Source organism: Oncorhynchus masou, chromosome 20 (assembly GCF_036934945.1).
Source record: "Oncorhynchus masou masou isolate Uvic2021 chromosome 20, UVic_Omas_1.1, whole genome shotgun sequence".
In the NCBI taxonomy this organism is placed as follows: Eukaryota; Metazoa; Chordata; class Actinopteri; order Salmoniformes; family Salmonidae; genus Oncorhynchus; species Oncorhynchus masou.
In genome coordinates, this window is record NC_088231.1 from 5,555,340 (window position 1) to 5,627,428 (window position 72,089).

Here is a 72,089-nt window from a genome sequence, read left to right on the forward strand (position 1 = left end):
AAGTGAACACCACTGGTTGGAGCAGAAGGTGCTGCAGTGGACTTGCTGTAGCTAGCAAGCTCCTGGATGAGCAGCTCCCTGAAGGCTAGCTGTGAGATGGTGGGCTGTCCACAGCTCTTGGCCATTTCCTACTTGAGAATGAAGGAATTCACCACAGCAATGTCAAAGAAATGACAAAAATGTTTTGTGCCATTTCATGGTCTTGTGAAGAACATTGTAGTATCCTATCAGTGCATCTGACTGTTCCACACCTCCCATGCTGTTGTTGTAGTCCTTCACAGCAGCTGGAATGGGGACATTTTTTATGGTCTATGCCCCGGCACCGTCCTTCACACGCCTGACCACGTGATTTCCACTGAAGGACTTGTGGATACTGGAGATCATGACCACCTCTCTGGTATCCATCCACTTCACAAACAGCAGGCCATCTTCACAGATCCATCGCATGGTACCCCACTCAGCCCGCTTAGGCATGTCGTTCACCTTGGTCTTTGGAAATCCCATCCTGTTGGTACAAATGGTGCCACAAGCCCACACCTCCCACTTCCTCATCTCTGTAAACAGGGTAGGGCTTGTGTAGAAGTTGTCCACAAAAAGTTTGTAGCCCTTCCCCGGCAGTTGAAAATGCAATAACTCCATAACGGAATCATAACTCAGTCCATTACCGGTAGCAAAACAGTTTTTCCCCTCATAAACAAAAAAATTGCAAGTGTAGGCACACACAGAATCAGCCAAAACAAACAGCTTGTAGCCCCATTTGGTTGGTTTGTTAGGCATGTATTGTTTGAGGCTGATTCTGGCCTTTGAGGCTACCATCCTCTCATCGATGGACAGGTTCTGGGCTGGCTGAAAATAAGTCTTGCAGGCATCAACGATGCTGGGGTAGAGAGGTTTTATTTTACAGAGCCTATCAAACCTTGGTGTGCCTCTCTTCTTGTCATTCTCCCCATCAACTTCTGGGTCACTGTTGTGAAGCGCCCGTGAGATTGTCAGAAACCTTTTACAAGACATGACAGTCATGGGGAAAGGCAGTTGATAGAGAGCTGATGTTTTCCAGTAGTCCCTTTGAGTTTTCATCTTCACCAGCCCCATGTAAATGACCATTGAAAAGTAGCAGAAAAGGTCAGACATGGAAATGGTCTTCCATGCCTCTTTCTTTCCTGCCTGCCTCTTAGCCCCATACTTATTGGTGTTCGCCACCAGGGAATCAACAACTGACGAAGTGAAAAACAGTTGAAAAAGTTGAAGGGGGCTGTACTTTGCAGTCATGTCTAGTGAAGGTCCTGGCTGCCTTTTGGGTCTAAAAACTGGTGGATTTGGTTCCACATCATCTTCTAACAGAGTGCCAACGACCCTCTGGCCCTCTGTCTGCAGGTTACTCTCTTCCCCACCTCCTCTTCTTTGTCAACTCTAGATGGCCGGGTAGGTGTGGAGCCAGAGACAGCGGGGTTCTGGCTGGATGAACCAGCTTCAGAGGGAGATGGACACCTAGACATTGGCGGCTCATAATCCGAATCACTGCCACTGTGAAAGATTAAAAAAAATCAGTAACAATACTTTCACGTATGAGCCCTGTAAAATAAACAGATATATGTAGAGTACAGGGAACATAATCTCAGGTGAAGTGCTGTTCCATTCCATGTTTATGTAAAATAAATAAAAAATACATATCACACACACACGCACAGTATTGCCAATGTGTACTTTACACATTTCATTACAGATGATATTTTTATATATTGCAAATAAAATAAGAAAATCTAAAAAATAATCTAAAATGAATAATATTTCTTATTAATTTCAAACAATGACTTTAGCATTATATTTTACCAATCCAGCATGGCATCCTCCCCATGCAGAAACATGTCTTCCACCTGGGAGTCAAAACTAGCTTCGCTGAAAGATTCATCTTCCTGAAGAAACTCGGTCTCGCTGTCTCGATCAATTTCCTCTATAAATTGGGTTAAATCTGTATACCTAGACTTTGTTTTAGCTTTTCCTGATTTATTCGCCATAATTTAAATATATAAACTTGTTGAAAATGCATTTGAATATGTACTGCTATGCGTAACACTGGTCTCCGTCAATAAGGATTTGCAATGGCGAATGAACCTCTTTTACGCCAGAGTTTATGACAAAGGCTGGTCTTCGAACGTATAACCATTGCATATTGCTGTTTACCTCAACTCATTGGTTATCTTCCAAGCTATATTTCAAGATGATCAGTGGTCATTGGGCCAAAAAACAGTCAATCAACGATAGACCGGTCCTACCATTGAGGTCATTGATTGGTGTCTTCAAATTGTTTTGTTTTGGTCAATACTTCCTAGGAAAATAACCCTCATGTATGGTTGTGTTAGTAACAACCAGAGGATTGCAATGAAATCAACCATGACTGGATAAAAGTTTGTTTAGTGTGTGTAATTATCATGAACGCTTCGTCCAAAGTTGAATGAGACGGAAATCACGAAGCAACCGGATTACAAATGTTTCGTGTTTGATTCTATCAAACAAAACGAACAATCACAGTGTAGTTCGGACACTTGGCACTGCCACCAGAGGAAGATCTTCAATGGTAAGTGATTTATTTTATTTTTATTTCTGACTTTCGTGATGCTAATGCATGGTTGGAAAATGCTCGTAATACTTGTGTGTGTGGGGCGCCGTCCTCAGAAAATCTCATGTTTCCTTTTGCAGTAAACCTTTTTGAAATCTGACACAGCGGCTAGATTAATAAGACGTTCATATTTTAAATGATGTAAGATACATGTATTTACAAGAAGGTTTAATACAACGAATGGTGCATTTAAAATGTTAGCTCTCTGCAGTTTCACCGGATGTTGGCCTGGTGGGACGTTAGCGTCTCACCTACCCTAGAGAAGTTGAGTGGTTGAGAAATGACTTTGAATGGGTGTATGTGAACTTCCGACTACAACTATAAGTTAACAGTGCATGTCAGAGCAAAAACCAAGGCAATGAATTGTCAATACAGCTCAGAGACGGGATTGTATCAAGGCACAGATCTGGTAAGTGGTACAAAAAATGTCTGCAACATTGAAGGTCCCCAAGAAGACAGTGGCCTCCATCATTCTGAAATGGAAGTTTGGAACCACCGAGACTCTTCCTAGACCTTGCCGTCGGCCTAAACTGAGCAATCGGGGGAGAAGGGCCTTGGTCAGGGAGGTGACCGAGAACCCGATGGTCACTCTGACATGGTTCCAGAGTTCTTCTGTGGGGATGGGAGAACCTTCCATAAGTACAACCGTCTCTGCAGCACTCCACCAATCAGGCTTTTATGGTAGAGTGGCCAGACGCTAGGTTCTCCTCATTTAAAAAGCACATGACATCCAGCTTGGAGTTTGCAAAAAGGCACTTAAAGGTATCTCAGACCATGAGAAACAAAGTTCTCTGATCTGATGTATCCAAGATTGAACTCTCTGGCCTGAATACCAAGTGTCACGTCTGGAGGAAACCTGGCACCATCCCTACAGTGACGCATGGTGGTGGCAGCATCATGCTGTGGGGATGTTTTTCAGGGGCAGGGACTGGGAGACTAGTCAGGACTGAGGGAAAGATTAACTTAGCAAAGTACAGAGATATTCTTGATGAGAACCTGCTCAAGAGCACTCAGGACCTCACACTGGGGTGAAGGTTCACCTTCCAAAAAGACAACAAGCTTAAGCACACAGCCAAGACAATGCAGAAGTGGCTTTGGGACAAGTCTCTGAATGTCCTTGAGTGGCTCAGCCAGAGCCCAGACCTGAACCTGATCGAACATCTCTGGAGAGACCTGAGAAAAGCTGTGCAGTGACACTCCCCAACAAACCTGACAGATCTTGAGATGGTCTGCAGAGAAGAATGGGATATGGGACCTCCCCAAATACAGGTGTGCCAGGCTTGTAGCGTCATACCCAAGATGTCTCAAGGCTGTAATCTCCGCCAAACAAAGTACTGAGTAAAGGGTCTGAATAATTATGTAAATGTGATATTTCATTTTTTCAAATGTAATTTATTTTAGAATTAGGCTGTGACATTACAACATGTGGAAAAGGTCTAAGGGTTTGAATACTTTCCGAATGCACTGTATCCCCATTGATTCTTGAAGAATATAACATTTAAATGCCTCATGAGCGTACTTCCACTGTCGTACTCAATCAGAACACAAAATATAAGCTTGTTTTTCTCCAATGTTTGTAAACAAAGTAAATGTTAACAAACAACGTATAGCCTCAGAACATGGTTAAAACACAAATGTCGATTTCAAGGATGGGATCCTGCTCTGTTTATGAATTTCAGACTGCTTACATTTCTCCAGCCCCATCCCTAAATGTTTTACCGAAACGTTGGGCGGAGAAATGTGTTAGGGAATGCTTCTGATAATCAGCTACTCTTCCTGGTGTCTGATGTCTAGACCTTTAATTAATCAAATGACATGTCCTTTCTTGTAATTCACCAGGGTTTCCGCGTTGTTTTGCCAGTTTGTTGAGAAACTCTGCATAAAAATGTTGTTTGGCCATTCGGTTTTAGGAATGATGAAGTGATGTGAGTGCTTATGTCATAACCCAATTACTTCCTCTCTTTAAATGCTCCCACATCTACACTCCCAAGTTAGTTGTCATTTGGCTGCAAGGCAGATAGTTCTACATCTGGAAATCAGTCAATTCATTATCATTCTATTGTGGAAAGAACGTAACAGGACTCCTCTTCGTGGTAAACATAGTTATATTTCTTAAGGTGAGTGATGGATGTCATGATATCTGTTCTTTGATTGAACATTAACAGTCTCTTCTCACACACCTGAATGCATGAGAGTTGGTCTGCTCTTTGGTTTGACTGTAGGCAGTCAAGCATATGAACACTTCTTACTACCGATGCATGTGTTGATTGATTTTACACTTTCAAATCACCTAGATTGTTAAATTAGCCAACATCGATAAAACATTTTTTTTTTAAACTACATTTAAAATACAATATTGGCTGGTTATTTCATTGATCAAATTCCACAAATCGTCCCTTTAATTGTCTGGTCCTATAATATTTTATTTGATAATTTGCTTCCAACTCTTCAATTTGTTCTCTACTCATTTGTAGGTGTTTCCAGGTAGTGGTAGCATTAAAAGGTGACATGTATTGGAAGATTTTGACAGCAGTTCTCTGCTTCTATGCAGTTGTTCCTGGTAAGTTTCTCCTGTTACTTACTCCTCTCTTGAGGAGCCATGTAATGCTTCTCCTCTGTCTCCTGTGTGACGGGAATGACATCAAAACAAGTTGATGGTATTGAAAGTTACTGTGTCATCAATATTGTTATTGCCAATCCCTGTCAATGTCAATTAAATAGTTGTTACTGGTGAATTACTGTATATTTTTTTGCGATTTTGTTCAAAATAAAAACTGAAATATCACAGTCCTGTTGGAAGGTGAACTATCGCCCCAATCTGAGGTCCTGAGAGCTCTAGAGTAGGTTTTCAACATGTATCTCTATCTCTATGTACTTTGCTCCGTTCCTTCCCTCAATCCTGATTAGCCTCCCAGTCGCGGCCAATGAAAAACATCCCCACAACAAGACGCAGCCACCACCATAATTCACCGTAGGGATGGTGCCAGGTTCCCTCCAGACGTGAAGCTTGGCATTCAGGCCACAGAGTTCAGTCTTGGTTTTAACAGCCTAGATAATCTTGTTTCTCATGTTCTGAGAGTCTTTAAGGTGCCTTGTGGCATACTCCAAGCGGGCTGTTGTGTACCTTTTCGTGATTAGTGGCTTCCGTCTGGCCACTGTACTATAAAGGCCAGAAAGGTGGAGTGCTACAGAGATGTTTGTCCTTCTGGAAGGTTCTCCCATCTCCACAGAGGAACTCTGGAGCTCTCTCAGAGCTAACATTGGGTTCTTGGTCACCTCCCTGACCAAGGCCCTTCTCCCCCGATTACTGTTAGGCTGGGCAGCCAGCTCTACGAAGAGTCTTGGTGGTTCCAAACTTCTTCCATTTAAGAATGATGTAGGCCACTGTGTTCTTGGGGAACTTCTCATTAAGCATTCAGCAGGAGGAGGTCTGGCCGTGCCCAGTTGTATGGGCTACAGAGGAAGTGAGTCGAGAGCCCTCTGTGATTTCCGAGGGATCGCGGGTGACATCGGCTTCTCCCGGGATCTTACGGGATTCCTTGGAGGCGAGGTGGGTGCTGTGGATGAGCGAGTGTGACCTGGAGCAGATCTCCTTTCCCTCCTATGTTCCCGTAGCCGCCCATCAATCCGTAAGGTCAATGCTATGAGCGACTTGAGATCCATGGGAAGCTCCCCGGCTGAAAGCACGTCTTTAACCACCTCCAATAATACATGCATGAACGTGTCGAACAGAGCTTCCGGGTTACAGGCACTCTCGGTGGCCAAAGTGCAAAAATCTACTTCGTAGTCTGCCGCACTACGGGAGTCTTGACTCAGTTGCAGTAGCTGACGATCAGCCTCTCTCCTGGACAACGGAGAATCAAACACCTTTCTAACCTCCGCCACAAACTCCTCCAGACTGAGGCAAACGGTGGATTGTTGCTCCCACACCACCACTGCCCAGGTGAGAGCCCTCCCAGATATCAGCATGATCATGTACGCTTTCCTTGAGCAAACCGAGGGAAACAAAGAGGGCTGCAGCTCAAAGATGAGAGAACATTAGGAGAGATACACCCGGCTGGATCTCCAGCGTGGTGCTCCGGAGGAGGTAAGCGGGGTTCTCGGGAAGCCAGGGTATATTGGGGAGAAGTGCTGTTGGTAGAGAGGTATCGGACAGTTGGGGGGATTACAGTTGTGGCTTGCTGCTTAGTAGATAACCTATGGAATTGCTCCAGCAATGTGATGAAAGTGTGGTCGTGGCATTCCACCAAGGTCAGGAGGTGGATGGTTCAGCTCTCAGATAATTTATTTTTAACACGGGGCAGACAAAGGGCAGGTTGAGGACAGGCAGAGATTCGTAATTCATAACTAGGTCAGATTCCGACAGGTACAGGACGGCAGGCAGGCTCAGGGTCAGGGCAGGCAGAATGGTCAAAACTGGGAGGACTAGAAAAGAGAAACTAGAGATACTGGAAAACACGCTGGTAAGACTTGACAAGACAAGACGAACTTGCAACAGACCACCAGAAAATGTGTGGATAACGGGATAAAATGGGAGACACCTGCTGGGGGGGGTGGAGACAAGCACAAGACAGGTGAAATAGATCAGGGTGAGGCATGTTTTATGCTGCATGAGTCAATACATTGTATTCTAAGCAAAATAGTTAGTAATAATGATGCAAAGTGTAAACAAACAAGACAGACAGACAGACATATATCAAGCAGATAGACAGGCAGACATGTCTGTCGGTTTTTATATCTGTTCTCTCTCTGTTCTCTCAGTTCTCTCTCACACTCTCTTCTCTAATCCCTCCTCTCTCTATCTTCATCTGTCTAACTCTCTACCTTACAGTTATACCCCCTCCTCTTCTCTCTCCCTCCCCCTTCTTTCATCCCCTTCACCCTCTTTGCCCTTTCTCTCTCCCTCTCTCTCTAACTCCCCTCTCCCCCTCCCTCACTCTACCCCTTCTCTCACCCTCCTCCCGGGACAGACAGACTGACAGACTGACTGACAGGCAGGCAGACATATCCACTCATAGACAGACAGACTCATAGACAGACATGTCTTTTGGTTGTTATAGCTTCTCTCTCTCTCTCTTTCTACCTCTCTCTACCTCTCTCTACCTCTCTCTACCTCTCTCAACCTCTGCCATATTGTGGATTCAGAGCTATCTATCCAATAGAACTCAAAGAGTTTTATTCAATGGAATCTTCTCTAATGTCAAACATGTAAAATGTGGTGTACCGCAGGGCAGCCTCTACTCTTTTCTATTTTTAACAGTGACCTGCCACTGACATGAGTTTTTTTCAATTGCTAAAACACTGAAACCCATTGGCTGAACAAAGTTCTCAGTTGCCTGGACTCATTAAGCTAATTATGCAGACTGTTGTCAATACCTTAAACCATTTCACATGGTAAAACACAATTTGCAGATCTCACTTAGACTTTTTTAGCAAGACTCTAAACACATTCTCATTCAGTGGGGCAAAAAAAGTATTTAGTCAGCCACCAATTGTGCAAGTTCTCCCACTTAAAAAGATGAGAGAGGCCTGTTATTTTCATCATCGGTACACTTCAACTATGACAGACAAAATGAGAAAAAAATATCCAGAAAATCACATTGTAGGATTTTTTATGAATTTATTTGCAAATGATGGTGGAAAATAAGTATTTGGTCACCTACAAACAAGCAAGATATCTGGCTCTCATAGACCCCTAACTTCTTCGTTAAGAGGCTCCTCTGTCCTCCACTCGTTACCTGCATTAATGGCACCTGTTTGAACTTGTTATCAGTATAAAAGACACCTGTCCACAACCTCAAACAGTCACACTCCAAACTCCACTATGGCCAAGACCAAAGAGCTGTCAAGAGCACCCGGCCGGGAAGACTGAATCTGCAATAGGTAAGCAGCTTGGTTTGAAGAAATCAACTGTGGGAGCAATTATTAGGAATTGGAAGACATACAAGACCACTGATAATCTCCCTCGATCTGGGGCTCCACGCAAGATCTCACCCCGTGGGGTCAAAATGATCACAAGAACGGTGAGCAAAAATCCCAGAACCACACGGGGGGATCTAGTGAATGACCTGCAGAGAGCTGGGACCAAAGTAACAAACACACTACACACTACACACTACGCCGCCAGGGACTCAAATCCTGCAGTGCCAGACGTGTCCCCCTGCTTAAGCCAGTACATGTCCAGGCCCGTCTGAAGTTGGCTAGAGAGCATTTGGATGATCCAGAAGAAGATTGGGAGAATGTCATATGGTCAGATGAAACCAAAACTCAACTCGTCGTGTTTGGAGGACAAAGACTGCTGAGTTGCATCCAAAGAACACCATAACTACTGTGAAGCATGGGGGTGGAAACATCATGCTTTGCGGCTGTTTTTCTGCAAAGGGACCAGGACGACTGATCCTTGTAAAGGAAAGAATGAATGCGGCCATGTATTGTGAGATTTTGAGTGAAAACCTCCTTCCATCAGCAAGGGCATTGAAGATGAAACGTGGCTGGGTCTTTCAGCATGACAATGATCCCAAATACACCGCCCGGGCAACGAAGGAGTGGCTTCGTAAGAAGCATTTCAAGGTCCTCGAGTGGCCTAGCCAGTCTCCAGATCTCAACCCCATAGAAAATCTTTGGAGGGAGTTGAATGTCCATGTTGCCCAGCAAACCCCCAAAACATCACTGCTCTAGAGGAGATCTGCATGGAGGAATGGGCCAAAATACCAGCAACAGTGTGTGAAAACCCTGTGAAGACTTACAGAAAACATTTGGCATATGATACAAATTACAGGACCCCTCTCATATTTTTAAGTGGGAGAACTTGCACAATTGGTGGCTGACTAAATACTTTTTTGCCCCACTGTATGTCACTGATTGAACACAACCACTCAAAATTGATTTAACCTGTTTCAAATAATGCTACACAACCAATATAAGCCATTTCAGAGAGCACACAGGTTGTTGAAGGTGGGAAGGAGAAAGTCTGAAAATGGATACTGTAGTACAGTGCATTGTAGGCTGTATACTGTACAATGGACAAATTGTATGGCCCTGAACATTGAGCTTTCCATTTATTAACAGTACTGACTGCTCAATAGATTTTGACTGGTTGCAGGTTCATATCAACAAAGAACAAGTATTACAGTATCACAAGGACATCACAAGTAGAGGAGTTACACAAGTCAGAAATAACGATAAAATTAATCACATACCTTTGATGATCTTCACATGGTTGCACTCACAAGCCTCCCATTTACTCAATAAATGTTTGTTTTGTTCGATAAAGTCCCTCTTTATATCCAAAAACCTCAGTTTTGTTTGCACGTTCAGTATTGTTCAGTATTCCACAGGCTCAAAGGCAGTCACAACAGGCAGATGAAAAATCCAAAAAGTATCAGTAAAGTTCGTAGAAACATGTCAAGCGATGTTTATAATCAATCCTCAGGTTGTTTTTAATCAAAATAATCAATAATGTATATATATTGTTTTATAATATGTGTATTATTTTACAATAAAAAAATCTAATAAAAAAGACAGCAATACTAACAATGACATTCATTGTACTGTTGAATGGGATGGCGAATTTAGAGGACAAAACAAACACAAAATAAAACAAAATCCTATTAGGTGGTACATGCATAATACATGCATAATATTTCAACCAAACAAAAGATTTGTCAATATAAAAGAAAGACGCGCTCTCGGTCGCACGCATGAAAAACCTCTGGGACACTGCGGTGTCCACTCATTCAGAGTGGGCTTAGTCCCTCAATTTTCAGAGTACAAGCCTGAAACAATTTCTAAAGACTGTTGGCATCTAGTGGAAGCCATATGAAGTGAAATTTGAGTCCTAAGTCAATGGAATCTTTATAGGCAGTCAATGGAAAACTACAAAGATAAAAAATAATTCTCAGGTTTTCGCCTAACATTTCAGTTCTGTTATACTCACAGACATTATTTTAACAGTTTAAGAAACTTGAGTGTTTTCTATCCAATTCTACTAATTAGGCATATCCTATCTTCTGGGACTGAGTAGCAGGCAGTTTACTTTGGGCACACTTTTCATCCGGAAGTGAACATCTCTAAAACTAAGAGCATTGTATTTGGTACAAATCATTCGTTAGGTGCTAGACCTCAGCTGAATCTGCTAATGAATGTTGTGGCTGTCGAACAAGTTGAGGAGACTAAATTACTTGACGTTATCATAGAATGTAAACTGTCATGGTCAAAACATATACAGTTGAAGTCAGAAGTTTACATACACCTTAGCCAAATACATTTAAACTCAGTTTTTCACAATTCATTACATTTTATCCTAATACAAACAATTGGTCAGTTAGGATCACCACTTCATTTTAAGCTTTTCAGCTTTTATTTATTTCATCACATTCCCAGTGGGTCAGAAGTTTACATACACTCAATTAGTATTTGATAGCATTGACTTTAAATTGTTTAACTTGGGTTAAACGTTTCGGGTAGCCTTCCACAAGCTTCCCACAATACGTTGGGTGAATTTTTGCCCATTCCTCCTGATAGAGCTGGTGAAGCTGAGTCATGTAGGCCTCCTTGCTCGCACACACTTTTTAGGTTCTGCACACACATTTTCTATAGGATTGAGGTCAGGGCTTTGTGATGGCCACTCCAATATAGTCGTGGCCAAAAGTTTTGAGAATGACACAAATATTAATTTTCACAAAGTTTGCTGCTTCAGTGTATTTAGATATTTTTGTCAGATGTTACTATGGAATACTGAAGTATAATTACAAGCATTTCATAAGTGTCAAAGGCTTTTATTGACAATTACATAATGTTGATGCAAAGAGTCATTATTTGTAGTGTTGACCCTTCTTTTTCAAGACCTCTGCAATCCACCCTGGCATGCTGTCAATTAACTTCTGGGCCACTTCCTGACTGATGGCAGCCCATTCTTGCATAATCAATGCTTGGAGTTTGTCAGAATTTATGGGTTTTTGTTTGTCCACCCGAATTTTGAGGATTGACCACAAGTTCTCAATGGGATTAAGGTCTGGTGAGTTCCCTGGCCATGGACCCAAAATATCAATGTTTTTTTCCCCAAGCCACTTTCTTATCACCATTGCCTTATGGCAAGGTGCTCCATCATGTTGGATAAGGCATTGTTCGTCACCAAACTGTTCCTGGATGGTTGGTAGAAGTTGCTCTCAGAGGATGTGTTGGTACCATTCTTTATTCATGGCAGTGTTCTTGGGCAAAATTGTGAGTGAGCCCACTCCCTTGGCTGAGAAGCAACCCCACACATGAATGTTCTCAGGATGCTTTACTATTGGCATGACACAGGACTGATGGTAGTGCTCACCTTGCCTTCTCCAGACAAGCTTTTTTTCCGGATGCCCCAAACATTCGGAAAGGGGATTCATCAAAGAAAATGACTTTACCCCAGTCCTCAGCAGTCCAATCCCTGTACCTTTTGCAGAATATCAGTCTGTCCCTGATGTTTTTCCTGAGAGAAGTGGCTTCTTTGCTGCCCTTCTTGATACCAGGCCATCCTCCAAAAGTCTTCACCTCACTGTGCATGCAGATGCACTCACAACTGCATGCTGCTATACCTGAGCAAGCTCTCAGCCCCGATCCCGCAGCTGAATCAACTTTAGGAGATGGTCTTGGCTCTTGCTGGACTTTCTTAGGCACCCTGAAGCCTTCTTCACAACAATTGAACTGCTCTCCTTGAAGTTCTTGATGATCTGATAATTGGTTGATTTATGTGCAATCTTACTGGCAGCAAAATCCTTGCATGTGAAGCCCTTTTTGTTCAAAGCAATGATGACAGCACCTGTTTCCTTGCAGGTAACCAAACCATGGTTGACAGAGGAAGAACAATGTTTCCAAGCACCACCCTCCTTTTAAAGCTTCTATTCTGTTATTTGAACTCAATCAGCATGACAGAGTGATCTCCAGCCTTGTCCTCGTTAACACTCACACCTGTGTTAACTAGAGAATCACTGACATGATGTCAGCTGGTTCTTTTGTGGCAGGGCTGAAATCAGTGGAAATGTTTTTTGGGGATTCAGTTCATTTGCATGGCAAAGAGGGACTTTGCAATGATTTGCAATTCATCTGATCACTCTTCATAACATTCTGGAGTATATGCAAATTGCCATCATACAAACTGCGGCAGCAGACTTTGTGAAAATGTATATTTGTGTCATCCTCAAAACTTTTGGCCACGACTGTACATTTACTTTGTTGTCGTTAAGCCATTTGGAAGTATTGTCCATTTGGAAGACCCATTTGCGACCAAGCTTTAACTTCCTGAATAATGTCTTGAGGTGTTGCTTCAATATATCCACATAATTTTCCAGCCTCATGATGCCATCTATTTTGTGAAGTGCACCAGTCCCTCCTGCAGCAAAGCAACCCCACAACATGATGCTGCCACCCCTGTGCTTCATGGTTGGGATGGTGTTATTTGGCTTGCAAGCCTCCCCTTTTCACTCCAAACATAACAATGGTCATTATGGCCAAACAGTGCTATTTTTGTTTCATCAGACCAGAGGATATTTCTCCAAATAGTATGATCTTTGTCCCCATGTGCAGTTGCATACCGTAGTTTGTCTTTTTTATAGCGGTTTTGGAGCAGTTGCATCTTCCTTGCTGAGTGGCATTTCAGGATATGTTGATATAGGACTCGTTTTACTGTGGATATAGATACATTTGTACTTGTTTCCTCCAGCATGTTCACAAGGTTTGTTGCTGTTGTTCTGGGATTGATTTTCACTTTTCACAACAGTGTGCATTCGTCTCTAGGAGACAGAACGCATCTCCTTCCTGAGTGGTATGACGGCTGCGTAGTCCCATGGTGTTTATACTTGCATACTATTGTTTGTACAGATGAACATGGTACCTTCAGGCGTTTGGAAATTGCTTCCAAGGATGAACCAGAATTGTGGAGGTCTACAATTATTTTTCTGAGGTCTTGGCTGATTTCTTTTGATTTTCCCATGATGTCAAGCAAAGAGGCACTGAGTTTGAAGGTATGCCTTGAAATACATCCACAGGTACACCTCCAATTGACTCAAATTATGTCAATTAGCCTATAAGAAGCTTCTAAAGTCATGAAATAATTTTCTAGTATTTTCAATGCTGTAAAGGGCACAGTCAACTTTGTGCATGTAAACTTCTCACCCACTGGAATTGTGATAATTATAAGTGAAATAATCTGTCTGTAAACAATTGTTGGAAAAATTACTTGCGTCATGCACAAAGTAGATGTCCTAACCGACTTGCCAAAACGTTAGTTGGTAACAAGAAATTTGTGGAGTGGTTGCAAAATGACTCCAACCTGTGCGTATGTAAACTTCTGACTTCAACTGTAGATATAATGGTTGTAAAGAGATTCTCTGCTTTTTTGACACCGCACTCGAAAAAGCAAGTTCTACAGGCTTGAGAATTGCTTTTTATTGTAATCAGAGGGCTGTTATAAGTACTATGCACACCAGTCTCTCTTGGCTAAGAGTTGAGGAGAGACTGACTGCATCACTTCTTCTTTTGATAAGAAACATTCATATGTTGAAAATCCCATTTTTTTTGCATAGTCAACTTACACACAGCTCTGACACACACACACTTAACCCACCAGACATGCCACCAGGGTTCTTTTCACAGTCCCCAAATCCAGAACAAATTCAAGGAAATGTGCATGGAACTTCCTTCCATCTCATATTGCTCAAACATACATCAAATCTGGTTTCAAAAAACAGATAAAGCAACACCTCGCGGGCACAACGCCTCTCCCTTATTTGTCCTAGATAGTTGGTGTGTATGCATTGATATGTAGTCAACGTGTGCCTTCATTTTTTTTTACGCAGTTCTGTCCTTGAGCCGTTCTTGTCTAATGATGTTCTGCATTATGTCATTCTTTATTATGTTTCATGTTTTGTGTCGACCCCAGGAAAAGTAGCTGCTACTTTTGCAACAGCTAAAGGGGATCCTAATAAAATTCCAAATACCAAATACCCGGACAGACAGGCAGTTTCAAGTTTCAAGTTCTTCTCAAAATATTTGACTGATATTCTCTTCAGAATTAATTCTAACAAGGCAGTTTGTTTATTGTGTTATTTTTTGCCCCACTGTAAATGCTCTCGGGCTGATTGACTTACATTGTCATATGCTGGTGATTTGGAAAGGTTCAACCTTTTTAACCCCTCAAAACTGTTCCTATGACCCCCAATTAACTCACTTCCTATAATCACAGGAAGCTGATTTTGAATGTATGACTTCCTGGGGACACCTTTTAAAAATTTACCGAATTTTAGTCTTTACGTTAAGAATTGACTGTTCTACAGACGATGGAAGACAGTATTTTTGTGTAACCTCAGGGAGAGAATGAAGGACCATGTCGAGAATGAATTAAATCACCTCCTATTTCCACATAAGCTGAACCTTAACACAGGCAATCCATATACAGTCAGAATGGATTTTGTGAAAAGACAGTTAGCTAGCTCAATCGAGTCCACGGGGCGTCATGGATATGTAAGGGATGTAGGTAATGCTTTTCTATGGAAGAAAGGCCTTGTTCTTGCTGTAAAGAGTTCATTTCACATGGTCAGCTGTAATCTTGCGTTCATCGAGAGCTTCTACTGAACTATCCCAAATGTGAATTGTCTTTCTAGTCTCAACCATTCTGCAGATGTCACTCACAGTCCTAGCCTTAACCACTAGCAGACCGGACACTCCCGCATCCCCTGCAAGGCCGGGCCCATGTGCCCGTCATCTATGTCTATTTTGTTTTATAAAGAAATATTTTTTTTGTTTTATACAGCTTTTTTCACTCCAGACACAAATGTATACATACGAAAAACAACTTACATAAGCACACAAACAATGACTACATTTCATCAGCCCAGACGTGCATGCTCACACCCCCATCCCTAGTGCCTGCATTATTGTTTGTCACATGGCCTTAAATTGCACAGATTTGTTTTTCCTCTGTCAACCATGCTTTTTCAATATTTTAATACTAGTCATTTGATTTTACATTGTGTTAGTGATGGCGGATTGATTGATTTCCAAGTTTGTAGTCTAACGTTTTCTTGAAATGTGTAACGATCGTCGTTGGAATGAGGTGAGGACCAATGTGCAACATGGTAATTGTCCATCGTTTTAATAAAGTAAATGAACACTGAACAAAAACAACAAAGTGAACGAACGAAACCAGAAACAGTTCTGTCTGGTGCAGATACAAACACTCAACATAAAACAATCACCCACAACTCAAGGGTGAAAACAGGCTGCCTAAGTATGGTTCTCAATCAGCGACAACGATACACAGCTGCCTCTGATTGAGAACCATACCAGGCCAAACACAGAAATACCAAATCATAGAAAAAGAACATAGACCGCCCACCCAACTCACGCCCTGACCATACTAAAACAAAGACATAACAAAAGAACTAAGGTCAGAACGTGACAATATGAGTGATGAGAAGAGAATCGTCCAGCCCATTGTGTATCTCACTATATCCCCATATGCCATGTCTTGAAATATGTAGACAAATAGATTAAAAGTGAGTTTATAATGGAGTACTTCTGATAGCCAACTTTCTAGCTCCGCCCGTAATTTTTGGACTTCATAGCATCCCCAGCAGCGATATTGAGGAATTATTAGTTTTACACGTAACTCTGCCGTTCTGCTGTAAATCACTTTGAAAGTAACCCTACAAAAAGTAAATAATACACCTTTTTATTTTATACGTAGGAAGTTGTGTTTTTCAATAATCTACATGGGTAGTAGGTGCGTCAGAGACAATATGCCTATCATTGCCATGCATCTAATTGGCCTCTTGCTCAGCCCCGGCTTCCTCACTTAATTGGCTATCAAGTTTTTTTTTAAGTAAATTGGATCAGCAGATCGGACTCGGATACGGAGAGTGAGATGGATAAACAAAAGGCAAGACCAAGTGGTGCACAAAAATGCAAAGAAAAAGTATTATCTGATTAAGCTCGTACCAAACTATCGAAGATTATTCAGACCAGTCAGCGAAGCCACCTCGTCCTCGACTGACGCAACACCATTGCATGTGGAAGAAGCTAGTACTTCTGCAGCAGCTTTCGATAGCAGCCCCCCAATCCCAACAGATACCTCACTGCCAGCAATGACAGCAATGGCAGTGGCCTTGCTCCTCTTCCTCTCCACGAGAATAGTCACAGTTCATCTCGTGAGAGCATTGGTTTTCCATCTCCTCCTCCTCCTCTCCCAGAAAACCAAGCTGATGACCAGAGACCCTGCAGCGCTAATGAGTGAGATTGTCCTTCTCTGAACATTGGTAGGCCAGCTACGAGTGAGTTACGTCCTGACAGGGTCAATTTCCCCGTTGATTTAAATTATGACAACATTAAATCAGTGTCAATATAAATAGTCCGGGTGGCCATTTGATTAATTGTTCAGCAGTCTTATGGATTCGGGGTAGAATCTGTTAAGGAGCCAATTGGTCCTAGACTGCTTGCCATGCGGTAGCAGAGAGAACAGTCTATGAAGTACTGGAGTCTTTGACAATTTTTTAGTCTTTACTCTGACATTGCCTAGTATATGGGTCCTGGATGGCAGGAAGCATGACCCCAGTGATGTACTGGGTCGTACGCACTATCCTCTGCAGTGTCTTGCGGATGGAGGCCGAGCAGTTGCCATACCAGACAGTGATGCAACCCATCAGGATGCTCTCAATGGTGCAGCTGTTAAACCTTTTGAGAATCTGAAAACCCATACCAAATCTTGTCAGTCTCCTGAGGGGGAATAGGTTTTGTTGCGCCCTCTTCACCACTCTCTTGGTGTGCTTGGACCATGTTAGTTTGTTGCTGATGTGGACACCAAGGAACTTGAAGCTCTCAACCTGCTCCACTACAGCCCCGTCGATGAGAATGGGGGAGGGCTCGGTCCTCCTATTCCTGTCGTCCATAATCATGTCCTTTGTCTTGATCACATTGAGGGAGAGGTTGTGCCATTGCACAACCCGGTCAGGTCTCTGACCTCCTCCCTATAGGCTGTCTCATCGTTGTCTGTGATCAGGCCTACCACTGTTGTATCATCAGCAAACTGAATGATGGTACTGGAGCCTGAATGCCAAGCGTCAACCTTCTCCAGAGCACTCAGGACCTCACACTGGTCAGGATCGACAAGAAGTTGAACGCCGCAAACTAGAGAGAGATCCTTGATGAAAACCTTCTCCAGGGCACTCAGGACATCACACTGGGACGAAGGTTCACCCTCCAACAGGACAACGACCCTTAGCACAAAGCCAAGAAAATGCAGGAGTGGCTTCGGGACAAGTCTCTGTATGTCCTTGAGTGGCCCAGCCAGAGCCCGGTCTTGAACCCGATCGAACATCTCTGGGAAACCTGAAAATAGCTGAAGAGCGAAGTTCCCCATCTAACCTGACAGGGCTTTAGAGGATCTGCAGAGAAGAATGAGAGAAACTCCGCAAATACAGGTGTTCCATGCTTGTAGCGTCATATCTAAGAAGACGCGAGGCTGTACTTTCTGCCTGAGGTGCTTCAACAAAGTACTGAGTAAGGGTCTGAATACTTCTGCAAATGTGATATTTCAAAAAAAAAAAATTCAATTTTTTATTCATTTGCAAACATTTTTAAGAACATGTTTTTACTTCGTCATTTTGGGGTATTGTGTGTAGATTGATGGTGGGGGGAAAACTATGTAATCCATTTTAGAATAAGGCTGAAATGTAACAAAATCGGGAAAAAGTCAAGGGGTCTGAATACTTTCCGAAAGCACCACAAGATTGCAACACTATGTAGCAACAATGTGTGTTGTAATCAGCAATAAATTTGTGTTCTACTGAGAAAATATTATGCTCAAGATTATTACACGGAAATGTAATACAGATAATGGTTCATTATATAAATGCATTCACTGTTTTTCAGTAAAACCTACTGCATCCACAGCATCTCCCACAACAACTGGAAATGCAACAACAACAGCCACAGCTGCCAACACTACATCCACATATGCCAACAATATCACCACAACTGCCAACACTACAACAACAGCTGCCCCCACAACAACCATAGCCGCTCCAACTACAACGCCCTCGCCCCCAGTTGTTTTTGACCTGGTATTCAGATCAGATGAGGTTTTCAGTCCTGCTCTGACAAATACCTCTTCACCATTGTTCCAGAGTCTGGTAACGAAGACAATTCAAGCGGTAAGATCCACGTTTACCACGCAATAGGAAAGTACCAGGCATCCACAGTAATGATTTAAATTAAAGGCAGCTCATCTGGGCCATTGAGCTTGCTTTGACAACCAATTTCAAATTAAATTAAAAATAGGAATTTTGTTTGGCACATTTTCATTATCTCAAAAATTACTTTTAGTGAAATGATCATGTGGATTTCATCATAGGACCCCTGTATTTTTTAAACACACATTCAAACATTCATAACAGGAAGTGAAAGTTTGCTAAACAGAATATCATTTACCACAGATAACAGTACCAATTGTGCATAACATGGGAAATCACAAGACTGTAAAATGTTGTTGACCTCTAAAACAGCATTTTAGAATAATGAAGTTATTGAAATATTGTTTTATATTTTTAGAATTTCTTGAAAAATATCCTCTACCAGGCGGATGAGTTGCCCATTAATTAGAGGAATGCTGTTTAGTCAATGCTATCTATTATGGATAATGGAGAAATGTTGCTCTGGGATTTGTTTTGAGCAAATAGAACAATATTTTCATATTCATATCAGTATTTACTGTCTCACATGTCACTGAATCACTCTTTATCATTTTTGTTTTTCAGCTTGAGCCTCTGTTTAAGGCACATTTCCCAAACTTCATAAGACTGATTGTGGTGGGTTTCAGGTCAGTAAGCTGTAACACTCAGTATACAAAGTCAATAACATTTATAACCCTTTTGTATACCCAGTGTAATTTATTTCTAAATCAGTATTACCATTAAACAGTTTTAAATAGCCAGTACAACGGTTTACTGCTATCAGCAACCACCAAACTAATAATAAAAAATAAAATATTCGGTCTATGCCTTGTTTTGTCATCCCAGGAATGGTTCCATCATCACAGACACCCAGCTGGAGTTTGCTGCCGCTAACACAACTGCTAATGCGACCACACCTTTTGCTGATGCCGTGGCTACTACTCTGAAGGCTGCGATCACCAATGGAAGTTTGAGTATCAACATCTCAGCCAATTTCAAGATTACTGGTCAGTTCTTGCACACTTCAACATTATACATTTAAGCAATAAGGCACGAGGGGGTGTGGTATATGGCTAGTATACCATGGCTAAGGGCTGTTCTTAAGCACGACGCATCGTGGAGTGCCTTGACACTGCCCTTATCTGTGGTATATCAAAATCAAATCAAATTGCATTTGTCACATGTGCCATACAGTGAAATGCTGTAAGGCGCCGGTACGGAGTCAATGTGCCAGGGCACCAGTGTTGAGGTAAATTATAAATGTAGGTAGAGTTATAGATAATAACAGAGAATAGCAGAATTGTTCCAGGGGTGGGGGCAATTCTAGCAGTCTGGGTAGCCATTAGATATTCTGTTCAGGATTCTTATGGCTTGGGGGTAGAAATTATTTAGGAGCCTCTTGGATCTTGACTTGGCGCTCCATACCGCTTGCCATGCGGTAGCAAAGAGAACCGTCTATGACTAAGGGTGGCTGGAGTCTTTGACAATTTTTACGGTATTCCTTTGACACCGCCTGGTATAGAGGTCCTGGATGGCAGGAAGCTTGGCCACAGTGATGTACAGGGCCATACTCACTATCCTCTGTAGTGCCTTGCGGATGGAGGCAGAGCCGTTGCCATACCAGGCAGTGATGCAACCCGACATGATGCTCTCAATGGTGCAGCTGTTAAACCTTTTGAGGATCTGAATACCCATACCAAATCTTGTCAGTCTCCTGAGGGGGAATAGGTTTTGTCGTGCCCTCTTCACGACTGTCTTGGTGTTCTTGGGCCATGTTAGTTTGTTGGTGATATGGACACCAAGGAACTTGAAGCTCTATACCTGCTTACACTACAGCCCGGTCGATGAGAATGGTGGCGGGCTCGGTCCTCCTATTCCTGTCGTCCATAATCATGTCCTTTGTCTTGATCACGTTGAGGGAGAGGTTGTGTCATTGCACAACACGGTTAGGTCTCTGACCTCCTCCCTATAGGCTGTCTCATCGTTGTCGGTGATCAGGCCTACCACTGTTGTATCATCAGCAAACTGAATGATGGCATTGGAGCCTGAATGCCAAGCGTTACGTCGGGAGGAAACCTGGCACCATCCCTTAGGTGAAGCAAGGTGGTGGCAGCATCATGCTGTGGGGATGTTTTTCAGCGACAGGGACTGGAAGACTCATCAGGATCGACAGGAAGTTGAACGCCGCAAACTAGAGAGAGATCCTTGAAGAAAACCTTCTCCAGGGCACTCAGGACATCACACTGGGACGAAGGTTCACCCTCCAACAGGACAACGACCCTTAGCACAAAGCCAAGAAAATGCAGAAGTGGCTTCGGGACAAGTCTCTATATGTCCTTGAGTGGCCCAGCCTGAGCCCGGTCTTGAACCCGATCGAATATCTCTGGGACACCTGAAAATAGCTGTAGAGCGAATCTCCCCATCTAACCTTACAGAGCTTTAGAGGATCTGCAGAAAAGAATGGGAGAAACTCCCCAAATACAGTTGTTCCAAGCTTGTAGCGTCATATCCAAGAAGAAGCGAGGCTGTAGTTTCTGCCTGAGGTGCTTCAACAAAGTACTGAGTAAGGGTCTGAATACTTCTGTAAATGTGATATTTCAATTTTTTATTTTTTATTCATTTGCAAACATTTTTAAGAACATGTTTTTACTTTGTCATTTTGGGGTATTGTGTGTAGATTGATGGTGGGGGGAAAACTATGTAATCCATTTTAGAATAAGGCTGAAATTTAACAAAATCGGGAAAAAGTCAAGGGGTCTGAATACTTTCCGAAAGCACCACAAGATTGCAACACTATGCAGCAACAATGTGTGTTGTAATCAGCAAGAAATTAGTGTTCTACTGAGAAAATTTTATGCACGAGATGGTGTACACGAAAATGTAATACAGATGTTGATTCATTATATAAATGCATTCACTGTATTTCAGTGAAACCGACTCCATCCGCAGCATCTCCCACCACAACTGGAAATGCAACAACAACAACCACAGCTGTCCCCACAACAACCACAGCTGCCAACACTACAACCACAGCTGCTAACACTACAACCACAGCTGCTGTTGCCCCGACAACCACCGCAGCCCCAAATGTTTTGCTTCTAGTGTTCAGTTCAGATGAGACCTTCACCGAAACTCTCTCAAACAACACCTCGCAAGCTTTCCAGGATCGGGCTACTACTATAAAAAATGAGGTAAGAATTTTTTTTTGCAATCAAGCAGCAAATAGAGTTTGTAACGTTAGTTGATTTCAAATTTCCCAGCTATGAACCTTCTAAGGTCTGTGATTTCTGTCTTGATCCTGAAGTCTTCATACCATCTCTGTTTGCTTTTCAGATTGAGCCAGTCTATCGCAAAGTCTTTAGAAGTTTCATTCAGCTTGTTGTGTTGAGTTTCAGGTGAGTGGCAGCCTGAGTTCAATAATGATCTGGGTGTTCTTCTAATAGATGCGCAAATTGTCCTTTTTCCAATTTACTTCAGCCACTTCTAAGGGACTGTACCACTTTTTTTTTACCTTAGCTCTGTTCCTTGTTTTGCATTCGCAGACGTGGGTCCATCATCACAGAAAGCAGAATGGAGTTTGGACTTACTGGTAACGGGACTGCACCCACTGCTAATTCGGTGAAAGATACTCTGGTGGATGCAGTCAACGAAGGGAGTATAGATATCCGTGTCAATACCAGCTCCATCGTTGTCAGCGGTCAGTTCAACACATCACCTACTGATATTTCTGACATGTCACGCTCAATATTTCACCACAATCATAGCTGCACATCTTCATTCTGCGTCACTTCACTATACCATGCACTTGACATAAGGTGGCACAATGTCACTCTATTCAGGGCAACACATAACAAGTCAGACAGGGACACAGTTGAACATAAATAAACGTTACCATTTACACCAATTACGGCAGAAAGGACTAGTGTCTACTGTTCTTTTCCGTCACTTTTGTCTTAAACTCACCCAGGCAACTCTTGTTCAGATAGTGATGATGATTATAAATTGTACATGTGTTTCAAGTGTTTTAACGGGAATCCCATTTTTATGTCCACAGTTCTAAGCTCATCCATGTCTCCAGTGGTAAACAGTGTGTTTTCCTCTTTTGGAATGACCCTGGTTTTTGTACACGAAAATGTAATACAGATGTTGATTCATTATATAAATGCATTCACTGTTTTTCACTAAAACCGACTCCATCCGCAGCAACTCCCACCTCAACTGGAAATACAAAAACGACAACCACAGCTGTCCCCACAACAACCACAGCTGTCCCCACAACAACCGCAGATGCCAACACTACAACCACAGCTGCCAACACTACAACCACAGCTGCCAAAACCACAACCACAGCTGCAAACACTACAACCACTGCTGCCAACACTACAACCACAGCTGCCAACACTACATCCACATCTGCCAAAACCACAACCACAGCTGCCAACAATATCACCACAGCTGTCCCCAAAACAGCCACAGCTGCCAACACAACAACCACAGCCGCTCCAACTACAACACCCTTGCCCACATTTGTTTTGAATCTGGTATTCAGATCAGATGAGGCTTTCAGTCCTGCTCTGACAAATACCTCTTCACCTTTGTTCCAGAGTCTGGTAACGAAGACAATTCAAGCGGTAAGATCCTCGTTTACCATGCAATAGGAAAGTACCAGGTATCCACAGTATTGATTTAAATTAAAGGCAGCTCATCTGGGCCATTGAGCTTGCTTTGACAACCAATTTCAAATTAAATTTCAATTTTGTTTTGCATATTTTGATAATCTCAACAAATTACTTTTTGTGAAATGATCATGTGGATTTCATTATAGGACCCCTGTATTTTTTAAACACACATTCAAACATTCATACCAGGAAGTGAAAGTTTGCTAAAACAGAATATCATTTATTACAGATAACAGTACCAATTGTGCATAACATGGGAAATTACAAGACTGTAAAATGTTGTTGACCTCTAAAACAGTATTTTAGAATAATGAAGTTATTGAAATATTGTTATATATTTTTCGAATTTCTTGGAAAATATCCTCTACCAGGCGGATGAGTTGCCCATTAATTAGAGGAATGCTGTTTAGTCAATGCTAGCTATTATGGATAATGAAGAAATGTTGCTCTGGGATTTGTTTTGAGCAAATAGAACAATATTTTCATATTCATATCAGTATTTACTGTCTGCCACATGTCACTGAATCACTCTTTATCATTTTTGTTTTTCAGCTTGAGCCTCTGTTTAAGGCTCATTTCCCAAACTTCATAAGACTGATTGTGGTGGGTTTCAGGTCAGTAAGCTGTAACACTCAGTATACAAAGTCAATAACATTTATAACCCTTTTGTATACCAGGTGTAATTTATTTCTAAATCAGTATTACCATTAAACAGTTTTAAATAGCCAGTACAACGGTTTACTGCTATCAACAACAACCAAACTAATTATAAAAAATAACATTTTCGGTCTATGCCTTGTTTTGTCATCCCAGGAGTGGTTCCATCATCACAGACACCCAGCTGGAGTTTGCTGCCGCTAACACAACTGCTAATGCGACCACACCTTTTGCTGATGCCGTGGCTACTACTCTGAAGGCTGCGATCACCAATGGAAGTTTGAGTATCAACATCTCAGCCAATTTCAATATTACTGGTCAGTTCTTGCACACTTCAACATTATACATTTAAGCAATAAGGCACAAGGGGGTGTGGTATATGGCTAGTATACCACGGCTAAGGGCTGTTCTTAAGCACGACGCATCGTGGAGTGCCTTGACACTGCCCTTATCCGTGGTATATCAAATTCAAATCCGTTACAGAGACAATGTGTAGGGGCACCGGTGTTGAGGTCATTTAGGTAATATGTACATTTATGTAGAGTTTTAGATAATAACAGAGAATAGCAGCATAGGTCCAGGTGTGGGGTCAATGCTAGTAGTCTGGGTAGCCATTTGATTAGCTGTTCAGGAGTCTTATGGCTTGGTAGAACCTATTTAGGAGCCTATTAGACCTAGACTTGGTGCTCCGGTACCGCTTGCCGTGTGGTTGCAGAGAGAACAGTCTTTGACTAGGGTGGCTGGAGTCTTTGACAATTTGTAGGGTCTTCCTTTGACACCTTCTGGTATAGACGTCCTGGAAGATTTGACCCAGTGATGTACTCGGCCATATGCGCTATCCTCTGTAGTGCCTTGAGGATGGAGCCTGAGCAGTTGCAATACCAGGCAGTGATGCAACCCGTCAGGATCTCTGGTCTCTGACCTCCTCCCTATAGACTGCCTTATCATTGTCGCTGATCAGGCCTACCACTGTTGTGTTATCAGCAAACTTAATGATGGTGTTGTAGTCTTGCCTTGCTGTGCTGTCATGAGTTAACAGTGAGTACTGGAGGGGAATGAGCACGCACCCGAGGGGCCCCCGTGTTGAGGGACAGAGTGGAGAATGTGTTGTTACCTACCCTACCACCTGGGGACGACGGCCCGTCAGGAAGTCCTTGATCCAGTTGCATTGGGAGGTGTTTAGTCCCATGGTCCTTATCTTAGTGTTGAGCCCTCAAAGAACCGTAGTGCATTCAAATCAAGATGATACTGGAGAACAAGGCTGACGTTTTACGTATTTCTAAAATGTTGTGTTTTTTTGTTTGTTTCTTTCCTTTGTTTGTAACTAATTTATTTTATTTATTTTGTTCATATGAACTAAAATAACTGCAATTACTCACCACGGACTGGCAGAATCCTTTTTTCCCTTTAAGAGGTACTCTACCTCAGGTGAGCAAAACCTTGAGACTTTCTTATAAATAGATATAAATAAATATAAATTCAGAAAAATAAATAGTCCGCCGCCCCTTGTCTTACCAGACACCACTGTTCTATCCTGCCTATACAGTGTATAACCATCTAGCTGTATGTTGAAATTGTTGTCGTTCAGCCACGACTCCGTGAAGCATCAGATATTACAGTTTTGAATGTCCAGTTGGTAGTTTAATATTCTGCATAGGTCATCGATTTTATTCTCGTCAGACTCGTTAAACTCTATAGGGTACGTGGGACGCTAGCGTCCTATCTGGCCAACATCCAGTGAGGTTGCAGAGTGCCAAATTCAATTACAGAAATGCTCATTTTAAAAATTCAGAAAACAAAATATATTTTATATAGGTTTAAAGATTAACTTCTTGTTAAACAAACCACAGTGTCATATTTATAAAATTATTTTCGGGGAAAGCATTCCTAGCCCAGAACATACCTAGCCCAGAACAGTAACCAGCCAAGCAGAAGCGTTACAAAAATCAGAAATGGAGATAAAATTAATCCCTTACCTTTGATCATCTTCATATGGTGTTAATCAGAAGACATTCATTTACTCAATAAGTGTTCCTTTTGTTCGATGAAGTCTCTTTATATCCAAAAAACTCAGTTTTGTTAGCGCCGTTTTCTTCAGTAATCCACAGGCTCAAACTCAGTCAAAACAATCAGACAAAAAAATTCAAACTGTAGCCGTAACATTCATATAAACATGTCCATCAGGTTGTTTTTTAGCCTAAATGATCTATAATATTTAAACCGGACAATAACATCGTCAATATAAAAGGTAAGCAAGAAATGTACATGCGCCTGAAAAAACTCTGCATCGCGTTAGGGTCCTCTCGTTCAGACTGGTCTTACCCCTCATTTATAAGAATACAAGCCTGAAACAATTTCTAAAGACTGTTGACATCTAGTGTAAGGCATAGAAACTGCAAATGGAGTCCTAAGTCAATGGATACTGTAATGGCATTGAATAGAGTACTACAAAACCAAATCAATTCATTAAAAATCCTACAATGTGACTTTCTGGATTTGTTTTCTAATTTTGTCTGTCATAGTTGAAGTTTACCTGTGATGAAAATTGCAGGCCTATCTCATCTTTTTAAGTGGGAGAACTTGCACAATTGGTGGCTGACTAAATACTTTTTTTGCCCCACTGTATATGCATATCAGATCTTCTGGGTCCCAGTAGCAGGCCGTTAAATGTGGGCATGCTTTTCATCCAAAATTCCGAATGCTGCCCCCTACCCTAGAGAGGATAATTATCTTCTTAGGGCTCGGACCCTTTTTTCTCAATTTCTGCCTGAATTACGTGCCCAAAGTTAACTACCTGTAGCTCAGGTTCCGAAGGCAGGATATGCATATAATTGGTACCATTGGAAAGAAAACACTTTGTGGAAATGCTAAAATATTGTAGGAGAATATAACACAATATATATGGTAGGAGAAAATCCAAAGAAAAACCAACCAGAATATTTTATTTTGAGAAACCATCCTCTTAGAAATGCAAGAGTAAGGTGATATTGAGAATTAGCTCCCAGGATGCAATTCCTATGGCTTCCACAGGGTGTCAGCAGTCTATGTTCAAGGTTTCAGGCTTGTAACTTCAAAACAAATAAGAAATATCAGTTCGAGCAGAAGGACACAGTCTTGGAAATTCATGTTTGCGTGCGCCATGAAGACAGTAAGCACCTGCTAAAATCGTTTTCCTATTAAACATACTTCTTTCCGTAAGGAATATTATAGTTTGATTACATTTTAGGGTATCTGAGACATATTTTGACTTGTTGATACAAAGTTTAGGGGTAGATTTTCGGATTCCTTTCTCTGCATGTTGAACAAGTGGATTACTCAAATCGATGGTGCCAACTAAACAGACTTTTTTGGGATATAGGATAAAAGGATATAAAACGACACTACATGTTATAGCGGGGACCCTTTGGATGACAAATCAGATTTTCAAAAAGTATGTAAATATGTAATAGTTATTTGTGAATGTATGAAACCTGTGCCAGTGGAAAAATATTTTGATGTGGGGTGCAATCCTAAAACAATTGCCTGGCATGTTTTCGTGTGTAATCGCTACTGTAAATCGGACAGTGCAGTTAGATTAACAACAACAGATTAAGCTTTCAGCCGATTGTCATGACGTTGGCCTGGGGGTAGGTCTATGACATTCATAAGTACCTCTTCCCCCCTTTTTCCCCTCTCTACCCTACTGATGTGAAATTTGAAAACCCCTTGGTTTACTTAGAGATTCTGGGAACATCAGAAAGTGGGGGGAAATTAACTATATTCTGGTAATCTGACCAATTGAACATATGCGGTGGAACTGAATGAATATGATGTCAGTTCGGTTGTCATCTGTGACATTCTCATCAATGATAGGATGACATAAACTCTACAGTGGAAAGTCTACACATTGTAGTTATCGGAGTCACATGGAATTCTTGTTCAATTTAAATGTTTGAATATAATATTATTGGTGAAGAGACAAAATGTAATTTTAGGTTCCAAATGAGAGATTTGGGTTTTCATAAGGTTAGGGCTCTGCTCAATCCGTGGCCCGCCACTTTTCAGACACACCCTTCTCCCTCCACTATATAAAGCCTTGTCGAAAATGTAACCTCCTTTTCCAAGTACGTGAGGTCTGCAGACTCTGCGTTAAAAGGACTAACATGTAAACTACAGAACGAAGCCAACCTCAGCATGAGCTTTCGTTGCGAATGGTATGATCTTTGAACTCTTATTCACTACAGAAGTGATACCTCCTAGCCGTTGAGTTAGCAACAGCAGCTGCAAACGTGGGCTAGGAAAGATCAGACAGAGTATCCCGTCTACCACACAACGACATTACTACAACGTATCTTATTGACCATCAGAGACATTCTTTAAAGGACTCGGTTGGGCAACACGGCCTTCCATCTACCACCAAACTACCGAAGCGCAGCTCAGAGTAAATATTTATTGCATTTTCCTTTTCCAAATGGGCGGTAATTTAGAATTCATAAGATACTGTATTTACGATAGCACAGCTTCTCCGCTCTTTCACTCAAACCCAGCCCTTTTCTTTTGTGTAACCAGCTGTCATATCTGTTCCGCCCGCTAGGGACTTTGTTCTTTATGACGAAATTTGAAATCAAGGTATAATTAATTCTGTGTACATGTAATTATGTGTGATTAGTTAGGTATTTAGTAAATAAATAATTAAACCCAATTTTGTATTGCTGATTCAACTTGTTCGCCAGGGTTTGTGAAGAAGAATTTAACCAAGAATTTACAACTCTCAGATGAGACTGAATTAAGGTGACGATTAATATTGACTCCTACTATTGATGTAAAATATTACTAGGTCTTTAAGAGTTTATTCGGAAGACAACAGCTCTATAAATATTATTTTGTGGTGCCCGACTCTCTAGTTAATCACATGTACATGATTTGCTCAATCAGGTAAAATTAATTATGTAGAAAGGATTTTATAGAATAGCATGTCATCACTTAATCCGGCATAGCCAAAGACACAACACGATATAAGACACTTATATGTACCTAAATGTTTAATATACATAATATTAATTATTATTTATTGAGTTATGTGCCCTTCAGTTTATATCGGCAGGATAGAACAGCGATGTCTGGTAAGACAAGGGGCGGCGGACTATTTCTTTTTTTTTCAGCTGGTGTACTATATCTAAGGAAGTCTCAAGGTTTTGCTCGCCTGAGGTCCAGTGTCTCATAAGCTGTTGACCACACTATCGACCTACAGAGTTTTCATCTGTATTTTTCATAGCCACCACAGACTGATGCTGGCACCTAGACCGCAGTGAATGAGCTGTATTCCGCCATAATCATGCAGGAAAACGCTCACCCAGAGGCAGCGCTCCTAGTAGCCAGGGACTTTAATGCAGGGAAACTTAAATCCGTCTTACCAAATTTCTATCAGCATGTTAAATGTGCACCCAGAGGGAAAAAAACTGGACCACCTTTACTCCACACACAGAGTCGCATGCAAAGATCTCCCTCACCCTCCATTTGGTAAATCTGACCATAATTCTATCCTGGAAGCACCAGTGACTCGATCAATAAAAAAGTGGTCAGATGAAGCAGATGCTACGCTATAGGACTGTTTTGCTAGCACAGACTGGAATATGTTCTGGGATTCCTCCGATGGCATTGAGGAGTACTCTCACATCAGTCATTGGCATCATCAATAAGAACGTTGATGACATTTTCCCCACAGTGACCATACGTAATAACCTAACCAGAAACCATGGATTACAGGCAAGCTCTGCACTGAGCTAAAGGCTAGAGCTGCCGCTTTCAAGGAGCAGGAATCTATCCCAGAAGCTTATAAATCGTCAATACTGGACAAAGATTGAATCGTACTACACCGGCTCTGACACTCTTCGGATGTGGCAGGGCTTGCAAACCATTACCATTATGCTCTCCGCAGCCTATTTGAGTAAGACCTTTAAACAGGTCAGCATTCATACCTACATGTACATATTTTCTCAACTAACCGTTTCCCCCATACATTGACTTTGAACCGATACCCTCCTGTATATAGTCTCACTATTGTTATTTTATTGCTGCTCTTTAATTACTTGTTACTTTTATTTCTTATTCTTAATCATGTTTTATTTAAACTGCATTGTTGGTTAGGGGCTCAAAAGTAAGCATTTCACCTGTTTTATTCGAGGCTTATGACTAATAACATGTGATTTGATTTGTTGAACGCTGAGCTGTAGTCAGTGAATAGCATTGGCCATTTATTGGCCATATACCACAAACCCCCATGGTGCCTTATTGCTATTATAAACTGGTTACCAATGTAATTAGAGCAGTACGAATATATCATACCCTTGGTATATGGTCTAATAAACTACAGCTGTTATTCAATCAACATTCAGGGCTGGAACCACACAGTTTATAATATACAATTTATCCAGCGTTATATACCTCCCCTCCTCCACCCTTGGCTCCCAAGTTACTAAACCATACCAAACCATCTTTGGTATGGTGCTGCAATCATATTTAAATTGAGGAAGTGTGATCACAGCAACATTAATTGTATTTGTTTATTTACAGGGTACAATGCACATCAATCAACATCAATATTACAATAATGTAACGTCCATGTAAATGTGTCAGCCAAAAACTAATTTGCACTCAGGCAGCTAAGGACAATTACACAGCCACAATACAAATACTCACTAAAACAATACAAAATAGTCATTAGGATAATTTAGCCATCCGCATTAGGAGACGTCCTAAATGCTTCCTATGATGAGTGAGTGTGACGTTGCAAAAACAAAAACAAATTACATTTGGGACGTCTGCCTCTGAAAGGCCTGTGCGCAGCCCTGACTACGGCACATCAACACATACAATTATGCACTACTGTGCTGCAAAACTGTGTGTGGTAATCCGCAAGGAATTGGAATTTACAGAGAAAAAGATTATGCACAAGATGTTAGAAATGGTATACATTCAAATTAAATGCAGATGTTGATTTATTATATGAATGTATTGATTTGTTTTTCAGTCCCAGCTAATCCAACGACAGCAGCTCCCACAACAACCACAGCTGCCCCCTTAACTACCACTGCTGCTCCAACAACTACCACAAACGCACCAACAACAAACACAGCTGCCCCCTTAACTACCACTGCTGCTCCCCCAACTACCACAAGTGCACCAACAACAACCACACGTGCACCGACAACAACCACACGTGCACCAACAACAACTACAGCTGCCCTACAAACAACCACAGCTGCTGTTGCCCCGACAACCACCGCAGCCCCAAATGTTTTGCTTCTAGTGTTCAGTTCAGATGAGACCTTCACCGAAACTCTCTCAAACAACACTTCGCAAGCTTTCCGGGATCGGGCTACTACTATAAAAAACAAGGTAAGAAATTTTTTTGCAATCAAGTAGCAAATAGAGTTTGTAACGTTAGTTGATTTCAAATTTCCCAGCTATGAACCTTCTAAGGTCTGTGATTTCTGTCTTGATCCTGAAGTCTTCATACCATCTCTGTTTGCTTTTCAGATTGAGCCAGTCTATCGCAAAGTCTTTAGAAGTTTCATTCAGCTTGTTGTGTTGAGTTTCAGGTGAGTGGCAGCCTGAGTTCAATAATGATCTGGGTGTTCTTCTAATAGATACGCAAATTGTCCTTTTTACAATTTACTTCAGCCACTTCTAAGGGACTGTACCACTTTTTTTTTACCTTAGCTCTGTTCCTTGTTTTACGTTCACAGACGTGGGTCCATCATCACAGAAAGCAGAATGGAGTTTGGACTTACTGGTAACGGGACTGCACCCACTGCTAATTCGGTGAAAGATACTCTGGTGGATGCAGTCAACGAAGGGAGTATAGATATCCGTGTCAATACCAGCTCCATCGTTGTCAGCGGTCAGTTCAACACATCACCTACTGATATTTCTGACATGTCACGCTCAATATTTCACCACAATCATAGCTGCCCATCTTCATTCTGCGTCACTTCACTATACCATGCACTTGACATAAGGTGGCACAATGTCACTCTATTCAGGGCAACACATAACAAGTCAGACAGGGACACAGTTGAACATAAATAAACGTTACCATTTACACCAATTACGGCAGAAAGGACTAGTGTCTACTGTTCTTTTCCGTCACTTTTGTCTTAAACTCACCCAGGCAACTCTTGTTCAGATAGTGATGATGATTATAAATTGTACATGTGTTTCAAGTGTTTTAACGGGAATCCTATTTTTATGTCCACAGTTCTAAAGTCATCCATGTCTCCAGTGGTAAACAGTGTGTTTTCCTCTTTTGGAATGACCCTGGTTTTCCTGCTGCTGTCTGCTGCAATGCACAGACTTTAAGACAAGGACAAACCAACTCATTTGCAACCCTGCACCTGACTACACATGTAACTCTTTAATTTTTTTTTTATATCACATAGTCCTCTTTTTCCAGTGAAATTTGTCTATAGCATATGCATATTAGGATCCAGCCATCAGCTGTTGTATGTGAAGTCACCACATCAAAGAGAAAAGAGCTATATCATTCAATTGAAATTATATTTGTTTTCATCCTAGATGCTCTTTAATGTAATGTTAAACCTATGGTACAGGAATGGATGCGTGAGCAGACTTCGTTTGTTTGGTTATAGCCCATAGTAAAATATGATGTAGAGCATGTTTAATAATACATTGAGTGTATTCATAGAGTAAACCTTTTTTAGTGGAATGAATTTCAATATGGAGTTAATGAAGGCAGGGCAAACAATGAAACCCAACCTGAAGATAATCCCAACCATCAAAATCACCCATTATCACTATTGTGAGAATATGTCTGCATTAATACAATTATCCCTTGTGTTTACTGTTGATTTGATGAAAATAAAAAGGAAACTTTGGAAGAACTTTCACTTGTCAGTTTTTTTTTAACTGGTCCAAGAGAAATCTAGAAATTTACTCGTTATTACTGTTACGTTCGTCGATGGAAGGATCGGACAAAGGTGCGGCGTGGTAGGCGTACATTTTAATTTATTAACTGAACACCGAAAAAACAACAAATACGAAACGTAACGTCTAGTAGGGCTAAACAGCACAGTACCAAAAACAAGATCCCACAAACAACAGGTGGGAAAAGGCTGCCTAAATATGATCCCCAATCAGAGACAACAATTGGGAAACATACCAAGCCAACATAGAAAAGAAAAACTAGAGTACCCACTCTAGTCACACCCTGAACTAACCAAAATGGAGAATAAAAAGGCTCTCTAAGGTCAGGGCATGACAATTACAGAAGTCGAAAAAAGGCACCGTGATTATGGCATCCATTCCATGTGAAAAACGAACTGTGTATATTTTCCTGACATTAAGTAATGAAAGAATGAAAATGTTATAATTCCGAAGTAAGTGTTTTTTATTCAAATTTTAGCCATACCGGGGATGGATGATTTGTCAATTTAATTATGAATTCTGAAAAGTCTTCAAGAAGTCCTGGGTGAACACAAATGATCATATACTGTATATGCCTATTAATCATGTATTCATAAATACTAATATAAAATAAAAAGACAGATAATGTGACCTAAAGCATAAACAACAATAGACAGGTCAATACATTTGTTTTGCTTCATAAATAATGTATTCTTAAATATGAATAAGTTATATACAGAATGTATCATTCTTGTTTTAATCCCAGTATTTTTCGCATATTGCAACCGGCCCACCGTATGACTTGCAGTAGCATAGCATGTAAACATAGCACAACTTTTCAAAAGCTTACTTTGTTTTCTTCCTATGAAATAATGTCAGTGTTTAGCTGGTGTTTTGGCCATGATTATGTTTGCATGTGAATTTTGTCATTCACAACTTCTCCTGATTCATCATTATTGCAGATAAAACATGTTGAGCCACTTTAAATGTGAAAGTCACTCCCCTCTAGAAAGAATGTATATGACACACCTAGTTTTCCTCTCTTTCATAACAATTGTTGTGTTCCTCGGTTAATTAATGTCCTTTAGTTCATAAGGGTTCGAGCAAGCTGACATTCTTTACATTACAAGGGTTATAGCCAGCTGGACAGTCCTGTTAGCATAGTGAAACTGCAATCATCATGGTGATTTTCAAGGTGTTGGCGTCTGCGACTGCAGCTGCTGTAATTGGTGCTGTGGTGGTAGTGGTTGTCAGGGTTTAACAGCGGAAGAGAGTGAAATAACACTAAGATGTATTCCCTTGAATAAAGCTCCATTTGTTTTCATAATAATGGTAATAATGCAACAGCTACATCGGAAACACTATAACATCTTAGAATAACAGATGGAATTACTTACTTGCTCTAATGGAGGTTGTATCAACGGTTAGGAAGGTGTTCGCCTGAGCCAGAGATTGAGCCAAACCCTACTCTGCACTCATTGTATTGGGAACCGCTGTCTGGTTCTTGAAAATAAGGGTCATGTTGACAATAAGTGAGCTACTACTGTAAAAAAATAAATATATAGATATTTAGTATTTCTTTTGAGGTCAGATACTTAAACAGTTGTTTTCCAAAATGTATTTAGAAAGATGACAATGTTTATAGTAATTATTTAAAACATTTTTTTTACTGTATTATTCAAACTTGCTATTTCTAAATAATTATATTTAAGTGTCGACATTCATACAGTTACAGAATACAATTATTTGTTACTTACGTAAATTTAATGATCTTACACCTTAGGTAAATGATTTTGTAACCACGATTCACCTGTAAAAATAAATTGATTAGTATTAATAATTTCAATCAATAATTTCAGCATTATTGTTCAAAGACATGCTACTCACCTCTGTGGTAACATTTGCTGTGTCCGAATAGTCACTTAGGAATGTACAGATCATTCTGAATCCTACTCCCAGTGATCCCTCATTTGCTGTCAGTGCTGCTGTTGAGTCGGTAGTGGTGGTTGTCTCATTGTCTATGCTTGTTGTTAGTGTGACTGTGGTTCTTGTGGTAGAAGCAGTTGTTGTGGTTGTGGCAGCAGCTGTGGATGTCAAAGCAGAAACTGTGGATATTGTGGGTGCAGCTGTTGTTGTTGTGGGGGCGGATGTGGTTGTTGTAGCAGCAGTTGCGGTTTTTGTAGAGGCAGTTGTGGTTGTTTTGGGAGCAGCTGTGGTTGTCGTAGCAGAAGCTGTGGTTATTGTGGGTGCAGCTTTGGTTGTTGTGGGTGCAGTTGTGATTATTGTAGTAGCAGCTGTTGTTGTAGCAGCAGCTGTGTGTGCTGTGGGTGCAGATGTAATTGCGGTTGGTGTAGCTGGGGTTGTTGTGGGAGTAGCTGTTATTGTTGATGAAGCTGTGGTTATTGTGAGTGCAGCTGTGGTTATTGTAGCTGTGTTAGTTGTTGGTGGAGCTGTAGTTGTTGTGGGAGCAGCTGTGTTTGATGTGGGAGTAGCTGTTGTTGCCGGTGCAGCAGCTGTGGTTGTTTATGGTGCATCTGTGGTTGTTGTAGCTGCGGATGTGGTTGTTGTTGGTGTAGATATAGCTGCTGATGGTGCAGATATGGTGGTTGTTCGTGCAGCTGTGGTTGTGGTTGTCTTGGGTGCAGCTGTAGTTGTTGTTGATTGAGCTGTAGTTATTGTGGGAGCAACTGTGGTTCATGTGGTAGTAGCTGTTGTTGTCTTGGCAGAAGCTGTGGTTGTTGTAGGTAACGTGGTGGTTGTTGTTGGTGCAGCTGTAGTTATTGTGGTAGTAGCTGTTGTTGTCATGGAAGCAGCTGTGGTTGTTGTAGGTGCCACTGTGGTTGTTTTTGGAGGAGCTGTTGTCATGGCAGCAGTTGTGGTTATTGTAGGTGCAGCTGTGATTGTCATGGCAGCAGCTTTGGTTGATAGTGGTGGAGCTGTTGTTGTAGTGGCAGTAGCTGTGGTTGTTGTAGGAGGAGCTGTGGTTGTTGTTTGGAGCTGTTTTTGTTGTAGCTGTTGTTGTCTTGGCAGAAACTGTGGTTGTTGTAGATAACGCAGTGGTTGTTGTTGGTGCAGCTGTAGTTATTGTGGTAGTAGCTGTTTTTGTCTTGGCAGAAGCTGTGGTTGTTGTAGGAGGAGCTGTGGTTGTTGTTTGCAGCTGTTTTTGTTGTAGCTGCTCCTGTGGTTGTTGTGGGTATAGCTGTCGTTGTAGTTGCTGCAGCTGAAGTTATTGTGGGAGCAGCTATTGTTGTCATGGCAGCAGCTGTGGTTGTTGTAGGTGGAGCTGTTTTTGTCTTGGCAGAAGCTGAGGTTGTTGTAGGTGCGGCTTTTATTGTTGTAGGTGCAGTTGTGCTTGTTTTGCTGAAGTTGTGGTTGTTGTGGGTGAAACTGTGATTATTGTGGCAGCAGATGTTTTTGTTGTGGTGGCGACTGTGGTTGCTGTGGGGTAGGTTGTGGTTGTTGAAGAAGAACCTGTAGTTGTGGCTGCTGAAAATGTGATTGTAGCTGCGGTTGTGGTTGTAGTTTGTGCAGCTGTGTTTGTTGTGATGGCTGCTGTGGTTGATGTGTGTTTCTCGGGGGCGGCTGTGGTTGTTGTTGGAGCAGATGTGGTTGTTGCGAGGCAAGCTGTGGTTGCTGAAACAGCAGCTGTAGTTGTTGTAGCAGCTGAAATTGAAGTTGATGTCCCTGTAACTCATGAAATGTACCCAATATTAACATGCCATGTGTCAATCTTGAAAGTGATTAAAATGCCAACAACATCAGCAATGATGGCTTTACTTACTTTCAGTAATGGAGGTTGGATCAACGGTGAGAAGTTGTTCCCCTGTGACAGAGAGTCAGTCAATAACTGCCTTGCTATGGTTGCATTTGGAACCACAGTCTGACTCTTGAAAACAAGTGTCATGTTTACAATCACTGAGCCACTCCGGTAGAAAAAGATACAGACAAAGAGATGTAGTATTCCTTTCAGGTGAGGTGCTTGAACAATTGATTCAGATTCAATTTGATTCATCCATTGACATCTTTTAAGGAGAATGCACAGTTTTGAACAATGGTTCGTTAGATCAGTATAAAACTTTGCACAAACACTGCTCCCATCTACTGGCCAAATTCTAAATTGCAGTTGGGATGGAATAATACATTATGGCCTTTCTATTGCAATTAAAAGAGGATGGTACAAAAAAATACAAATTAATGGTTATTCTTTTCTTTGTGTTGTCTTTTACCAGATCTTTTGTGTTATATTCTCCTACATTCATTTCACATTTCCACAAAGTGTTTACTTTCAAATGGTATCAAGAATATGCATATCCTTGCTTCAGATATTCTTGCTACGGGCAGTTAGATTTGGGTAGGTCATTTTAAGCGAACATTGAAAAAAAGTGTCCGATCCTTTAAAACAGTGGTTTTCAAACGTTGTATAGTCTGGTACCTCTTCAAACATTCAACCTCCAGCTGGTAACCCCTCCAGCACCAGGGTCAGTGCACTCTCAAACTTTGTAATCCTTCCACACACAACCTATACGATACATTTATTAAACATCAGAATGAGTGTGAGTTTTTGTCACAATCTGGCTCGTTGGTATTGACAAAGAGCTGTTTATAGGACCAGGGCACAAATTATATATAAAACTGTATTTGTTCATCGTAAATTGTGAAAAACGGAGGTTAAAGAGAAGGGTGTGCTTGAAGGGAATTTATTTGTATTTTTTTTATTTAACCTTTATTTAACCAGGAAGGGCTCATTGAGATTTGAAATCTCTTTTTCAAGAGTGCCCTGGTCAAGATAGGCAGCACCAAGTCATTACATAATTACAGACAGACAACATGAAAAACTACAGGTAATCTAGTAAAAAAACATAGAATTCACAAGAGTATAACAACATCATAAAACAGTTAATTAAAAACATTGCCAGGTCAAGGAATCATCCTCCACATCCTTTATCAATGATTTAAAAACACCAATTGGGATACATTCTTCCAGATTAAAAGTATTTTTTAAGGCGTTCCAAGCCGATGGTGCAGAGTACATAAAGCCCCTCTTACCATATTCAGTTCGGACATTTGGAACAGTTAGCAGGATAAAGTCCTGCGAACAAAGAGAGTACCCACCACATTTCTGAACAATAAAAATGCCCAAATTAAATGGTAGTAAACCCAAAATGGCTTTGTAAATAAAGGTATACCAGTGACTGAGCCTATGATTGACTAGAGAAGGCCATAAAGTGCTGTGGTGCATAAGGGTTCATGGTAAGGGGTGTCAATTGATCTCTATCACTGAGCGGAAGCATTCATATTTAAATTATCCCCATAGTCTAGTAAAGGCATAAATGTAGCTGATACTAGCCTCCTTCTGGCTTCAAAAGAAAAACAGGCCTTATTCCTAAAATAAAATCCAACTTCAGCTTCAATTTTCTTTGTAAGTTGTTGAATCATCCATTGAAATTCCAGGATATTTATTTCAGGTTACAGTCTCAATCTCATTGTCCTGACAGGTAGTAATATGTGAAAGGTTCAGAGGTCTATTTTTTTGCTTTAGAAAACACCATTAGTTTAGTTTTGTCATTATTTAAGATAAGCCTCAATTGACACAAGGTATGTTGAACAGTATAAAAAGCAGTTTGAAAGTTCTGGAAAGCATTTGTGAGAGACGAGGCACAACAATAAATAACAGTATCATCAGCATGAAAGTGAAGTTGCGCATTCTGCACATTTCTGTCTAAAGTACTTTTTAAATAGTCAAGAGGGGACCAAGTACAGAGCCCTGGGGCACACCATTACAGACAGACAATGTAACAGACATGAGCCCATCAAATTAAGTGCACTGGGTTCTATCAGACAGATAGTTATCAAACCAAGCAACTGCATGCTCCAAAAGACATACGCTTGACAATCTGTCTCAGTATAGCATGATCAACTGTATGAATAGCCTTAGAACAGGGGTGGGCAATTCCAGTCCTCGAGGGCCCGATTGGTGTCACAGTTTTGCCCCAGCTAACACACCTAACTCCAATAATCACCTAATCATGATCTTCAGTTTAGAATGCAATCAGCTGTGTTTGCTAGGGATGGAGAAAAAGTGTGACACCAATCAGGCCCTCTCGGACTGGAGTTGCCCACCCCTGCCTTAGAGAGATCAATAACAAGTGACACACAGTGCTGTTTTTTGTCAAGGGCTTCAGTGAGTATGTACATAACTCTGCAATGTTGGGTTGTATTGGAGAGAGTCTCAGTCTTAAATCATTTTCTACACACAGTCTGTGTCTGTATTCAGTTTTCATGCTAGTGAGAGCCGAGAAAACACTCTCACATAGGTATGTGGTTGCAAAGGCATCCGTTTCTTAACAGAGCGATTTGCCAAGGCAGGATTCTCAGAGCGCAGCCAAATCCAGACATCTGGCAGTGTCTTCTGATTAAATTCAATTTTCACAGAACCGCTTGTTGCAATTTTGATGAGGCTCTCTTGTTCAGATATTGGTAAGTGGACTGAAGGCAGGGCATGAAAGGGATAACAAATCCAGTTGTTTGTGTCAACCGTTTTGGGAAAGTATCTGCGTAATTACACAACCAACTCACTCAGGTGCTTCGCTACATCATATTTGACATTGTCCGTAAGCTTGTGTTAATTTCCAGACAAAAATTCATACAATGATGGAAAGACCTGTGTGTTTTCCTTGCTAATGCAGACAGAGAAGAGCTCCAACTTCTTAACCATAGCCTCAATGTTGTCCCGGACATTGAATATAGTTGAGGAGAGTCCCTGTAATCCTAGATTCAGATCATTCAGGCGAGAAAAAACACCACCAAAATGTATAGCCCCGTTGGAAAATATGACTGCACTGTTAGAAAATGTGAAGAAGAATAAATACTACTTTAATATATCACTAAGATAAACATTGCCCTTTTGTCAATAAAGCGATTTCTACTGCTCACCATGGTGATGCTAAGGATTCCTTTTTGGGCCAGAATGGTAGCAACAAATCGACTAATTATTTTTATTTCACCTTTATTTAACCAGGTAGGCCAGTTGAGAACAAGTACTCATTTTACAACTACGACCTGACCAAGATAAAGCAAAGCAGTGCGGCACAAACAACAACAGAGTTACACATGGAATAAACAAACGTACTGTCAATAACACAATAGGAAAAAAGTCTATATACAGTGTGTGCAAATGAGGTAAGATTAGGGAGGTCAGGCATAAAATAGGCCGTAGTGGCGAAGTAACTACAATTTAGCAATTAAACACTGGAGTGATAGATGTGCAGAAGATGAATGTGCAAGTAGAGATACTGGGGTACAAAGGAGCAAAAAAATAAATACATATCAATTTGGAGATGAAGTAGTTGAATGGGCTATTTACAGATGGGCTATGTGCAGGTGCAGTGACCTGTGAGCTGCTCTGACAGCTGATGCTTAAAGTTAATGAGGGAGATATGAGTCTCCAGATTCAGTGATTTTTGCAATGCATTCCAGTAGTTGGCAGCAGAGAACTGGAAGCAAAGGCGGCCAAAGAAGGAATAGGCTTTGGGGTGACCAGTGAAATATACCTGCTGGAGCGTGTTCTACGGGTGGGTGCTGCTATGGTGACCAGTGAGCTGAGATAAGGTGGGGCTTTACCTAGCAGAGACTTATAGATGGCCTGGAGCCAGTGGGTTTGGTGACGAATATGAAGTGAGGGCCAGCCAACGAGAGCATACATTTCGCAGTGGTGGGTAGTATATGGGGCTTTGGTGACAAACCGGACAAACCGGCACTGTGATAGAATGCATTCAACTTGCTGAGTAAAGTGTTGGAGGCTTTTTTATAAATGACATTGCCGAAGTCAAGGATCGGTAGGATAGTCAGTTTTACAAGGGTATGTTTGGCAGCATGAGTGAAGGATGCTTAGTTGCGAAATAGGAAGCCGATTCTAGATTTAATTTTGGATTGGAGATGCTTATTAATGTGAGTCTGGAAGGAGAGTTTACAGTCTATCCAGAGACCTAGGTATTTGCAATTGTCCACATATTCTAAGTCAGAACCATCCAGTGTAGTGATGCTGGACGGGTGGGCAGGTGGGGGCAGTGATCGGTTGAAGAGCACGCATTTAGTTTTACTTGAATTTAAGAGCAGTTGGAGGCCACTATCCAACTTTCTGACGATCACAGTGGGGAGGTGAGAACTACAGTATTTGTGCCAATTTGAAACTGGGGTTGACAAAAATAGCCATTACAATATATGTTTGGGACTACATTAAGCCCTGTAAGTACTTGTGGAGATATGATAGGATTAGTGTAGTCAGTAAGCAATATGGTAATAGCTACATTTAGCGATCTGAATTTGTTGTTTTAGGCTTAGACCTGTCTAAATACAGTATAATAATATGTCTGGAAGTGCAAAGGTTATAAGGGCTAATACTGTTTGCCTGGCAGTGCCATTGAGGTAACCTTAGTTTAGAGAGAAGAGTGTACTCTACTGGCCCTCCAACACTACTTCCTTGTACAGCAACCGTAATTATCCAAGATTTCTCTGTCCTATGTACCGACCAGGCCCAACCCTGCTTAGCTTTAGCTGAAAGCCAGGAGAGTGATCCAAGGTGAGAGAGAATAAAGTAGACGGCACGGGTCAAAATTTTGATTGATGACCCTGTGTCCATGATGACGTGTACATGTCCAAATATGGGCCTCCGGATAGGCCATCCTGTTCCTGTGGTCACTTGTTAGAGGGTGTGTTATTTTATATCTATATTGCATCCTATGAAGTTGTCATGCTGATTGATGTCTAGGGACCTAGTTGAACTGGGGGGGTTCAGTGTTTGAACTTTTGAAAGTGTATGGCCCCCCACCCCCAGTTTTATTGCCCTTATGGTTGTTATCTGATGAAGCAGGAATGTCCGGGGTATTGGCTGTGGCAGACGCATTATAAATAAAATTCCAGAACAAGGCATGCGACCCCAGAACAGTAAACAAGATTTTTAAAATAATGCCCAGAATATTAAACATAAAAATACAGTGCCTTGCGAAAGTATTCGGCCCCCTTGAACTTTGCAACCTTTTGCCACATTTCAGGCTTCAAACATAAAGATATAAAACTGTATTTTTTTGTGAAGAATCAACAAGTGCGACACAATCATGAAGTGGAACGACATTTATTGGATATTTCAAACTTTTTTAACAAATCAAAAACTAAAAATTGGGCGTGCAAAATTATTCAGCCCCTTTACTTTCAGTGCAGCAAACTCTCTCCAGAAGTTCAGTGAGGATCTCTGAATGATCCAATGTTGACCTAAATGACTAATGATGATAAATACAATCCACCTGTGTGTAATCAAGTCTCCGTATAAATGCACCTGCACTGTGATAGTCTCAGAGGTCCGTTAAAAGCGCAGAGAGCTTCATGAAGAACAAGGAACACACCAGGCAGGTCCGAGATACTGGTGTGAAGATGTTTAAAGCCGGATTTGGATACAAAAAGATTTCCCAAGCTTTAAACATCCCAAGGAGCACTGTGCAAGCGATAATATTGAAATGGAAGGAGTATCAGACCACTGCAAATCTACCAAGACCTGGCCGTCCCTCTAAACTTTCAGCTCATACAAGGAGAAGACTGATCAGAGATGCAGCCAAGAGGCCCATGATCACTCTGGATGAACTGCAGAGATCTACAGCTGAGGTGGGAGACTCTGTCCATAGGACAACAATCAGTCGTATATTGCACAAATCTGGCCTTTATGGAAGAGTGGCAAGAAGAAAGCCATTTCTTAACGATATCCATAAAAAATGTCATTTAAGGTTTGCCACAAGCCACCTGGGAGACACACCAAACATGTGGAAGAAGGTGCTCTGGTCAGATGAAACCAAAATTGAACTTTTTGGCAACAATGCAAAACGTTATGTTTGGCGTAAAAGCAACACAGCTCATCACCCTGAACACACCATACCCACTGTCAAATATGGTGGTGGCAGCATCATAGTTTGGGCCTGCTTTTCTTCAGCAGGGACAGGGAAGATGGTTAAAATTGATGGGAAGATGGATGGACCCAAATACAGGACCATTCTGGAAGAAAACCTGATGGAGTCTGCAAAAGACCTGAGACTGGGACGGAGATTTGTCTTCCAACAAGACAATGATCCAAAACATAAAGCAAAATCTACAATGGAATGGTTCAAAAATAAACACATCCAGGTGTTAGAATGGCCAAGTCAAAGTCCAGACCTGAATCCAATCGAGAATCTGTGGAAAGAACTGAAAACTGCTGTTCACAAATGCTCTCCATCCAACGTCACTGAGCTCGAGCTGTTTTGCAAGGAGGAATGGGAAAAAATTTCAGTCTCTCGATGTGCAAAACTGATAGAGACATACCCCAAGCGACTTACAGCTGTAATCGCAGCAAAAGGTGGCGCTGCAAAGTATTAACTTAAGGGGGCTGAATAATTTTGCACGCCCAATTTTTCAGTTTTTGATTTGTTAAAAAAGTTTGAAATATCCAATAAATGTCGTTCCACTTCATGATTGTGTCCCACTTGTTGATTCTTCACAAAAAAATACAGTTTTATATCTTTATGTTTGAAGCCTGAAATGTGGCAAAAGGTCGCAATGTTCAAGGGGGCCGAATACTTTCGCAAGGCACTGTATGTCTTCACTTCTACAATGTAGAAAATAGTCAAATAAAGAAAACCCCTTGATTGAGTAGGTGTGTCCAAACTTTTGGCTGGTACTGTATATAAAACAGGAATATACTGAATCTTGATAACAGAGGTATTCAACCTACTGTTAGAATCAATGTTTAGCAGTGATTACAGTTGTTAGTCTTTCTAGATAAGTCTCTAAGAGCTTTGCACACTTGGATTGAACAATATTTAGAAAGTATAATGGAAACATTTCTTCAAGGTCTGTCAAGTTGTTGTTCATTACCAGGCAGCCATTTTCAAGTCTTGCCATAAATTTACGTCAAAACTGTAACTAGGCCACTCAGGACCATTCAATTCCAGTGTATATTTGACCTTGTATTTTAGGTTATTGTCCTGCTGAAAGGCACATTTGTCTCCCAGTATCTGTTGGAAAGCACACTCAACCAGGTTTTCTCATAGGATTTGCTAAGTTCTATTCCATTTATTTTTATCCTAAAAAACTCCCTATTCCTTGACGATGACAAACATATACATAACATGATGCAGCCACCACAATGCTTGAAAATACTGTATGACGAGTGGTACTCAGTGATGTGTTGTGTTGGATTTGCCCAAAACATAATGCCATGTATTCAGGATATAAAGTTAATTTCTTTGCCACATTTTTTGCAGTTTTACTTCAGTGCCTTATTGCAAACAAGATACCTGTCACGGAATATTTTTTGTCTGTGCAGGCTTCCTTCTTTCCCCTCTCTCATTTAATTAATATTGTTGATCCATCCTGAGTTTTCTCCTATCACAGCGATTCAACTCTGTAACTGTTTTAAAGTCACCATTTGGCCTCCTTCCTCTCCTGCATCTGAGTTAGCAAGGACACCTGTATCTTTGTTAGAGAATGGGTGTATTGATACACCATCCAAAGTGTAATAATTTTACAATACTCAAAGGGAAACTCCTTGTTTGCAGGCCACATCAGGCCTGAAGTCACATTTTGTTGGCTTACAAAGTGATGTTGGCTTACAAAGTGATGTTGGATATCCCACCAGAGTTGTTGCTGCTGGCAAGGTTGGTAGACTTTAGAAATGAGGGCAATAACTAAATGTACTGAATAAGACTCATATTCCTTTACATTTTTTTTTACCCAGAGTTTATTAGAGACGCAGAGAAGCATATTATGTATAGTTTCTTTAAAAATGCAACCACCAGTGTTTGATTAAGTTTGAGAATTTAGCATTTTTCAATCAGTGAACATGAAAAAACACATATATTGTGATAAACAATTCTAAAAATCAAACTGCAATAGAGCATGCCGGGAAAAGGGATAGTGATGGGCATGGTTGAGTGTTTTACAGTACACAGAGTAAAAATGACACCAACACCGTTAATTTCACTCTTAGCAGTGTTAGTTTAACTCTTTTCGAGTAAACAAAATAGTAATAACTCTACTGTAATTAAACTCCATTATTTCCTTGGTACTTATGTTACTCCATACTGTTTTCCACTCAATGTCTCCCTCTAGTGCTAGAAAATCATTCTTCCAAGTTTCCTACATCTTTAGAGGTTTGATTGTACCATCACCAATTTTCTCGTAAACAACAGACACAATTCACTTGGATTTACATGTTGCATACATCGAGCCAGTAAATTGGTGTTTAAATTAATTAATTAGAAGACCAAGGAACACCATAAGCCTTTATGGGAGCACGTAACTGAAGGTAAAGACAAAAATATAAAACTGATATATTACATGACAATTTGTCTGCTTCATTGCTGATTTCCCATATAGACAGAACATTAGAAATTATGTGTCCATAATGAAGTCAAGCTTGTTTCATAGGAGTAATGTAATACTCCAATGAATGACATATAACTAGTTTCTCCTCAATTCATCCCCAAGCTCTGTCAGTAATGGGTCTATCCATAAAAAATGTACAATTCAGAACCCCAACATCCACCAGCAGACTTGGGTCTTTTTAAAGTTGATTTGTTAAAAAGACAGAAATGCCAATGGAGGTGTTGCTGTTATTCAGAACCACATTCCTGTAAAAGTTAGAGATGATCTCATGCTAAATACTGTTGAAGTAATATGCCGACAGGTTCATCTGCCTCACATGAAGCTCATTCTGGTGGGAAGCTGCTATAGACCACCAAGTGCTGACAGTCAGTATCGTGACGACATGTGTGAAAATGCTTGATAATGTATATGATATCAAGAGAGGTATATTTTCTGGGTGATGTAAGTTTGGTTGCAAAGTAATTGTTGCATTAGTAGGTGATGAAGTTGTATCGGTGTGTGGTTGTGGGGAAACGGTAACATTCAGTGTTAATGTAGTATTCATATCTGGTGGCAATGTAGTCATATTGGATGGCACAGAAGGGATGCTGCTAATTGGTTGATGTGTTGTCATATTTCAAGACAATGAAGCTGTGTTGGTATCTGGTTGTGGTGGTGTGCAAGTTCTTCATTTGAGCCTGCTGGAACAGGATCCACCACCTCTCAGTTTTGGACTGTTTTGTTCCGGAACCTATTTGCCAGGATCCAGTACCTCTTGTGGCATGAAAAATAATTTTCACTGTTTGCAATGTAAAATGTATAATAAAAGTAATCAGAGTTGATTCAAGTTTCCTCCTCTGTATTTCTCCTGCCCCCTAAAAAAACATAACGTGAATATGTGCCTGTGTAACAGTATAACTGTAGACCATCCCCTCACTCATACCCGGGCGCAAACCAGGGACCCTCTGCACATATCAACAACTGACACCCACAAAGCGTCGTTACCCATCGCTCCACAAAAGCCACGGCCCTTGCAGAGCAAGGGGAACTACTACTTCAAGTTCTCAGAGCAGGTGACGCCATCGATTGAAACGCTATTTAGCGCGCATCGCTAACTAAGCTAGCCATTTCACATCCGTTACACCTGATATTCTAAGAATTGATTTGTTTTGATGATGATCTGTGCAACATTGTAGCCTATAGACCAATGCCTTGCCATTGCTGTGGTGAGAGAGAAGCACACCTGTATCTCTCACAGAACTAGAATGAGATTCACTTTCTATGATCTCTCCCTCTCTGTGAGCCTGCAACTTAATTTATTTCCTAATAGGATATACAGCATAAGAACCCTTGATGAAATTAAATACATCATATTGTATTATTTATTGTATACAGTATCTTTGACATGTTTGACACGTTATGACAATTCCCGAAACATTCCTAAAGTACAGGTAAATTGCTGGTGAATTTTAAAACAAACTAGGAATATTCCCTCCCTTTGCAAACCTAGTTACTGCTTACAAACGGCAAACCGGTAGTACAGTTACAAATACCTACAATGTAATTACATTGTACGTAACTACAATGTAAATGCAAAGGTATTAGAGACATTCATTAAGTTGGACCCAAAGTAAACCAGGAACTTTGCATGCAAAGATAAGACAAGTACTCCAGCTACCGACTATTTTCTCCAAGTGTTTAAATACTGCTGGTATCTGGTGGCAGTAGAGTCATATTCAACCTGAAATCACACCACCCACAAGTTTCAATTAATTGAATGAAGGCGTGTTTTTTTGTGTGGGTTTGTTTTCTATGTTTAACACTTAGTAGCATCTGTTTGTGGCTTTGTTCTGTAGCTGTGTTGCCATTCGAAATGTTTTGAGGCAGTGATTTTGACTGCATCTAGTGTGGTCTCAATGAACATTCAATCTGTTTCTGCTTGTTGCAATGGATTGGGTTGAAGTCGTTGGAATGTTGATTCATATGAAAGTGCATTACCCATTGTAATGGGTAAACAATTTAGAAAAATATAATACAAGACATATATACATTCCAGTCCAATATCCATCCCCCTTATTCACTGTACAATAAACATCAAGTAGGCTAAAAAAAAGAAATAACTTTCCAACAATAGTGGTAAAAACGTGGCTGTGCAACGCTTCATGAGCAAATAGCTATTTTAACCTGCGAGGTTAACCCCTGAGGAACACGCCAACACACAAAAAACCACAGACACAGTGTAAACTAAAAAAAATAACCTCACACTCAACGTCAACAAAACTAAGGATATGATTGTGGACTTCAGGAAACAGCAGAGGGAGCATCCCCCTATCCACATCGATGGGACAGTAGTGGAGAGGGTGGTAAGTTTTAAGTTCCTCGGCGTACACATCACAGACAAACTGAATTGGTCCACCCACACAGACAGCATTGTGAAGAAGGCGCAGCAGCGCCTCTTCAACCTCAGGAGGCTGAAGAAATTTGGCTTGTCACCAAAAGCACTCACAAACTTCTACAGATGCACAATCGAGAGCATCCTGGCGGGCTGTATCACCACCTGGTACGGCAACTGCTCCGCCCACAACCGCAGGGCTCTCCAGAGGGTAGTGAGGTCTGCACAAAGCATCACCGGGGGCAAACTACCTGCCCTCCAGGACACCTACACCACCCGATGTTACAGGAAGGCCATAAAGATCATCAAGGACAACAACCACCCGAGCCACAGCCTGTTCACCCCGCTATCATCCAGAAGGCGAGGTCAGTACGGGTGCATCAAAGCTGGGACCGAGAGACTGAAAAACAGCTTCTATCTCAAGGCCATCAGACTGTTAAACAGCCACCACTAACATTGAGTGGCTGCTGCCAACACACTGACTCAACTCCAGCCACTTTAATAATGGAAATTGATGTAAAATATATCACTAGCCACTTTAAACAATGCTACTTAATATAATGTTTACATAAACTACATTATTCATCTTGTAGCGGTATTTATTAGAGAGGGGTAAAGAAAGATTTTGTTTGGGCGCCAGGCAGGTATTAACCATGCCGAAAGGAAAAGAGTAGAATAGAGAGAGTACCACTACCAGACCCACACACATCAGCAGAAGAGACTGCCTAGAGTGTAGCCTGTTTACCAGATAGCCAGTGGAGAGAAAAGAGAATACACACCATATAAAACCCACATCACAGCACAGGGGTAACCCCAACAAGAATACCTCATACAATAATACTAATACTAATAATGGCAGAGCAATTAAACAGCAACTTCATACAAGAACGAACCCAGTCATCAACAGAGGATTTGCAATAATCTGTATTATTTTCTAGTGGATGAGTGCAGAGGGTATGAATGTGGGGGGTGTTCATCGACACAACAAAGGCCTTAAAAATGTCCACAGTCTTCTCGGCCACATGTCATTAGTACACCTCACCTCAATACAGTTCACATAACAATACACAACTTGCAAGCAACCTCCCTTTTAACTGAAATGTCAATCAAAATACTTCTGGCAGGGCAATAATAGTCCAGCTCTAATGAACTTCAATGGGAAGTGCATTTGAAAAATAGAGAGTCTGTTGCAGGGTAAAGCACTGGAACGAGAGGGAAGAGAAAGAGAGAGAAAAAGAGAAATCTTAGCTGTGGTCTTCAGGCCTGCCGGTGTACGGTCTGACTGTCCGATGGTTTGTTGGTTTGTATGGTAAAGCTTCGCAACAATGTTGCTACTAATCCATGCGATCCATAACGGGCGCGGTCCCAAACAAAAACAACCACGATCTAAAGCGATCACACCGATAATTGAGTTAAATACTTTATAAACTACAAACGCTGAAAAACAAACAAAACTTCTGCAGCACAGCACACACAATCAAACTGTCGCGCCAGCCAAGAGCCCCTCCCCAAAGAGCTGAATGAGCTCTCTTTATCTCCTCCTTCCTTAGTGCTCATGCGCTCTTAAAGTGGCAGTGCACGGTGAAGGCTCCGAGCAGATTTCGCCACACTCCTCCCCCCATGAAAAAACAAAGCCTGTAGAATCAGAGGACGCAGGCTTTGACAGGTTCATGTTCCTGCTACACAAAACCAGGGAAGTCCTCATCATCAGAGTCCTCCACGAAGAGGTCCTGCAGGTGTTGCTTTTGTCTGCGATCCAGCTCTTCTGCCGTAGGGTAGCAGGGCTTTAGGTCAACAACATGCACTGTCCTGACATCTTCCCCAGTGTCCTCTAAACAGACCAAGTAGTTCACTGGTCCCAACTGCTGCACTACACGGTATGGACCTTTCCATCTCGAAGCTAGCTTGGCAGTGAACTTCTTAGATGCCTTTGACAGATGATGTGAACGTACCCAGACACGAGACTGGGGTGGAAAACACACGTCTCGTCTGTGTTTGTCATAGTTTCTCAGCTGTCGTTGTTTGGCTTTGGTTTTGCTGGCCTCCACTCTGGCTAGCAAGGTGTGGTGGTGTTGTATGGCATCAAACGCTGGGCAGTCAGGTGAAACATTCGAACTTTGCAAGACCCTGTCCATCGGACCTTTTAGTGGTCTTCCCAGGTGGAGTTCGGCAGGAGTGACCCCAGAAGTCTCCTGCACGGCAGAGTTCAGTGCAAAGCGAAATTCTGGAAGATGCTGATCCCAACTTGTGTGCTGATCCCCCACGAATGAAGCAATCATCCCCTTCAGGGTTCGGTTTACCCTCTCGGTCAGGTTGGTCTGAGGATGATAGGCTGTGGTCAACTTGGCAATTACACCCCAGTAGGTACAGAGCTCTTTGTAGATTCCTGATATGAACTGCGGACCTCGGTCAGATAGGATTTGGTCTGGAATCCCGAATCTGGTAAAAACCTCCCTTCTCAGAATTAGAGCAATGGCTGATGCAGTGGCTTTGCGGAGGGGAAACAACTCCACCCAGTGTGTGTAGTAGTCCACTACCACCAATAAAAATTCATTCCGTGTCCCCCGGCTGGGAGGAAAAGGTCCCATGAGGTCAATTCCCAACATTTCATTTGGATGGGTCACCACAGTCTGCTGCATTTTCCCGGCAGGTCTGCCAATGTCTGGTTTGTATTTCTGGCAGACTTCACACTGCTGTACAAACTTCCGGGTATCAACCCACATGCCTGGCCAGTAAACCACCTCTTGTAGTCTTCGATAAGTTTTAAAAACTCCAAGATGGCCACTCATGGGATTGGCATGATAAGCTTGGATTATCTGGTCACACAATGTAGAGGGAATGAAGACGCGATAATGGGTGCTGTGTATTCCATCTCCTCTTGGAGTTTTTCGATACACTTTATCCTGAATTATGCTATACTTATCATTGAAGCGACTCTTGGTGTCTTCTTCAGACAGACTCTTGTGGATCACCATTATGGCAGCATCCTTCTGCTGTGCTCTCCATACACTCTCATCATCCAGAGGAAAGGAATCATCCAGACATTTAGCGGTAGCATAAGTACTGCACAAGAGGGGACAAACATTGGCAGTCTCTGTAATCCGAGAAAGGGCATCTGGTACAACGTTCAGTTTTCCTTTGCGATACTCAATGATGAAGTCAAACTTCTGCAGTCTGATAGACCAGCGAATAAGGCGGCTGTTGGTCTTGCCTGATGCCAGAACCCACTGCAGAGCAGCATGGTCTGTGACAACGGTGAAAATCTTTGCCTCCAAGTAGTAGCTCCATTTCTCCAAAGCCCAGACCACAGCGAGGCACTCCCTTTCAGTCGTTGAATAATTCCTCTCGGCTGAATTAAGGGTGCGACTTGCATAGGCAAGAACTTCTTCTGTTCCAAGTCCTGTTTGTTGAGCCAAGACTGCTCCAAGTCCTGTTTGACTTGCATCCGTGTACACAATGAAATGAGCATTCAGGTTAGGATGTCCAAGCACTGGAGGAGTAATTAGACTGTTTTTGAGTGCTTCAAATGCACTTTGGCATGCAGGGGTCCATTGGAATTTCACACCTTTCTTCTTAAGGTGGTTGAGGGGTTCAGCTACCTTTGAAAAGTCAGGCACAAACCTGTGGTACCATCCAGCCATGCCCAGAAACCGCTGAACAGCCTTGAGGGATGTGGGAATTGGGAATTCCTGCACGGCTGCAACTTTGGCTGGATCTGCATGGATACCTTCAGCATTAACCACATGACCAAGGAACTTGAGTTCTGGCAGACAGAAACGACACTTCTTCAAGTTCAAGGTCAAACCTGCAGCCTTTAGTCTGTCGAAGACGGACTGAATGTCTTGCAGATGATCCGCGACAGAGGAGGAGTAGATTATGATGTCATCCAGATACACAAGACAATTTCTACCCCTCAGATCTCCCAGGACAGTCTCCATCAACCTTTGGAAGGTTGCTGGAGCATTCTTCAAACCAAAAGGCATGACTTTGAAGGAGTACAAACCAGCAGGGGTGACAAAGGCAGTCTTGTCCTGACTAGCGGGATCCATTGACACCTGCCAATAGCCACTGTTCAGATCCAGATTACTATCATTTATCGCCCTCCAGGTTCCCTCGGAGAGTTCATCAATGAGCTTGATGCCTTGATAAGCTCCTTTCCTGAGGACGGCTCACCTCTCACAGTCCTGGGCGACTTTAACCTCCCCACGTCTACCTTTGACTCATTCCTCTCTGCCTCCTTCTTTCCACTCCTCTCCTCTTTTGACCTCACCCTCTCACCTTCCCCCCTACTCACAAGGCAGGCAATACGCCGACCTCATCTTTACTAGATGCTGTTCTTCCACTAACCTCACTGCAACTCCCTCCAAGTCTCCGACCACTACCTTGTATCCTTTTCCCTCTCGCTCTCATCCAACACTTCCCACACTGCCCCTACTCGGATGGTATCGCGCCGTCCCAACCTTCGCTCTCTCTCCCCCGCTACTCTTTCCTCTTCCATCCTATCATCTCTTCCCTCTGCTCATACCTTCTCCAACCTTTCTCCTGACTCTGCCTCCTCAACCCTCCTCTCTTCCCTTTCTGCATCCTTTGACTCTCTATGTCCCCTATCCTCCAGGCCGGCTCGGTCCTCCCCTCCCGCTCCGTGGCTCGATGACTCATTGCGAGCTCACAGAACAGAGCTCCGGGCAAGCGGAAATGGAGGAAAACTCGCCTCCCTGCGGACCTGGCATCCTTTCACTCCCTCCTCTACATTTTCCTCCTCTGTCTCTGCTGCTAAAGCCACTTTCTACCACTCTAAATTCCAAGCATCTGCCTCTAACCCTAGGAAGCTCTTTGCCACCTTCTCCTCCCTCCTGAATCCTCCTCCCCCTCCCCCCCCTCCTCCCTCTCTGCAGATGACTTCGTCAACCATTTTGAAAAGAAGGTCGACGACATCCGATCCTCGTTTGCTAAGTCAAACGACACCGCTGGTTCTGCTCACACTGCCCTACCCTGTGCTCTGACCTCTTTCTCCCCTCTCTCTCCAGATGAAATCTCGCTTCTTGTGACGGCCGGCCGCCCAACAACCTGCCCGCTCGACCCTATCCCCTCCTCTCTCCTCCAGACCATTTCCGGGGACCTTCTCCCTTACCTCACCTCGCTCATCAACTCATCCCTGACCGCTGGCTACGTCCCTTCCGTCTTCAAGAGAGCGAGAGTTGCACCCCTTCTGAAAAAACCTACACTCGATCCCTCCGATGTCAACAACTACAGACCAGTATCCCTTCTTTCTTTTCTCTCCAAAACTCTTGAACGTGCCGTCCTTGGCCAGCTCTCCCGCTATCTCTCTCAGAATGACCTTCTTGATCCAAATCAGTCAGGTTTCAAGACTAGTCATTCAACTGAGACTGCTCTTCTCTGCATCACGGAGGCGCTCCGCACTGCTAAAGCTAACTCTCTCTCCTCTGCTCTCATCCTTCTAGACCTATCGGCTGCCTTCGATACTGTGAACCATCAGATCCTCCTCTCCACCCTCTCCGAGTTGGGCATCTCCGGCGCGGCCCACGCTTGGATTGCGTCCTACCTGACAGGTCGCTCCTACCAGGTGGCGTGGCGAGAATCTGTCTCCTCGCCACGCGCTCTCACCACTGGTGTCCCCCAGGGCTCTGTTCTAGGCCCTCTCCTATTCTCGCTATACACCCAGTCACTTGGCTCTGTCATAACCTCACATGGTCTCTCCTATCATTGCTATGCAGACGACACACAATTAATCTTCTCCTTTCCCCCTTCTGATGACCAGGTGGCGAATCGCATCTCTGCATGTCTGGCAGACATATCAGTGTGGATGACGGATCACCACCTCAAGCTGAACCTCGGCAAGACGGAGCTGCTCTTCCTCCCGGGGAAGGACTGCCCTTTCCATGATCTCGCCATCACGGTTGACAACTCCATTGTGTCCTCCTCCCAGAGCGCTAAGAACCTTGGCGTGATCCTGGACAACACCCTGTCGTTCTCAACCAACATCATGGCGGTGGCCCGTTCCTGTAGGTTCATGCTCTACAACATCCGCAGAGTACGACCCTGCCTCACACAGGAAGCGGCGCAGGTCCTAATCCAGGCACTTGTCATCTCCCGTCTGGACTACTGCAACTCGCTGTTGGCTGGGCTCCCTGCCTGTGCCATTAAACCCCTACAACTCATCCAGAACGCCGCAGCCCGTCTGGTGTTCAACCTTCCCAAGTTCTCTCACGTCACCCCGCTCCTCCGCTCTCTCCACTGGCTTCCAGTTGAAGCTCGCATCCGCTACAAGACCATGGTGCTTGCCTACGGAGCTGTGAGGGGAACGGCACCGCAGTACCTCCAGGCTCTGATCAGGCCCTACACCCAAACAAGGACACTGCGTTCATCCACCTCTGGCCTGCTCGCCTCCCTACCATTGAGGAAGTACAGTTCCCGCTCAGCCCAGTCAAAACTGTTCGCTGCTCTGGCCCCCAATGGTGGAACAAACTCCCTCACGACGCCAGGACAGCGGAGTCAATCACCACCTTCCGGAGACACCTGAAACCCCACCTCTTCAAGGAATACCTAGGATAGGATAAGTAATCCTTCTCACCACCCCCCCCTTAATGATTTAGATGCACTATTGTAAAGTGGCTGTTCCACTGGATGTCAGAAGGTGAATTCACCAATTTGTAAGTCGCTCTGGATAAGAGCGTCTGCTAAATGACTTAAATGTAAATGTAATGTAAATGTGAAGATGGATGTTCCTGCCAGAGATTCCAGTATGTCATTTATGTTTGGTAGAGGGTAGGCATCGCTTTCTGTTATGGCATTCGGCTTCCTGTAGTCCACACAGAATCGATATCCACCATCTTTCTTAGGAATCAGGACAACCGGAGAAGCCCATCCGGAAAAAGAAGGTTCCACAATTCCATTCTCCAACATGCTTTTGAGCTGTTCATTGAGAATTGCCAGTTTGGCAGGGGACAGCCTGTAGGGACGCTGCTTAATGGGGACCTCATGCCGGGTATAGATTTTGTGTTTGTAGACGGTTGTACGGCCGAGTGTAAGAGTACAAACCTCACTGTTCATGTCCAACATCTGGGAGAGCTGCCACCTTTCATCATCTGACAGACATGCCTGTTCCACTGCTTGTTTTATGTAGAAATCCGCATCAGGTTTGTTTTTTGCTCTCGGATAGAAGGGGGGGGGTACGGCGGTAATCAGGGTGATAGTTGGGTTCTCGGACTTCACTGGTGGAACATGTTTTTGTCTTTGTCCGATGACTTGACCTTGTCCGGACTCTGCATAATGTAGCAGGCTCCAGCCTGAAATCAGTGCATTACCAGGTTGAAATGGATGAGGCTGAGAATAGTCAGTGTGCAGCCGATAGGAGGGTTCAGACATCGAGATGGTCAGTCCACTGAAGAACAGGAAGTCTAGGCCAAGGACTACAGCAAATGCAAGGCTTGAATCTGCAAGAATAGCCACAGGAAGGTTAATAGTCTCACCATGCAGTTTTATTATTATACTAATCCAGCCCAAGGGGGTGGTAGGTTCTCCATTGGCCAAGTACAATGGTCCCTCCTCCCATGTTTGTAGCTCCTCATGAGGTAATGCCATGTTCTGCCACAGGGCCTCTTGCATCAGGGTGTAAGATGCCCCTGTGTCGATTATGGCCTTCCCTCTCCAGTTCCTAACAGTCAGAGGAACCAATAGTTGTTGCGGAATAGGAATAAGACCGCTAGCTGTGCAGTCTAAAGGCTTCATGGTGGGCATTAAGGCTGTCCCAATTGTATGCACGCCACCACGCCTGTCTAGACATTTAGTCTTCGGTCCTTTCTGACCTTTTCCTGAATCCTGACGCTGGACATAGAGCGGGCAAGAATCTGGAGGATGTTGGACTTTACACCTCCAACACACTACTGGACATTTGTCCTTGATCTTGGGTACAAATATCTGAGAGGGTTTAGCCCCAGGAGAGTTATGGGTATACTGGGATGAGGGAACAGGGTTTTTAGTTTGGAGGTGGTGCTTCCAGTCCTTCTCAAACTGAGTCCCAAGACGCACCAGATCATCCACGTTCTGCACACGTTCTCGAAGTTGACTAGCAAGGCGGGGAACCATGTTCTTAAGAAGGAGTTTGACCATCTCCTGCTCAGTAATGTCAGCCTTCCATCTCCTACATAGAACTCGATAGGAGAAGGCAAAGTCCCGTATTGGCTCTGCTTCACCCTGGACTCTGTTACGAACACGTTCCGCCAGTTCATCCACATAGTCCTCTGAGAGGAAGGCTAAGAGGAATATATTTTGAAACTCCTCCCAGGTTGACACATGTTCACGGGCTATCTCCCACCAGTCTCTTGCTGTACCATGAAGAACACTGCGGAGGGTAGCAAGAACCTCCAAGTCAGTAAGGGGCCGGATAGAAAGAAAATCATTACACTTAGATAAGAAAAACAGTGGATCAACATCATCTTCTGGGCTGCCAAAAGTGGGGAAAAGTAGTTTGATAGGGAGGGAGCGCTCTAGAGGAGGCATGACAGTGGCAGCGGGAGTTCTGTTGTTTAACAGTATCTTCAGAGGGGGTTTTGTAGTACTACCTGTTCCTATTCCCTTACTGGCCAAGCCAGTGGCAGAGGTAAAACCTGAGGGAGGTGCAGAAGATTTGTCCAGAAGGGAAAAGCACTGCATTACCTCCTGGTGCAGCTCTTCCAGTTGAAGGTCTATGGCCTTCTGTGCTTTTTCCATCTCATTAACAGTGTCCTTTTGAGTCTGTTCAATCAAAAATCGTAGTTCCCCTGTGAGAGAGTTCTTCATGTCCTCCATAACTTCCTTCAGATAAGAACACACTCCCTTCACAACAGAGGCTGACTCCTCTGCTCTCTGTTTTTGTTCCTCCTCAAGAAAGATTATGACTTGATGATGGTTAGTTTCCATTTGTGTTTTGAACCGGTGCAGTTTTCCTTGAATATCCTGCTTCAGAGAATCTTGTAAATATTTCTGTCTCTGAACAATTTGTTGTTGGTTTTCCTCCATTTGACAGGGAAGGTAATCCAACCTCCGCTGCACATCTGTCTGATGAGCCTCCACACATTCACTGAGTTTGCGAATGGCATTCTCCTGCATTGTCAAACTATGATTGGTGTGTGTCCATTGATGTTCCAGTTGTCCAGTGATCACAGAGACACCTCTCCCAGTCTCTCTGGACAGGGTAACCGGAAGGGTTTGAGGGGAGGGTAATGGTGGAGATGTTATAGGTGAACCAGAAGCCTGGGGATTAGGGTCAGTGCTATCCAACTCCATTAGTCCATCAAGTCCTTCCACAATGAAAGAATCCCGAACATGATTACCATCAGGTGTGTCCACATTGACACAGTATGGGGTTCCAACAAAAGACATGATTCAACCTTGTGTGGAAGGTGTCATGAGTGTTTCTCTTCAGGTCCCTGTTTGGGCGCCAATTCTGTAGCGGTATTTATTAGAGAGGGGTAAAGAAAGATTTTGTTTGGGCGCCAGGCAGGTATTAACCATGCCGAAAAGAAAAGAGTAGAATAGAGAGAGTACCACTACCAGACCCACACACATCAGCAGAAGAGACTGCCTAGAGTGTAGCCTGTTTACCAGATAGCCAGTGGAGAGAAAAGAGAATACACACCATATAAAACCCACATCACAGCACAGGGGTAACCCCAACAAGAATACCTCATACAATAATACTAATACTAATAATGGCAGAGCAATTAAACAGCAACTTCATACAAGAACGAACCCAGTCATCAACAGAGGATTTGCAATAATCTGTATTATTTTCTAGTGGATGAGTGCAGAGGGTATGAATGTGGGGGGTGTTCATCGACACAACAAAGGCCTTAAAAATGTCCACAGTCTTCTCGGCCACATGTCATTAGTACACCTCACCTCAATACAGTTCACATAACAATACACAACTTGCAAGCAACCTCCCTTTTAACTGAAATGTCAATCAAAATACTTCTGGCAGGGCAATAATAGTCCAGCTCTAATGAACTTCAATGGGAAGTGCATTTGAAAAATAGAGAGTCTGTTGCAGGGTAAAGCACTGGAACGAGAGGGAAGAGAAAGAGAGAGAAAAAGAGAAATCTTAGCTGTGGTCTTCAGGCCTGCCGGTGTACGGTCTGACTGTCCGATGGTTTGTTGGTTTGTATGGTAAAGCTTCGCAACAATGTTGCTACTAATCCATGCGATCCATAACGGGCGCGGTCCCAAACAAAAACAACCACGATCTAAAGCGATCACACCGATAATTGAGTTAAATACTTTATAAACTACAAACGCTGAAAAACAAACAAAACTTCTGCAGCACAGCACACACAATCAAACTGTCGCGCCAGCCAAGAGCCCCTCCCCAAAGAGCTGAATGAGCTCTCTTTATCTCCTCCTTCCTTAGTGCTCATGCGCTCTTAAAGTGGCAGTGCACGGTGAAGGCTCCGAGCAGATTTCGCCACAATCTCATATGTATATGTATATACTGTACTCTATCATCTACTGCATCTTTATGTAATACACGTATCACTAGCCACATTAAACTATGCCACTTTGTTTACATACCCTACATTAATCATCTCATATGTATATACAGATCTCGATACCATCTACTGCATCTTGCCTATGCCGTTCTGTACCATTACTCATTCATATATCTTTATGTACATATTATTTTTCCCTTTACACTTGTGTGTATAAGGTAGTAGTGTTGGAATTGTTAGGTTAGATTACTCGTTGGTTATTACTGCATTTGCGGAACTAGAAGCACAAGCATTTCACTACACTCGCATTAACATCTGCTAACCATGTGTATGTGACAAATAAATTTTATTTGATTTAAACCTGCTAGCAGAAGGAGAATCAGAGGCTCCATATCCTTCACGTTCCTGTAGAGGTACACAACATTAATCCATTCACATTAAACCTTAAATGAAGCCCATTACATCTCACATTAACCCACATTTCTGTATTATTATTCTTGGACATAAGACTATAAGAACACCAGCAAATCAGCTCCAAGTTATTTTGATTTAGGAAATCTATTCCAAAGTATTCACTACCAATATAGAGAAACATACGAGATTGTGTACAAATGTAAGCAAGGCTTGAAGTTATTGTTTTATTCAAATATTATATCTGTTTGGCATATATGCGGTCAATTTGCAATTTAAATCTAGTTGATGATCCCTGATATAGACTAATATCAATTAGTCCATTAAGTGAATTGGGACCTGGTGGTTAGAGCATTGGGCCAGTAACCAGAAAATCACATTGTAAGATTTTTAATTTATTTATTTGCAAATTATGGTGTAAAATAAGTACTTGGTCACCTACAAACAAGCAAGATTTCTGGCTCTCACAGACCTGTAACTTATTCTTTAAGAGGCTCCTCTGTCCCAGAACCACACGGCGGGACCTAGTGAATGACCTGCAGAGAGCTGGGACCAAAGTAACAAAGCCTACCATCAGCAAGGGCATTGAAGATGAAACGTGCCTGGGTCTTTCAGCATGACAATGATCCCAAACACACCGCCTGGGCAAAGAAGGATTTCAAGGTCCTGGAGTGGCCTAGCCAGTCTCCAGATCTCAACCCATATAAAATCTTTGGAGGGAGTTGAAAGTCCGTGTTGCCCAGCAACAGCCCCAAAACATCACTGCTCTAGAGGAGATCTGCATGGAGGAATGGGCCAAAATACCAGCAACAGTGTGTGAAAACCTTGTGAAGACTTACAGAAAACGTTTGACCTCTGTTATATACCCTTTGTTGGCAATGACAAAGTATTGAGAAACTTTTGTTATTGACCAAATACTTATTTTCCACCATAATTTGCAAATAAATTCCTAAAAAATCCTACAATGTGATTTTCTGGATTGTTTTTCTTCATTTTGTCTGTCATAGTTGAAGTGTACCTATCATGTAAATTACAGGCCTCTCATCTTTTTAAGTGGCTGACTAAATACTTTTTCCCCCACTGTATGTGATAGCGGGCTTCTAAAAAAGTTGGACAAAGTGAGTTCATTGTCTGTATGTATAAGTTTGGTGTCAGTATGATATCTTATTGACTGATGGCTGACTTGATGGTATTATAATTTTTTGACATTGTACATTTTATATTGCAAATGGACAGTTTACATTTCCAATGTATTTATTGAGGGATTATCCATCACCAAATGGACAGACTGAAATCAACACCAAAGAGCGAAGGAGAGGGACACTATCACTGCTCGGCCATCCCGAGTTCAACAGGCTTGTCAGTTGGGCATTTCTGCATTACATTAGAGCATGTCAAATTTGTGATGGTAAATGCCCATTGTAATACATTGCAAATGAACAGTGTACATTTCCAATGTATTTAATGAGGGATTTACCATCACCAAATGGACATGCTGAAATCAACACCAATGAGCGATGGAGAGGAACCACTATCACTGCTCGGCCATCCCGAGTTCAACAAGCCAGTAAATTGGCCATTTCAGCAGTATATTAGAGCATGTAACTCCTAATGGGAGACAGTTGAATGCTGAAAGGGTTCAATCTATTTTTGGCTATACCATAGCATGTTATTAAGCAGCACATGATGACCCTCAATGGGATGGCAGGGCACTGCAGGGCATGGTTGCTTGATTATGCTCAGGGAGTACAACCACTTGCTGATCTAATATACAACCACAAGATGGCGGTGCATGACCTCATTAAGTGGAATCCAAAGGCTAAGTTGTCTTTGACTAGGTTTAAACAGCTTCGTACCTCCTCTCCTTGTTTAGGATTGCCTGATCATGAGAAGGTTTTTAATCTTTTGTTTTTGAAAAGGATGGGTTTATGTCCTCAGTTCTTACTCAGGATCATGGTGGTAAACAAAGACCTGTTGCTTTCTATTCTAAGAAGTTTGACAGTTTTGTAAGGTGGCTGGTATGTTGTCTGAGAGCTGTGGCTTCTGCATATGAGGCTGTGCTGGCTTTTGCTGGGGTGACTATGTGCCCATTGACTGTTCATGTTCCTCACACAGTTCACACTCTTATCTCTCAGGCTAAGACTGTACACCGTACTCCTGCCAGACTGTTGCATTATCAGAATGTGCTATTAACCCTTAAGCTTTGTACAGTTTTTTTCCAGCCATCCTATATTGCCGACGGAGGAGGATGTTGATCCGCGTGATTGTGCTGCCCTGTTGGAACAGGTCTGTAAGCCACGCCCTGATTTATTCGTTGTGCCATCAATGAATGTTGATTTGGAGCTGTTTGTTGATGGCTCTGCCCAGAGGTCAGAATAAAGGTGAGCCATTGGTGGCATATGCAATAACTACTGCTGCCACCACCCTAGAAAGTGCAAAGCTATCTCATGTATCTTCCCAAGCAGCATAACTGTTTGCTTTGACTAGAGCATTCCATTTTGGCAAAGGATAAAACTGTGACTATTTACACAGACAGCGGGTATGCATTTGGGGTTGTGCATGGTACTCTATGGAAGCAGGGTGGTCTTACCTCCTCTGGTAAGACAATGTCACATTGTAAATTGGTTGATAACTTGTTGAAGGCTATTTTGTTACCCACTTCCATTTCAGTTTGTAAATGTCAAAATCGCACTCATTTATCTGACCCCATTTCTAAAGGGAATGCTGCTGCCGATCTGGCTGCAAGGGCAGCAGCCACCTCAACTATCTCGCCACACTTCTGAAGGTTTCATTTCCTATTTCTGTGAAAAAATATGCTTTCTTTACAGGATGTGTCTGATCTGCAAACAAGTGCAGGTCCTGGGGAGCTTTGCATGTGGAATACAAAGTGTTCATTTAATGCTGGACAGAACCTATAAACAGGACCTAATGGCATGCCGGTTCTGCCCCCTCTTGTTATCCAAAGTTTGCTCATGGTCCAGATCGTGTGTCAAAGGGGGGATTTGTGGGAATTGTACTTCATATTTGGTTTGCTTCTGGGTTTTCTGTTTTTCTGGAGGAATTCTGTGCAAAGTGTGTGATTTGTATGACTAACAATGCAGACAGAGGCATTCCTATGCCCATGTCAGCCCACCCAAGGCTTGAAGGACCTTATGAACACATTATGTTGGATTTTAATGAGGTCACTCCATGCCAGGTGTGTAAGTACTGTATTGGTGCTTTTTTTAAGTGGATAGAGGCATTTCCTTTACACCTATGACTTTAGTCAATAACCTACTGAGGGAAATCATTTCTAGGTGGGGTCTGCCATCCAAATTAACATTGGACAATGGCACACATTTTTGTAAATAGTGTTATTCAAAATATTTCTGAGAGTTTGCAGGTTGACCTGCGGACACATTGCAGCTGTCACGCAGCAAGTGGTGGTCTCGTCGAGAGAGCCAAACAATCGCTGAAACATTAAGCTGACAAAACTGATGGCTGAGGCAGGTTTGCCAAGGGTAATGGTAATGACTTTGGCTCTAATGTACATGCGTGGGCGCACGCATCGTACCACTGGTTAGCACCTCATGAGATACTAACAGGGAGACCTATGAGAATGCTAAATACCCCATTTCCACAGAATAGCCTCAGAAAAGGCCTTAGCAGAAAGACATGGCACCAGAAGCGTTGGACTGGTCCATTCCAGGTACTCCTGACAACCCAGACTGCTGTGAAGGTTGCTGAGAGATCTTTGTGGGTTCATGTCAGCCACTGCATGAAGGTGCCATACAACCCGGTCCAAGATGTACCAGAGGACGAATGGCCGCAGAGGACCTAGACGGCTATGGGAGGATCAGGACCAGACTTGTATCCTGTTTGTAGCTTTTCTGACTAGCCTCCTTATTGCAGCTGCTTTATGGACCCTGAAGGGAGCAGAGCAGACCCGAGGAGGTGATGAAAAGAATGCTACCAGTCTAACTAATTCCAGTGCAGTCCTACTGCGGGACTTTTTAACTAACAGCCACTCAAGCAGAAATAAATGTTCAGCACCTTGGCAGTATCACCCAGAAACACTTAACATTTCAACACCATGAAAAGAAAATGTATGGTATGATATGCTGACGTTTCACGTCAGAAAACGGGACGTGCATGGCATGCTTTCTCGCCCCTACTAGCTCAATGTCTATGTTCACTCTGTATGATAACCCAGAAAGTGAAGCGAATACTAGATGTGTTGTGTTACTGATGACATACTGCGCAGATGCTGGGAGATTGCCAGGACCCACAGTACTGAACAAAAGTTCCTGTTTAGAATTAGTACAAAGCTTAACTGATGTGTTTTCATCTGTTGGTGGCCATTATGAGAGTGAATGTAAAAAACGTGTGATAATGAATGGTATTTCCTGATAATTCCACTGATAAAGGATTTCGTAACCAGCATTATGTATAGTCAGTTAACCGGTGTGTAATACCAAAAGCTGCTATTTCAAGGTGAATATGAGAAACCCCAATCACAGAAACATGTCTGTAGTCAAGATTACACAGCGTATACAGTGGGGAGAACATGTATTTGATACACTGCCGATTTTGCAGGTGTTCCTACTTACAAAGCATGTAGAGGTCTGTAATTTTTTATCATAGGTACACTTCAACTGTGAGAGACAGAATCTAAAACAAAAATCCAGAAAATCACATTGTATGATTTTTAAGTAATTCATTTGCATTTTATTGCATGACATAAATATTTGATCACCTACCAACCAGTAAGAATCCCAGCTCTCACAGACCTGTTAGTTTTTCTTTCAAGAAGCCCACTCATTACCTGTATTAACTGCACCTGTTTGAACTTGTTTCCTTTATAAAAGACACCTGTCCACACACTCAATCAGACTCCAACCTCTCCACAATGGCAAGGACCAGAGAGCTGTGTAAGGACATGAGGGATAAAATTGTAGACCTACACAAGGCTGGGATGGGCTACAGGACAATAGGCAAGCAGCTTGGTGAGAAGGCAACAACTGTTGCCGCAATTATTAGAAAATGGATACTTACTACATGCTTTGTAAGTAGGAAAACCTGCAAAATTGGCAGTGTCAAATACTTGTTCTCCCCACTGTAGGTACCCCGGAGGGGAAATATTAGGGTATGTGGTACAAATGCTTATACTTTTATTCCTCGTGATTATGCTGGCTGTTTCCATTTATCAACTCTTACTGCTGGCATAGCCATGTTTCTGTGAAATTCCTGGAGGGGAAATACATCATAGAAATGAAAGGGACTTTAAGTAGTTCAATAATCTTGAATATTTTCATTGGCATACATCACTAGAAGAGAAGTGGGCTATAGGTATTTTCCACTGGTATGGGACAGTATTCTTGGCTGAGCATAACGACAACATAACCTACTCTATATGGCAGTTTTCTAATCTCACTGTACACCGTTTCAAACCTTGAGTACTCCCAGCAAAATCACAGGATAATGCTGTTACAGCATCAGATGGCACTAGGTTATATTTTGGCAAGACAAGGGGGGGTATGTGGCGCTTTAAACCTGATGGGTTGTGCATGCCGTACTATGTTGCCAGATCCATATGATGATTTAACAGCATTAATGGATGGTTTGGAGGCATTAACTAATTCATTTGCCACTTCAGATAGTGAGGGGTATTTCAGCATCGTTGTGGTCCTATGACACGTTAGGCCCTTGGTGTACTCTGATGTGACAGGTTCTCCTCCCAGTAGCAATTGTGTTATGCCTTGTGTTTTGTGCCTGTGCTATTTTGATAACATGTATCAGAGCTGTATTGCTGAAATGGGTTGGGGTTGCTCTAGAGCCTGACAAATCCTTAATGATGCCCCTGCTAGCAAAGGACGATGGAACAGAAGATAAGGACCCTAATTTGAATGAGTTGCCAAACAATTTTTATAATGGTGAAGGTGATGAACTTAATTGTTGCATACACTGCATTATGCATTAAATAATTGATTTTCACTGTCTATGAAGATATAGCATTAAATCGTATAAACTGTATGTATCTTTTGTTTTTCTTTAAGGTTGATAGAATGCTTAGAATATGTGTTGGAGGTTGGAATGGGTGCACATTTTGGGGGGAGGAGGCTGAGTCTGTGATATAAGTCACATGCAGGGACAAATGCAATTCATTATTGTTTTTATGTTTCTTGTTTTATGAAGAATGTATGATCTATGTGAAAGTAAAAAAACTCAATGAACCAACGGATGGTAATTTACAATGGTAATATACTAGTGCAAGGAAACTTTTTTTCCTATATGTTTTAGTTAGAAGTTGTTTGGTTTTATTTTGTGCAAATGTTTTTTTAAAGTTGTAATTTAAAATTGAGACTAAGTCTCAAGTTGGGGAAATGTCATAGAATTACAACATGATGTTAATCACATTACTTTTATATTAGTACTTTCACAATATCTGTTCATCTGAGTTGTGCCTCTGAAGGTTTCGCTGAGGGTTGATTTACGATGCCTTGGTGATAAAACAAACAGCCACATTCCATTCATGTGAGAGAGATTGCTCCGGTCTGACTGAGCCAGGGAGCGATAGCTCAGGTATGGATAAGGGTGCGGAGAATACTCCCTCAAAGGTTATTAATGAAAACTGAACTTTATTAATTAAGGGAAGAACTTAGTATCCTATGTCACATTAGTATTTTTGTATAAACAAACAGTAAATTAACCTGAGACATATATGCACCATGTAAATCTTGATATCTGTTGCATGAGGGCACAATCTACCTTTGTATAATTTCACGTTTCTGTTCTTCGTCACAATGACTCAGAAAGACTATAAAGAGTTGTAACCGAAACCTGTTTTTTGGGGCTTTAAAACTACACCATTGGGTGACCGGTAACGCTCCATTACTGCAGTAACTATGAATAAAGTTTGATGCTTTTGAAGAAATCTAAAAATCTCTCCTTTGATTAGAATAATTACCACGACAGGTGAACAAAAGGACTTGAGTTTATGTATGTTATCACAATCACACCATGAGTAGTTAATCAGGAATCATACACCTCTGCCTCTCTTCTTCCTGGAGAGTTTTTTTAGTCCTATCCGAGATGTACTGAGAACCCAGCTGGCTGGATGAAAGGGGACAGTATATCCCGAGAGAGCTATGTTTCCGTTACAATTTCTGATGTCTCTCTGGAAGGAGATCCTCACCCTGAGCTTGTCGACTTTATTATCCAGAGACCAAACATTAGCAAATAATATACCCGGAAGCAGTGGATGGTGAATACCTCTTCTCTGCCGGCGGTGTTTTGGAGCAGTCTCTGGAATAAGATCAATTGCCCTGGGGGGTAAAAACAAAGGATCCAATTCTGGAAAGTTGTATTAATGGGTATAATGCTGGTGAGTTACCGCCGCTCTGATATCCAAAAGTTATTTCCGTCTGTATGTAATAACACCAAAAAAATTCTGCTTTAATAATGTAAGAAATAACACACACAAAAAAACTGTAAAGTTGCTTAGGAGCTAGAAGCAGAGGGCCATGTCTGTAGGCGCAATCTTAACTGAACACATTATCCGTCTGAAAAACAGTGCATTATCTTTTACCAGATATATTGTGTTATATATTCCCACATTCATTTCACATTTCCACAAACATCAAAGTGTTTCCTTTTAAATGGTATTAAGAATATGTATATCCTTGCTTCATGTCCTGAGCTACAGGCAGTTGGATTTGGGTATGCATTGAATACTGGGTAGTTGAACGAGCTGTTATCTTGCCTACTGGGGTAGTTGGAGAAGCGTTTGTGTTGATTACTGGGGTAGTTGGAGAAGCGGTTGTGCTGATTACTGGTGTAGTTGTAGTAGCTGTTGTGTTGACTAAGGGCATATTTGAAGAAGCTGTTTCACTGACTACTGGGGCAGTTGGATTAGCTGTTGCGTTGAATAATATGGAAGTTGGAAGAGCTGTTGCATTGACTACTGGGGTAGTTTTCAGAGCAGATGCTTTGACTACTGGGGTAGTTGGTGGAGCTGTTGCCTTGACTATTGGGGTAGTTGGAGAAGCTGTTGTCTTGACTACAAGGGTGGTTGATGGAACTGTTGTGCTGACTTTTGTGGTGGTTGGAGGCACTTATGCATTGATAGCTGGCGTAATTAGAGGAGCTGTTGCAATAACAGCCCGGGTAGTTAGAGGAGCTGTTGAATTTACTACTGTGGTAGTAGGAGTAGCTGTTGCATTTACTACTAGGGTAGTTGGAGGAGCTGTTGCGTTGACTACCTTGGTAGTTGGAGAAGCTGTTGTGTTGACTATGGGAGTAGCTGAAGGAGCTGTTTCTTAGACTACTGGGGTAGTTGACCAGGATGGGGTTGTAGTTGATAGTGTTGAAGTTGTATTGCTTTGTGTTGCATGCACAGATGTGACGCTGACAGAATTTTGGGCTGTTGACAAATTGAAGGTCCGCTGAATTTACCGTTGGGCTCTCTGTGTGTTGTTGACATGTTCATGCAAGTGGAGTGAGCATGGAGAGAGATCACGTTCAAACTCCTCTCATGCTGCTGGTGCACTAGTGGGATAATAGACCTCACAGAATGGACTGGACAGAATGGTGGTGTCGGCTTAGGTAAAATTGGTCTGCTTGGGAAAATGTGATTATTTCTCAGATTTTGAAATCAGGGCATTATCAAAGGATGTCACACATCTCACGAGGGATTTTGTCCCACGCCTCTTTGCAGATCTTCTCCAAGTCATTAAGGTTTCGAGGCTGACGTTTGGCAACTCAACCCTTCAGCTCCCTCCACAGATTTTCTATGGGATTAAGGTCTGGAGACTGGCTAGACCACTCCAGGACCTTAATGTGCTTCTTCTTGAGCCACTCCTTTGTTGCCTTGGCCGTGTGTTTTTGGTCATTGTCATGCTGGAAGACCATCCATGACCCATTTTCAATGCCCTGGCTGAGGGAAAGAGGTTCTCACCCAAGATTTGAAGGTACATGGCCCCGTCCATCGTCCCTTTGATGCTGTGAAGTTTTCCTGTCCCCTTAGCAGAAAAATAACCCCAAAGCATAATGTTTCCACCCCCATGTTTGACGGTGGGAATGGTTTTCTTGGGGTCATAGGCAGCATTACTCCTCCTCCAAACACGGCGAGTTGAGTTGATGCCAAAGAGCTCCATTTTGGTCTCATCTGACCACAACACTTTCACCCAGTTGTCCTCTGAATCATTCAGATGTTCAGTGGTAAACTTCAGACGGGCATGTATATGTGCTTTCTTGAGCGGGGGGACCTTGCGAGCGCTGCAGGATTTCAGTCCTTCACGGCGTAGTGTGTTACCAATAGTTTTATTGGTGACTATGGTCCCAGCTGACTTGAGATCATTGACAAGATCCTCCCGTGTAGTTCTGGGCTGATTCCTCACCGTTCTAATGATCATTGCAACTCCACGGGTTGAGATGGAGCCCCAGGCCGAGGAAGATTGACAGTTATTTTGTGTTTCTTCTATTTGCGAATAATCGCTCCAGCTGTTGTCACCTTCTCACCAAGCTGCTTGGCTATGGTCTTGTAGCCCATTCCGGCCTTGTGTAGGTATACAACCTTGTCCCTGACATCCTTGGAGAGGTCTTTGGTCTTGGCCATAGTGGAGAGTTTGGAATTGGATTGATTGATTGCTCCTGTGGACAGGTGTCTTCTATACAGGTAACAAACAGAGATTAGGAGCACTCCCTTTATTAAGAGGAAAATGAAGATACTCCAGAAGATGAGTGCCGAGGATCGGTGGTCAACTGTGCCTGTAAATTGATGTGGGGTTCCCCTAAAGTGTTTATTTGGGGTAATAATAAAATGCAAATGTATTACTTAAAAACCATACAATGTGATTTCTGGATTTTTTTATGTATATACCATCTCTCACAGTTGAAGTGCACCTATGATAAAAATTACAGACCTCTACATGCTTTGTAAGTAGGAAAACCTGCAAAATCGGCAGTGTATCAAATACTTGTTCTCCCCACTGTATTTTCCCTGTCTGTAAATGTACATACTAACAGTGTCGGTGTTTGCTAAGTTGAGGGTCTCATATTCGAGTGATATACTCAATGAAAAGCACTAAGGACTGGCATTCTAAATTTGGTTTGGATAATTTATCATTTTTTTTATTATGATTCAGAAAGGAGAGAAAGAGACAGAGAGCACTGCCCCTAAGCTGTGAGGAGAGCACAAAGTGAGGGGAGGGTGCACTGCTCAAATTTATTGAGTCTAGGGAGGGTTTTCCATCCTTTAAACCCTATCTTTTAGCGTCCTCCGGGAGGGAGGTTACTAGAGAACCTACTAGATTGTAGCTTGGGACAACCAAGCTTGATAGTAGGGGTTTCGTTTTACAATATAATCAGAATCCTAATGTTAAAGTGCATCAATACATACTGGATGATTGCTGGATGATACAGTGCAACTAATTATGTACAAGGCTCATAGTCGATCTTGCTTTGATACCCGAGGATGTGAATGAAGGAAACGGCATGGAGACTAGCGTCCCATTGACATATAACAGAACGGATGGACGGTTCGTTCAACAGTCTCATTCGCATCAAGAGTGGTGTGAAATTATTAAACATGTATTTTCTCTCTTCCCTGTTCAAGTCAATATGTTTTGTAGGTGTTGTGGAACATGAGAAGCACTGTTCCAGAGGAGGGAGTGTTGGAAATGGACTAATTGACTCATTCATGTTTTAGTTTGTTTACGATTATATAAGTGGCGCAGCAGTAGTGACTAAGGTGTTATGGGTTAGATGGAATGATTAATGTGCAAATGTTTTTTTGGTCGGAGGCATGGTACATGCGTTTGATACACCATGTTTGCACAAGAGTGTTATGTGCATAGTCTGGCAGGACCGACATCAGTGTATTCTGTGAACTCACAAAAACCAAGGCAATAACATTACAGGGAATTGAGAGAGCGAAATGGAATATGACTGGGAAGGATTTAAGAAAGGGAAATTCGCTGTAATAATAGCATCACGTCCTGAAGAGTGTGAGAAAGAAGCATGCGACTCAAAGTTTTGTAAGGTTTGATACGCTTCCAACGCCACTAATATCTCCCCATTCATAACACCCAGCAAACCCTTGACATATCTCCCAGAAGAATGGGACCGAGTGACAGTAAACGGAAAGTGTCAGAAGGTGGCTGCATATCAACCGTTGGGACCCAAAGTTTACACTGTAATGAGGGCGTTCACAAAATTGTGGGATGAAAAGGTCGTCACTAGGGTGGCTGATGATTTTTTTGGCCTTCTGTGACATAGTTGTCCTGGAGGGCAGGCAATGTGCCCCGGTGATGCAAAGAGCAGACCGCACCACCCTCTGGAGAGCCCTGAGGTTGTGGGTGGGCAGTTGCCGTGCCAGGCTCTGATACAGCCTGATAGGATGCTTTCAATTCTGCATCTGTAAAAGTTTCTGGAGGTTTGGAGTATCTGAACGATTCAGTCCTAGATCTATCAGTGAACTGCAAAGGCAATATGAGAGCAGGAGACGGGTTCAATGAAATAGCTATTCTCACAGTAGTCGATGTAGGGACAGTAACTGAATGAGCAGGAGTTGTGGTGAAGGATGCTATAGTAACAGCATGGAACTGGACAATAGCTGCAAATTAGGAGTGGGAGAAGGGGAGAAAAGTGAAAATGACATGGATTGGGAACACCTCTTTGAACCTGTTGCCGGATGGGGGAAGACTGGGTGAAAGCACGAGGAGGCTTTTTAGGGCCTTAATTTTTGTGGAACCCAGCATAAAATCAGCCCTAAGTCATAGAGTTAGGCAAAGAGAGAGTTGGAATCGTCATGTTATGAAACTTCGGTTTTTATTTGCATATTTAATTATGCAAAGCTTAGCACATTTACATTTACATTTAAGTCATTTAGCAGACGCTCTTATCCAGAGCGACTTACAAATTGGTGAATTCACCTTCTGACATCCAGTGGAACAGCCACTTTACAATAGTGCATCTAAATCATTTAAGGGGGGGTGAGAAGGATTACTTTATCCTAGCCTAGGTATTCCTTGAAGAGGTGGGGTTTCAGGTGTCTCCGGAAGGTGGTGATTGACTCCGCTGTCCTGGCGTCGTGAGGGAGTTTGTTCCACCATTGGGGGGCCAGAGCAGCGAACAGTTTTGACTGGGCTGAGCGGGAACTGTACTTCCTCAGTGGTAGGGAGGCGAGCAGGCCAGAGGTGGATGAACGCAGTGCCCTTGTTTGGGTGTAGGGCCTGATCAGAGCCTGGAGGTACTGGGGTGCCGTTCCCCTCACAGCTCCGTAGGCAAGCACCATGGTCTTGTAGCGGATGCGAGCTTCAACTGGAAGCCAGTGGAGAGAGCGGATGAGCGGGGTGACGTGAGAGAACTTGGGAAGGTTGAACACCAGACGGGCTGCGGCGTTCTGGATGAGCTGTAGGGGTTTAATGGCACAGGCAGGGAGCCCAGCCAACAGCGAGTTGCAGTAATCCAGACGGGAGATGACAAGTGCCTGGATTAGGACCTGTGCCGCTTCCTGTGTGAGGCAGGGTCGTACTCTGCGGATGTTGTAGAGCATGAACCTACAGGAACAGGCCACCGCCTTGATGTTAGTTGAGAACGACAGGGTGTTGTCCAGGATCACGCCAAGGTTCTTAGCGCTCTGGGAGGAGGACACAATGGAGTTGTCAACCGTGATGGCGAGATCATGGAACGGGCAGTCCTTCCCCGGGAGGAGGAGCAGCTCCGTCTTGTCGAGGTTCAGCTTGAGGTGGTGATCCGTCATCCACACTTATATGTCTGCCAGACATGCAGAGATGCGATTCGCCACCTGGTCATCAGAAGGGGGAAAGGAGAAGATTAATTGTGTGTCGTCTGCATAGCAATGATAGGAGAGACCATGTGAGGTTATGACAGAGCCAAGTGACTTGGTGTATAGCGAGAATAGGAGAGGGCCTAGAACAGAGCCCTGGGGGACCCCAGTGGTGGGAGCGCGTGGCGAGGAGACAGATTCTCGCCACGCCACCTGGTAGGAGCGACCTGTCAGGTAGGACGCAATCCAAGCGTGGGCCGCGCCGGAGATGCCCAACTCGGAGAGGGTGGAGAGGAGGATCTGATGGTTCACAGTATCGAAGGCAGCCGATAGGTCTAGAAGGATGAGAGCAGAGGAGAGAGAGTTAGCTTTAGCAGTGCGGAGCGCCTCCGTGATACAGAGAAGAGCAGTCTCAGTTGAATGACTAGTCTTGAAACCTGACTGATTTGGATCAAGAAGGTCATTCTGAGAGAGATAGCGGGAGAGCTGGCCAAGGACGGCACGTTCAAGAGTTTTGGAGAGAAAAGAAAGAAGGGATACTGGTCTGTAGTTGTTGACATCGGAGGGATCGAGTGTAGGTTTTTTCA

General features: G+C 42.5%; 1 protein-coding gene across 3 annotated transcripts; it reads left to right on the forward strand.

The window, feature by feature from the left end:
- The first annotated feature begins 4,608 nt into the window (after positions 1–4,608).
- LOC135506758 (integumentary mucin C.1-like) lies at positions 4,609–33,028 on the forward strand. 3 transcript variants are annotated; one of them, XM_064926115.1, is made up of 15 exons: positions 4,609–4,734; positions 5,092–5,177; positions 18,518–18,798; positions 19,402–19,463; positions 19,663–19,823; positions 21,745–22,007; positions 22,150–22,211; positions 22,359–22,513; positions 23,020–23,447; positions 24,048–24,109; positions 24,309–24,469; positions 31,162–31,529; positions 31,671–31,732; positions 31,880–32,034; positions 32,392–33,028. In XM_064926115.1, the coding sequence occupies exons 2-15, from the start codon at positions 5,126–5,128 to the stop codon at positions 32,490–32,492; spliced, it is 2,373 nt and encodes a 790-aa protein (XP_064782187.1). In that variant the 5' UTR covers positions 4,609–4,734; positions 5,092–5,125; the 3' UTR covers positions 32,493–33,028. The 3 variants fall into 3 exon arrangements, with proteins under 3 accessions (XP_064782187.1, XP_064782188.1, XP_064782189.1); XM_064926116.1 differs by having other exon boundaries at positions 18,539–18,798; XM_064926117.1 differs by lacking the exon at positions 18,518–18,798.
- Positions 33,029–72,089: the final 39,061 nt, after the last annotated feature.

Coding starts and splice junctions, on each gene's coding strand:
- LOC135506758 (XM_064926115.1), top strand. CDS start 5,126: ATGTATTGGAAGATTTTGACAGCAGTTCTCTGCTTCTATGCAGTTGTT. Junction 22,212..22,358: donor CTTGTTGTGTTGAGTTTCAG/GTGAGTGGCAGC, acceptor TTGCATTCGCAG/ACGTGGGTCCATCATCACAG. Junction 23,448..24,047: donor TAACGAAGACAATTCAAGCG/GTAAGATCCTCG, acceptor TTTGTTTTTCAG/CTTGAGCCTCTGTTTAAGGC.